The sequence below is a fragment of the Phallusia mammillata genome, chromosome 5 (genome assembly GCF_965637545.1).
Source record: "Phallusia mammillata chromosome 5, kaPhaMamm4.hap1.1, whole genome shotgun sequence".
Classification (NCBI taxonomy): Eukaryota; Metazoa; Chordata; class Ascidiacea; order Phlebobranchia; family Ascidiidae; genus Phallusia; species Phallusia mammillata.
In genome coordinates, this window is record NC_137256.1 from 16,225,584 (window position 1) to 16,295,392 (window position 69,809).

The 69,809-nt window shown below is 37.2% G+C and overlaps 7 protein-coding genes across 10 annotated transcripts; 2 read left to right on the forward strand and 5 right to left on the reverse strand.

Annotated features, from left to right (window-relative positions):
* Positions 1-673: 673 nt before the first annotated feature.
* On the reverse strand, positions 674-3,308 carry LOC145230419 (protein yippee-like 5). The gene is made up of 3 exons (XM_080095845.1): positions 3,139-3,308; positions 2,064-2,258; positions 674-1,953 (listed from the first exon to the last, which is right to left on the reverse strand). Exons 2-3 carry the CDS (start codon positions 2,202-2,204, stop codon positions 1,693-1,695), a joined length of 402 nt encoding a protein of 133 aa, XP_079951971.1. The 5' UTR covers positions 2,205-2,258; positions 3,139-3,308; the 3' UTR covers positions 674-1,692.
* Positions 3,309-12,629: 9,321 nt separating this feature from the next.
* Positions 12,630-23,947, forward strand: LOC145230094 (uncharacterized). Of its 2 annotated transcripts, none has more exons than XM_080095470.1 (11): positions 12,630-13,074; positions 13,485-13,613; positions 13,922-14,011; positions 15,160-15,290; positions 15,988-16,163; positions 17,309-17,382; positions 17,646-17,780; positions 18,937-19,070; positions 20,275-20,433; positions 20,781-20,860; positions 21,912-23,947. In XM_080095470.1, the coding sequence occupies exons 1-11, from the start codon at positions 12,895-12,897 to the stop codon at positions 22,250-22,252; spliced, it is 1,629 nt and encodes a 542-aa protein (XP_079951596.1). In that variant the 5' UTR covers positions 12,630-12,894; the 3' UTR covers positions 22,253-23,947. The 2 variants fall into 2 exon arrangements, with proteins under 2 accessions (XP_079951596.1, XP_079951595.1); XM_080095469.1 differs by having other exon boundaries at positions 12,659-13,074; positions 20,712-20,860.
* Positions 23,948-24,724: 777 nt separating this feature from the next.
* On the reverse strand, positions 24,725-29,335 carry LOC145227898 (tRNA selenocysteine 1-associated protein 1-like). 2 transcript variants are annotated; one of them, XM_080092829.1, is made up of 9 exons: positions 29,161-29,335; positions 28,952-29,034; positions 28,582-28,693; positions 28,128-28,180; positions 27,843-27,974; positions 27,573-27,692; positions 27,032-27,167; positions 26,451-26,589; positions 24,725-25,163 (listed from the first exon to the last, which is right to left on the reverse strand). In XM_080092829.1, the coding sequence occupies exons 1-9, from the start codon at positions 29,185-29,187 to the stop codon at positions 25,024-25,026; spliced, it is 942 nt and encodes a 313-aa protein (XP_079948955.1). In that variant the 5' UTR covers positions 29,188-29,335; the 3' UTR covers positions 24,725-25,023. The 2 variants fall into 2 exon arrangements, with proteins under 2 accessions (XP_079948955.1, XP_079948956.1); XM_080092830.1 differs by lacking the exon at positions 29,161-29,335 and adding an exon at positions 28,772-28,875 and having other exon boundaries at positions 28,952-29,015.
* A 1,127-nt stretch (positions 29,336-30,462) lies between these two features.
* On the reverse strand, positions 30,463-44,330 carry LOC145227896 (uncharacterized). The gene is made up of 16 exons (XM_080092827.1): positions 44,249-44,330; positions 43,730-43,861; positions 43,090-43,154; positions 42,125-42,193; positions 40,484-40,517; positions 37,112-37,207; positions 36,862-36,992; positions 36,345-36,494; positions 35,337-35,404; positions 34,812-35,119; positions 34,602-34,653; positions 34,260-34,421; positions 33,670-33,751; positions 33,429-33,499; positions 32,338-32,381; positions 30,463-32,174 (listed from the first exon to the last, which is right to left on the reverse strand). The coding sequence occupies exons 1-16, from the start codon at positions 44,259-44,261 to the stop codon at positions 30,574-30,576; spliced, it is 3,078 nt and encodes a 1,025-aa protein (XP_079948953.1). The 5' UTR covers positions 44,262-44,330; the 3' UTR covers positions 30,463-30,573.
* Positions 44,331-44,404: 74 nt separating this feature from the next.
* On the reverse strand, positions 44,405-45,740 carry LOC145227897 (serine/threonine-protein phosphatase 2A catalytic subunit beta isoform). Its single transcript, XM_080092828.1, has one exon. It carries the CDS (start codon positions 45,595-45,597, stop codon positions 44,638-44,640), a length of 960 nt encoding a protein of 319 aa, XP_079948954.1. The 5' UTR covers positions 45,598-45,740; the 3' UTR covers positions 44,405-44,637.
* A 2,006-nt stretch (positions 45,741-47,746) lies between these two features.
* Positions 47,747-60,133, reverse strand: LOC145229855 (solute carrier family 22 member 16-like). 2 transcript variants are annotated; one of them, XM_080095185.1, is made up of 11 exons: positions 53,455-53,512; positions 52,857-52,936; positions 52,639-52,738; positions 52,329-52,402; positions 51,859-51,962; positions 51,549-51,703; positions 51,179-51,347; positions 50,059-50,283; positions 49,691-49,905; positions 49,282-49,464; positions 47,747-49,012 (listed from the first exon to the last, which is right to left on the reverse strand). In XM_080095185.1, the coding sequence occupies exons 2-11, from the start codon at positions 52,887-52,889 to the stop codon at positions 48,870-48,872; spliced, it is 1,401 nt and encodes a 466-aa protein (XP_079951311.1). In that variant the 5' UTR covers positions 52,890-52,936; positions 53,455-53,512; the 3' UTR covers positions 47,747-48,869. The 2 variants fall into 2 exon arrangements, with proteins under 2 accessions (XP_079951311.1, XP_079951310.1); XM_080095184.1 differs by lacking the exon at positions 52,857-52,936 and having other exon boundaries at positions 53,455-60,133.
* Positions 60,134-64,137: 4,004 nt separating this feature from the next.
* LOC145229479 (contactin-associated protein-like 2) lies at positions 64,138-68,438 on the forward strand. The gene is made up of 9 exons (XM_080094820.1): positions 64,138-64,646; positions 64,902-65,057; positions 65,646-65,765; positions 65,834-65,899; positions 66,204-66,317; positions 66,490-66,618; positions 66,848-66,996; positions 67,239-67,368; positions 67,787-68,438. The coding sequence occupies exons 1-9, from the start codon at positions 64,568-64,570 to the stop codon at positions 67,966-67,968; spliced, it is 1,125 nt and encodes a 374-aa protein (XP_079950946.1). The 5' UTR covers positions 64,138-64,567; the 3' UTR covers positions 67,969-68,438.
* The last annotated feature ends 1,371 nt before the right edge of the window (positions 68,439-69,809 follow it).

The following is a 69,809-nucleotide window of genomic DNA, read 5'->3' on the forward strand; positions in this document are numbered from 1 at the left end:
GTGGTACGCCCATTATGAATCTTTTAATAGATATGATTTAGTCGCTTTTTTAAAAACATGAACCAACAAGTGGTAATATAAACATAGTTTCCCAACGAAACATCTACATTGCGAATCAGCCTAAATAACGTCACTCTTGCCGAAGAAAAACTATTCCTCTAATCTAGCTTTCGCTTAGTGTAGGCCTAGTGAGGTTTCGATTTTCGTCGCAGAAAAATCGTTTTGATAAAAAACCGACAGTTTCTGATTTTCCAGTCACAAAAGCTTAACCTTGCACCATTGTTCATTCTACTGCAAAGCAATGGTAAAAAGGCTTCCCCAAATAAAAACATCACCCACGAAGCAAAAAACATGGTGCAACAAACCTGTTAAAGGCTTAATATCGAATCGAGCCGTTTCCCAAGCATTGTAATATTACAGGACATTGGCTACTAACCTGTGGTTGGATTCGAACCCACCAGTAGAGCCTTTAGAGCCCCTGGTTTGCCAATTGAGCTACACAGGCTCAGTGAAAAGCTTGGCAGGCCGGCTTGATTGGGCATGATGCCTTCAATAGGTCTGGCGTACTGTAATCACTGTTGTACATGCAGGTTTATCCCAGTTATGCCTTATGTTCATGTTTACTTATACTTACAGTAAACTAGTGGTCAACAACATCGCCATGAAGCAGTGATTACTTTGACATTCCATGAATTTATTTTCAATCGCAAAACATACAAAACACGGATGTTTAAATCATCAGAAGTTTGTGTTTTGCTCAATACAAGCAAGGAGTTTTTTACATAAACAAAGTAAAAAATAATCTAAAAAAGTGCCTTAGTGCACTGAAAATTCCTAAGAATAAAATAAATGGAAACAGAAAAAAGAATAAAAATAGCCTCAAAGTAATCTGCTGCACATCACAGTAGTGTTTGTGTGTCAACAGCAAAAAGTGTTTCCATATTTCACCATCAAGCACATGTAGTTTTAAGGTTAAACTTACTACAATTGGTAAGAATCGGAGAATGCATATTGCAGTGTACAACTAATCTTCACAAAACTGATTAGAACATCACCAAAAAGTTAAACTATGAAACAGCAACACAAAAGGTTTTAATCAATTGGTTTTGCATGAACAATACAAACAGTAGAGATCTTTAATTGCTAAATCTACAATACTACAAAATAGTTTTAATAAATATTCAACCTACTTAATTAGTTGAGCGACAACGAGCTGTGAAACACTTTTCATGCATATAACAAGGATAACATGTATTGATTTTTGTTTTGCACATAGGCTTTCTTGAAATACACAGGTGGAAAATCGCTTTAAAAATCCCAGCAAACACACCCAAACGACATCATGTTTTGTAAGCAACATTTAACCTTTTTTTTCCTGGGACAACTTTAGGTTTGGCATAAATTAACCACAAAGCCGCTTCAATAAAAAGCCAGATATTTTTTGCCCCAATTTCCTGTAATGCATGTCACAGTCAGTCATAACTTAGCAGCATAATCTTAATAAATATAACAAAATGCAAAAGATGACTATTTGAGATACAACACAATCCTTCACTTTGGCAATACTATACCAAAATGACCTTCTATCACACCAATAACAAATCAAAAAAGTTAAGGAAAGCATTGACACAATGCACGACATTTTGCAGTGTGTGGCAAGGGTGGGCAAAACAAGTTTATACACTCTAAAATTTAATCAGCTGGAGAAGACTCCCTTGTCCGACGCTGACTGGCAGTAACAGGGGTAATGGTTTCATCTAATCCATCACTTTCTATGACTAGAGCCCTTTCCAAGATCACCCTGCCCTCTTTATACCTCTGGGTTTCTTCTGTTGCATACTCATACATCCAGCCAAGTTTGGTGTTACAGTTTTTGCAGGCAACATCTCGAACCATGTGCCTTCCTGTCAACATAACTCGATCTTGAACATCACTGTACACAAGGTTGACAACCTGTTCATAAAACAAATATTTGAAAACAACAATAAGATGTGCTCCATTCCTGGTCTAATAAAACATGCGCACAACCAAATGCAACTAATTTACAAATTTTCGTTTCATACCTTGTTAAACAAAAATGCTCGCCCAGTGGCACCAGTAAATCTTGTAGATATCAGTTCAGTTCGATTAGTAAGAGATGTGTCACAAGTTGCACAGGAAAATAGACGGGCACCACCAACATGTTCCAAGAAAATTCTACCCATTGCAACCAAAACTAAGATGGATTTAGACTGGTACTTGGCACCAACTGCCTAAACCTGTAATGCAGTACTGTACGATTTTAAAATCAAAACCAACGGTACATCGCAGACAATGTAGATTGTAGACATAATGAAGAAATGTAGGGTGACACTAAAACGCTGAATGGGCGGGACGGGCGGGACGTCGCAGGAGATGGCGGGACGTTGTGAGAACCGCTAAATATCGGGTTAAATTGCTGACGGTTGGAGCTATTAAGGTTGGGATAAGGTTTTATAATAGAAAATCATTAAAAAAAATCCGCCGGACACTACATTCCGCGCCCGAAACGTCCCGCCATCTCCCGCGACGTCCCGCCATAGCATTTTTGCCTAATGTCATGAAAAAGTTTAATAAGTTTTAGGCAGGGACATTTTTTGATTTATATACTATTATAAAACCTCAACCCAACCCTAATAGCACTAACCGTCAGCATTTTACCCGATATTTAGCGGTTTCCGCGACGTCCCGCCCATTCAGCGTTTTAGTGTCACCCGAAATGTATATTATGCACTGTTCCTAAAAAATAAACTTACAAACTGTACAGCTAAATGTCAGCCAGTCATTTTACAAGTAGTGTGGTTATATATCATAAAACTTTGGACTGGAAACATATGCACAATTACATATTTTTTCATGCCTGAACTGAAGCAAATGTTTAACGCATAGCCGCATAGATAAATATGTAAATTATGTATATTTTGTATTTACACAATTCCACTTTTGCAATTTCTTTAAGGTTTGTCTGAAATTCGTGAATATAGGCTACTACCTAATTTCCAGGCTGGAAGTTTCAGCTAGCACAGCGTTACGTTTGTTGCAATAAAACGAAACAAAATCCAAGTGCTTGATGAACTTACCAGCAAAAAGGTAAACATAACAATCTAAATTCACACTTACTCGTGTTTTAGGCCTTTTGATTGTTTTGAAACAGGGGTGGGCACAAAACCTGTAGCCGGAGGAAAACTTATGCTGCCGTGCACATGTAGATTAAATTAAATGCGCTACTGGCAACACAACACACCTCAAAGTGTGCGGAAAAGTGTCACTTTTGTGAAAAAATACAATAAACCTGGAGTTCGGTACATACAGATAAGTTGAGTTGTGTTGGTTTATTTAACTTTTTGAAAAGAGCATGTTACAGACGAAATATCGGATGTTACGGTTTGTAGAGCAAACACTTTAACTACAGTTAAGTTATCTCAACACAACTTGTTTCCATAACTGTTTTTCAAAAACTTGTGTTTTTTGTGTTTGAACGCAATGGTTTGATTTCAAGTAAAACATTATGTAACAATAAAATAGTAAAACAAGCTGCCAGTAAAGCATTCAACTAGTAAAAAAACTTTCCAGAGTGAACGCAGAACTGTTTACCAAGAGAGTGCCTGCAGGTGTGTTTCGAAACAGAAAGACGTGAAAAAGATAAGAAAGTTATTTAGGAAAGGGGTGTGAAAGATTTATCGAACACGCAAAATCATGTGGAGAATCTTTATTTTGGCGTTGGTCAACGTCAACCACTATGCTTCGGCCATGTCTAAAGTTTGGAGCAAATGTGGTTCCGTAAAAATGACCAAAAAACATCGTGTGATGTTTATCAAATGTTTCTGTTCGTAATGGCGAAAAAGCGCGACTTTGTCATCTTTATACATAAGATATTGTTGCCAGACATAATATCAATTTTATAGAGCTCTTCTGGCAAATGTATTTTTATTCCGACGTTTCGACGTCCTATACAGGTCATTTATGTTGGTGATGTGTGATGAAACATCTTTTCCATGCTGCGTAATGACTACGCCACCTTGTGGCAAAAAAAAATTGTTTATTTGGCCAACATATTTGTCGCCAAATAACTTGCATTATGCAATTTATATCCCGTGGCTATTGCAAACATTGCCTTAATGCAGGGGTTCCCAACTGGGGGTACTGGTACCCCTTGGGGGTACGAGATTGAACATCAAGGGGTACGAAGATCCTTGGGACACAGAGCAGCTTTTCAAACATTTCATACCACAGTTTTATTTTGGAATTGTAAATGATATTATGCCATTGTGGTCCATGCTTTTCTTAAAAAAACAATTATCTACGAATAATTGTTGTTATTTACTGAGAAGCCTCATTGCCTCATAACAATTCTTTTTTTTACTTGCTGCCAGCAATAAACAACAACGCATAAAAATCAATGAAGCAGCAACAAATATCTCACTGAGACAAAATAACTGACATTTAATTTCTTTTTGTGTAAAATACCGGTTTAACGTTTAATTGAGCTATAAAAGCAATTTATTTTAGCAATATATATCTGAAAAATTCCATCAGAATTATTTGGGGGTACGAAGAATGCTTTGACCTGACAAAGGGGTACGAGCAGGAAAAAAGGTTGAGAACCCCTGCCTTAATGCATGATTTTTTGTTTCCGTCTTCACCTCCTTCACAACGCTGATCATGGGCGTGCTCTTTTTGTAGTGGCCGCAAAGACCACAGTGTCCGCAGGGCTTTGAAATACCTGACTGTCCTGATGTGGGGTTGGATGCCAGTTGCCGGTAATGGAATGGTCACCTACAAGCGACCCTTAACGTTAGACAGCTAGATTACCAACGAATTGCCGGCAACTGGCATCTAACCCTACTACAAGAGAGTCAGGCATTTCAAAGCCTTGCGGACATAGTGCTCTTTGTGGCAACTGGAAAAATATCACTTTTTAAGCAGTTGTTTGATGACGAACAATCAAGTCCAACTGCAAGTAACAGAGTACACTTTTAAACCCAGAATTGTCACCAAAAAACGAACAAAACAAACTACCAACGTTTTCAGCAAACTTGTCGAAGAAGGTAAATGTACTCACACAAGCACTCACAGCAGACAAGTTTGGAAAACACCGTTAGGTGGTGCAAAGAGCATTTGCGAATATTTTAAATGCAATTAGTGTTAAATGCTGTAAGTTTAGAGCTGTTAGGGCGTTGGTGATGTTTCATAATAATAATAACAATAAAATCCAAATCTAACTAAAAACTTAGTCCCTAACGTAAAATTTAGTTCCTAACCCCACCCCAGTGTCATTTTAATTTGAAAAGCTGCGCTCTTTACGCCATCAATCGGTATTTAGCGAACGTTTCTGTTGTGAGTTGCTCTACCGCGCGAAATTACCATGTAAAGGGGCTTTTTATGCTGTATTATATTTACAGTTTGAGGAACGGGTGACCAAACAGTGGTTTGCAATGTAAGAGAAATATGACGTTTTTATTTCAGCGTTTTACATGGAGTGTGGTAGTTACCTATCCTACCTTATACAAAAGGAAATCGATGTTTTTTTGTTTAATCGGGGAAAACAGAAATTGGATCTGAACATAAATAGATAATAAAGGGATAAAGAATAAGATCCACTTTTTAGGCCTATGTCGTAATTTGTTCTATTAAGCCACAGGAGCATCAATTGGAAGATTTGTTCTGTTAAATTTAAGACAGGATTTGCTTTCTTGAATACACATACAATTGGATATAATTTGCAATACATTTGTTTAAAATAACAAACCCACTGTTAACGTAAAGTTAAATACTAATTTTACTATAGGTGTTCAATAGAAACTGATATACACGTTTTATGACCATAATTGGGCTTAAAGATATGTTAAAACCAACCTTCGTCAAAATTATAAACCTGGAATGCGTTACTTTATTTATAACTGAAAGCTGGGAAGCTACCAAATGCTTTTACATTTTTTTCTCGTACCGGTAATTTAACCCAGTGGTCGGCAACCGCCGGTCCTCGGCCCGGTACCGGTCCGCGAGGAGTTCGTTACCGGGTCGCATAATTTTCCAGGATAAATGCTATGAAGCATTTTGCCCATGTATCCCGGGGATGATAAATTAATTTAGGCGTTTTCATTGCTAAATATTTGTAATTTTTTGAAGACTGGTCCGCGATAAAATTTTACTTTCAAACCGGTCCGCAGTTTAAAAAAGGCTGCCGACCCCTGATTTAACCGGTATATAGCAACCAGAAAAAACAGAACGTTTAATTGTGCTGTTACTGTTTTGCCAATTGATTAAATTTTTATGGTGTTGGGTAGTGTTTCTTTTTCCGTGGTCTTTGTTTACTATACCTCCATTATTTAACCGGCTGGAATCACCCATATTGCCAAACCCAGTCGGGTTGCCTTTAGCGCCAGTCGTTTCTCCAGCGAGATTTTTACCTCTCAGACCCCTTTCTCTCTACCAGGTACAGCTGCTTTATTACCATTGCTCTCCCTCCCCTAGAAATATTGTGTCGTGTTTTCAACCGCTAGGTTTTCGCATCTGTAACCTTGTTCTTGCCACATTACCATAATGTGTTGCTATGTTTGTTGATTTGAGGTGGACGTGAACAAAATACAAAAATACGATACAATTATATCGTTTTCGACTTGACAAGAATGCCTTCCAGCGGCGATTCGACCCCCACACCAAATATAAACCGGAAAATCATGTTTTGCAAGAAGAATCTGTTCGTCATTCTGATTTATGCGTTTATGTACAAAGTCTTTTTTTCGAACCCTAGCGCTCGCAAGTATAAAAATACCTCCAGCCCAACCCATTTTATGTAATAATGAAGCACAGGTATCTGTCTTAAAGGAAATACTTTTTACACCTAATCGTGCAGGTTCAGTTCCTTGTCCACTGTCTTAGTTGTAGTTGTCATACTTGTAATTGTACCATGAAAAACACACACAATAGTCGATTCTCTTGTGTCTGTTGGGGGCCAAACGTTGCTCATTATAAACACTCTTGGTTGGGCTTAGGGACATTTGAATCGATTCAACCTAGGTTTTTCGTATGTCAAAATATTTCAAAAGATTCTGCCACATTTCACAGGGAAGAATAGAATAGCAGGTGGCGTATGCCTATAAAAAAAAAATCGTTTTTGTCGTAAAACAGATTGCGTCGCAACCAGTATATTACACAGACCCTGTCATCATCACGCAGACGATTAGAAAAAGGCATGTATTGACATAAAAAATCGTTCAATTTAACGAATTTGAAAACAAAATTTGTTACCAATAGGGAAAATGCATAGGGCACCGTTTCCTCGTTTGTGATGTTGACAATGCTAAGACGAATATAGGATAAAGGCGACAAGTAGGAATGTGTCTCGCAATGAACTTTACTTCTAGCTGAAAATGTTTTGTACTGAAAAGAACATTTATAAGCAAAACCTTATTTTATTATTTTTTCTTATTCGCCTTATTTTATTAGGTATTCGTACACAGATGTTTATTTCAAAGAAAATGTTTGTTTTGTGTGGTAAAAAAAAGTATAAAATATACACGTAATCAATATTTTTCGTCATGTTTCTGGTTTAAATAGTACATAAAACTTAGAACACATCAATATGGTCTGTTATTTTAACCGATCATTGCCTACATTACGTTGTTTTGTTATCACACAAGGTTTTTGACATTGTTCGTTTCTCAATTACGTCACAGTAAGGCACTCTGTGCAGACTTTCGAGTTTGCAGCAAAGACAGTAAAAGCTAATGTGTCGTGAAGTGTACGAGATAGTCGGTTAACGTTCTACTTTAATACCACAGAAGTGCATTTCGATAAATATATTTCACACTGCAAGTCTGTCTGATGGGCTACTGGTTTGCTGAGCTTAGACCATAAAGGGTACAGCGTAGCGTTATAGACTTAAGGTTAGTTTCTTAAGTTACAGAGAGTGTGAATATATGATCAGAGAATGTAATTGTTAACGCATGTGAATATATAGTAAACAATAAATATGTGGTGAGTATGTAGATGGGTGTAAGGCAGGGGTTCCCAACCTTTTAACGATCTCGTACCACTTGGGTGCTCCGTACTGCCAAGCGTACCAACAAAAGTAAATACAAAATAGACAAACCTACAAATGTGATAGTCTAAAGTTGGTAACAAAATGGTAGTTACAAATTTTTTAAAATTTTTTTCTTGCATTTCCGATCTATTTTTAGCTTACAACTAGTGATGCACCGAAGTTTCGGTTGGCCGAAACATTTCGGCCGCATACGCTGTTTTTCGATGTTTCCATGCAATCAAGAAAAGTTCGGTTTCGGCCGAATTTTCAAAAAAGTTCGGGCCGAAACCGAACTTTTTGATTGCATGGAATTAATACCCAAATTTTCATTTTCGCCAATACGAAACATCATAAATACTTGCCACATTGTCTGCGAAATGTTACAAGTTTAGTGAAGCTTTCGCATTGTGAAAGTGATTTTGGTTGTCATAACTGAGTTCACTTGCATCAACAACACAAGGTTCAGTTAAAAACACCCATAAGATATGCGGTTTTAGGTTCGGCCTGATTCGGCCGAAATTATTCGGCCTCGTGGCCGAATATTCGGTTTCGGCCCGAACCTTTTTAGGCGGGTTCGGTGCATCACTACTTACAACTAACATAATATATTGCTATTTGTAACTTAAGTTATAAAACAGTAGATGATATCTATCAAGAGCCATCATTTGACATAATAACGCCCAGTGTCCTACAGCGTTGTACGCATAGGCGCCGAGTTTTACAAAAATGCAAGGTGGCGGATATGAAGTATGACGTCACTGATGCGTGCAACCACAAGAGCTCAAAATTCGAAGCCCAACAAGTTTCCTATAGAATACAACGTTTGTCACAATTGGAAAAAAATACGTGTTGAAACAATATTATAACTTAGTAATATTTATATATATTTTGAAATAATTGTTTGAAATAATATTTATTGTGGGAACATGATGCTGTAACGTTTATTAGAATTTTAACGGCGTTTAAAAAAAGTTTCGTCAAGTAATTGCTGCTTAGCATCACCTGACGTAACCATTTATCACAACACATTCGCATTGTACACAATAATGGCCAAACATACACTGGCAAACAAATGTGTGTTTGGCGTCATAAACAATACACTAACCCAAACAGGTGGTAGTTTTCAGGAACGTTTTGATGCTATTTCGTTAGCACGCTAGTTTAAAAGCATTTTTTTCTTAATTTTCTTTAGATTTTACGATACCGCTATAAACAAACCAAAATTTCCACAGTGGCCGCCACCGTGCTTTACAAGCCCAAGGTGGCGGCGCCACCCCGCCACCGCCTACTCGGCGCCTATGGTTGTACGGCTTTTCAAAGCAACTGTGCTTCTTGTTGACAATTTACATGACCTGTATTTTGAAGATCGTAATGATACGAAACAACAGGAATAGTTACGTAACAACAAGAACAGGTTTCGGGGAATTTTTTTATAAACAAACCAAGATAAAAGATAAATAAAATATCAAGTTGTGAATCCAGGTTTTTGTGAACAAAACGGAAGCTACTCGCGTACTACCTGAAAAACCACTAGTGGTACGCGTACCACAGGTTGGGAACCCCTGGTGTAAGGTGTTACACAGCGACAAATGACGTGAGGTCGAATACAGATCGTGTGACGATGACGAAATAAAATGGTCATGTACTCGTATGTTAGTTGCGCTAACATTAATACACAATACTCCACAAAAGATTTCCTAGTGTGTAGCATTTTTGTTTAAAACGGTTGTTTCGTGCTTTCAGGCCTACTATACAAGTGTACATAAGCTTAAACACTATTTCGTTCGTATTTATCATTAAAAGTATCATTCAGTATGGTGGATCTCTTTGAACGTTTTTTGTTCAGCGTGCAAAGTGTGCCACAACAAAACTGCACTAAAGAGGTTTGAAAAACCAAACAAGCAACGCCAGAAGCATGCTCGGTCGCAGATAGGTGGCAATAATGAGTATTTTATAAACTGCAAACTGCCAAACTTGTAAAAAACATTTTTTTTCTACGCTTTCAGTATAACGAAAGAATATATACATATATATATATTTTACAACGCCGCTATGAGTACAACACAACCCAAATATTTAAGTTATTTAAAATTACTTTTTGAAGCATTGCAGTGAAATCGATTTATCGCTGGCATCATTTTTTATTAAATTCATTTCAGGAACCTTTCATTACGTGGTATTTAGCTAATATTTTGCGCTTGTAGCAATTACGTACCTAGTTTTTTAATCAAACTGTGGTAACGTGTCTAATTCAGTTAGAATCTTCAGACAAATGCGTCGGCTGGGTGTCGGGGTGACGCAATGATCGAATTAAATCGCTACGGTCTAAACCAGGGCTACTCAAACTTTCTTGCTCTGCGACCCCATTTTAAAACAGAAATTTCTACGCGACCCCTTGATGGGTATAGCCCAGTGGTGCACAACCTTTTCGCTATGACGGCCGTATCGCAGATATTTATTTTACCAACGGCCGCCAATTGCCTGCTTGCTTGTGTTTTAAAATTATTGGTGTAAAGAAATACTTATATTATATATATACGATCTAATGGCGCCTAAAAAGCCTAAATTAGTTTCTAACTTGTTACACAGATTGTCAGTCGTAGCTTTTATGACGTCATAATCTATATTGTGACGCTTGTGGTATCTGCTTTTTCGCATTGTTTGCACCCAATAGGCATAATGAGCGCATATGGCTATTAGGCTGATAATACTTTTTTAAGTTCCACAAAATGTGTTCAGAGCAGTTTGAAAATCAAACTATTTGGTAAAAGAGTTTTTACTTGTGTCACGGTCGCCAGTACATACATTTTAATAAACATGTTCACAGCCGAACAAACTCGTCTCTGTCGCCGCACTTGTGCACCCCTGGCATAGCCTATACAGCACGGAAATGACGTTTAAACAATAAATTTACGCACGTATACCATTTATTGTGACAATGCCTGAATGACATAATAATGCACGATGGTTCGCGACCCCAAAATTATACTCCGCGACCCACAGTTTGAGAAGCCCTGGTCTAAACCAGTGATTCTCCCCGTGGCTGCCAACTACTTATTTTCCGGCCTTCAACAGATCTCAAGAAATCACAAAGGATTATATTACTACAGTGAAAAGTTCGATGTTTCGAACGTCATTATTTATAAAAGTTTACAATGCAGCATATACACGATCATTATACAACCCAATCATTCTATTACCGAGAATAATCACGTACAAGGTAATTGTTTATTGTATTGTGTCTCATAAGTTAGAATCATAAAGCTTTCTGCAGAGAAGTGTTATAAAAAAGGCACTTTTCAGATTCCTGTTGTTTGCTGTTCACCTGCAATTTGTTTAAGTCGTTTTTTGCGGCCCTTTACACACTTGAAAAAGTGTCTTTTGGTTTCGACAATAAAAAAGGTTGAGAAATACTGGTCTAAACTCTAAACAGAGCGAGGGGTATATTTCAAACTGTCACGAGTTGTTCCTGCTTTCAGGACCAGAAACATAATTCAATTCCATCCAACAAACGATGCGTGATCGATGAACTTCAGTCTTAGTCGTGCGTAAAGGTGCTGTATTCGGAAAAGACTTTGGGGCTCTTGTATCAGTGCTTTGGTCTGCAGACATGTCAATGGGAAGTTACAATGTATCCAATACGCATCTCAGGCAATTTCATTAATAGGCATTATCTATTTCTTAGTTGTCCGTTTTGCATCACTCAAACTTATAAGCATTTGGCAAAGTGCGACGCCACCGTCTTTTTTTGTTGTTATTTTGCGTCCATGGTGGAAAAAAGGCGTTTGTCCTTCTGTTGTTACCTGTACAGTCGAACGAAATACAGAAACGAGGCCGCATCGGTGCGTGCTAATGAGAATATTGATCACTACCCTTAAATGCTTTTCGCCGCTTGTGACTCTTACAACAGCTGTAATGAAGTCCGTAAAGCGAAGATAAGTCTGACATGGCCCAGGACGCTTGCTGTCGCCGCAATTAAATGAAAATCCCGCGGGAAGATAATTAGTAAAGTGTGCGTCGCATCCGGGAAGCAAGTTTGGATAGTGTTATTCAGTAGAGCGAGATGTACAAATTCAGCAAGACAGCATGCTACGCAGTGGGCCGAATTTGGTTAATAAAATGTAAAGTTCTGTTTCGTTTGATGAAAAAACATAGCGGCAAAACAGCACAATGAGAACAACCGATGCATCGAAAATAGCAGCGCAACGTGGGTAGTCATGGAGAGCAAAAAAATGAGGCACGATAAATCAAGGTTGAACGTTAATCACTTGTTACACACCTTAGTCTTGATAATTTAAAGTGTGTGTCAAATAACTGTCATATATCGTGAATGTATATGATAGATGCTCACAACGTTTTTACTGAAATCAATTCCAAGGGCAAACTTACGAGCAGTTTCTTAGAATTGTTTTTTATTATTCTGCCGTATTTGTGTTTCAGAAAAGCGTACTATATTTTAAAAAAAGTGTGGAAATAACGTATCTTTGAAGCAAGAGTTACTTGCGCGGTGGACCGCAGGTCGTCAGTGCGGTAGCATAGTGCAAGTTTAATATTAATGAGTTTGCTGCATAATTTATTTCCGCAAGTCAACACTTTACACAATCAGCGCGTGTTTTAGGCATCGTTGAAGAAATAAGCCGTTTAGAAGCAATATGTACTGTCTGTTTATATAGCCACGTTAAATTTATCCAAAACCGAAATCCCGGTGGTATAGTGACCTTTTCAATAAACCAATATTTGGATTTTGGAAAATTTCATGCAGATTTTGATCATACAAAAACGGATTAAAAACTTGTTTATTAGGTCACAAAATATTGCTTTTCCCCACAGGAAGTTTAGCTGCTTTCATTATGACTGAAGCTACGCTGCTAGATTATGACAACAGAGTGAACAATATCACCGAAAACAAGAATGTTGTTCCAGTTAACATACTGATGCAGATAATTGTCCCAACACTTTACTGCGTCATAGCGGTCGTGGGGCTGTTCGGCAATGGAGTCGTATTGACCATTATGTGGGTGCTGGTAAAAGTAAGTGATTGTCCAACGCGCATTTAAACGCACACGTCAAATGTAGAAATAAATCACTGTACTGTCAAGTGGAAGTTGGTTACCTCATGAAGTAATGTAATTTTGATCGCCTTTGTCAGGACCAGTTTAGGACTAAACGACTTTGGATTTCTTCATTTTACAATTAACCTGATTAACCTATTATTTATTTATTTCACCACTTTATCGTGTGTTTTTCCTGACAACAATAAAAGAATGTTTCAAAACAATTTAAAAAAACACGTTTTTTGAACAAAAACAATCACACATATACATCCTAAAACAAGGCATAATCTAACTGAAAACCGTTTGTTCTCATTGTTGACGCAAATTCTATGATTACTGTGTGCAAACCGTTTTTTTTTTATTTAACCACATTTTTTTTCTTTTAGTCGAAATCTGTAACCGATGTTTATGTCACAAATCTGGCCATTGCGGACATGTTATTGCTCACTACGTTGCCCTTTTGGGCTGCAGATCTTATCATGGGGAGCTGGATCTTCGGCGAATACATGTGCAAGGTATTTACACCGATCCAAAGGGGTCATTTTCATCGTGAACCGAAACCGATTTAGCAAGGGCATATCAAAATCGATCCATTGGTTATTGCATCAAACGAAATTTACGTACGGTGGTGGTCGATTTAGCGATTAGCCCTTTATCGCAGTTGGGGCACGTTTTACGCGATGTCCAGATTAAACAATGCAATTATCTTATCTGTTTATTTTATTGATTGCACGGTACACAAGTTGCAGCATCCACCGCAATACCCATGGAAACGTTTTCAGGTATTATCTTTTAGCTGAAATCTAACATTCCTATTGCACAGATCATCAGCTGCATGACTTATCTCAATATGTACGCCTCCATCTACTTTCTTACTGCTATGAGCCTCGACCGATGGCTTGCGATAGTCAAGGTAAGATTTAGCAATTACCATACGTGCGCAAAACTTAAAATTACATCCTATTTCCAAAACGCTTTAACTTTAAGAGATGTAACCTGTTCTTTTTAGCTCATTAGCCTTAAACTATATGTCATGATTTTCTATGCAGTTAAGCTCCTCTTAAATACCTACGCTAGAGGTCGGCAATCTTTGAAACAATGTGTGTCAGTTATGTCAAATTGATAATAATGGCATCGCGTGCCAATTGTTGTGTAATTGTGGTTTGCCCCAGCTAATGTCAATAGTAGTTGGAAAGCAGACATATTTGTATTTATGAAAACTAAATTACTTGGCGTGCAAACTAACCTAGCGTGTCAAGCTTGGTGCCCGTGCCAGGGGTTGTCGAACCTATGCCCTGTGCCATGATTGATGTGGGAAACACTGCAATATACCACAAGGCTTTATGATTGTGCATAGAAGTTTAATACATTTTTTTAATACAATAAAGCAGAACAAAAATAGGTCAGTTTTTAAACATTTTTCCACATTACACGTGGCGGCGATTTCCAAGTGTGATAGTCGATACCACATGACTTAGCTTTTCAAAACATGGAACATTTTGCCATGACGAAATTGAACCTAAAAGATACACGGGCAAATACAGCGGCTGTATACTCATTAAAACATATATAAACGCAAACATCGAATAATATTTGTCACTGGTGTTTTTTACTCAAGTTATATTGTTTACATTTTAGCATGAGGTCGGCCATAAAATGTTGTAGTGCCATAGTTAAGTTTTCAACAGGCAATTAACAAGATCGCTGTAAAAATGCTGTTTATGTCCAGAAAAATGACACCAGATGGTTGGCAATGTTTAACAATTAAACTGGTGTGCGCATTTAGATCGTTACAACTAACTTAAACATAGGGCAACAAAAACGGTTGTTTCGCAAATCGAAGGTAAAAGATGATCGCGCTTACGCCGCAACATAGGCACGTATAGTTAAAAAGGTAATCTTTCCAAATACTTTATCGATCTCATAGTCTTTCCAAATGATAACCAGACAGTTAATACCTCTTAAATTGTGTTTACAGTAAGTTGCTTGAAACCAAACACTTAAATCCTAAAACGAACAAAAGCCCGTTTTATTAGTCGCAATTGATATGATGTTTTATAGGCTATAAAGTGTCGCTCATTGCGAACAGTGCGCAATGCTTGGATCACAAGTCTGTTCATTTGGGGAATGGGATTACTTTTCATTATTTTGCCAGCGCTCTACCGAACGTCCACACAACGGGGATTGGGAAAGTAAGTATGTTTGTTCTTTTGGGGTAGTGCAAATAAATTTAGTATAAGCTGCTGTAATCCCAATAAACAACGGTCGAATTGGGCAAATTGGAACAAAAGATTTGACATTCTGCCAATAAACGGGTTTCTTGTACGTCAAGTTTTGATGTGCACAAGTCGTTTACTGCACAACGATTAGAATTTAATTTCAGTCCACAGTACAGGTCCCTTGCGACCCATAAAGAATGGAATTAAAATCGCGTGTTTTAGTTTGGGTTAACTACCGTGCCTGGTCAGCTAATCAACATTATACGTTGATTCTATGTAAAGATGACCAGAAATGGATTCATAATTTAACGCAGAAAACTATCATTTTTGGCAACAAACAACTACTGCGATTTCTGCATCATCAATTATGACGCCGTCATTGTGGTTTTTGCAGCGGTGATAGCACAACTGGATCTTTCAATTTATTGCACATCATTTTGCTTATATTTTTCATCACAAATTTAAAGTACTAAATGGCGTGAATACAACTCTTCTTATCGATGTTTTCACGTTACAAAGTTTCTATTGTGCGACCCTCGAGTTGCTTTAAAGCTTCTATGTTGCCCTTAATGATTTAAATTTAGGTCTGGTAATTGGGACTGTTTTGTGCGCAATGAAGGCTTTCGAATTTTAGATCAAACAAATTTATACCGGTATTTTGTTGTTGCAGAGAGAAATGTATTTGGGCTTTTCCACGAGCCTCCACATACACCCTTAACGTTCTTTACAACGTTATGCGCACCTTTCTTGGCTTCCTGGTCCCTTTGGTGATTATTGTGTTTTGTTACTTGGATCTAATTCGATTTCTCCAGAAACGTAGCAAGACAAGAAAAGTTTCCTCCAGCAGTAAGTCTGTTGCAAATATTTACAAATTAAATCAAACTTTTATAAATCTCACACAGCTTAAATCAGTACATCAGCCAGTGCTTTACTTTGAGTGCGAAAGGGTTTGTGACTCCTTTAAATTTGGCGGCGCCCCTCGCATAAAAATCAATATTTCCTAATAACACTGCGTCCATCACACCTCACATGCGATGCAAAATCATTTAGCAAAATCTTTTTAACCAACAAACAGCAAAGAACTTAAGATACAGTAAATGATTGTTTGAGAATTTAATCGTCAACATAATATTATTTGAGTTTCCAAGTCAGATTTTTTAACAAAAAAAGGTGATTTGTTTATTGATAAACGATGAAACGATGCTACGAATGACGAAAATGGAATTTGATAAAGACATTGCCGTTGGATAGCAGCTGCCCATAGATCGCCAAACACTCAGGAGTCTTACTCGCAGACGCTAAGAACTGAATTATGAAATATTAAAATAGCGTCTGTGTCTATATGGCATAACAACGTTTTCTCATTTCAAAAAAATACATTACGACTGCGTTTCAAACCAATTTATCACAGTTATCTGTATCACATTGATTTCTATCATGAGGGTTAATGGATGATAATGCAGTTGAAGATCTATGTAATCCAAACCTGAGTATGGCACATTTTGCAGGATTATTTGGGTCCATTAATAGAATGCAACGACCATAAGCAGTCCGTTAATACATTACGATACGGGGCCACAGTACAATTACGTGTTTTACTTCACCAAAGTTCCTTGTTCCGCATCAGTCCAGCGCACAAGACGGTCGCATTGGACAAAAGACTGGTTTTTGAGTTCTGTTTTTAAGATTGACAATTTAAAATCACAACACTTCTGCGTATAATGACACTTAGTGCCTTTGGCTAGTACACTTATGGTTAATAGTTTTGCAACGAACTGTAAATATGCTTAAAATTACAAAGTCGACACATTTGCAAACCGCAAAAAATATGCTCGAACGCCTTTGGTAAAATATTGATTGCGTTAAATCTGGCAGTGATCTGTCGCTACAAGCTATCGTGTGCAAAAGACATGTGTGCGTCATCACTTTTGATAAATTATATTTGGCACGAAGAATGGATTAAGATTTAAGACATTCTTTTTACACTGCAGACAGAAAAGACAAAGTGACAAAGATGGTTCTGGTTGTCATATCTTGCTTTGTGGTTTCCTGGCTTCCAAATCAGGTCAGAACGTTTTTGTTTTAATCACGAGACAGTATACATCTATTGGTGACGAGTAACCTAAGAAAAAAACCAATCTCTTTCTGCATAATTTGACATGTTAATTAATTAATTTGTCACCTAGATGCTATAATGGAACCCTAATTAACAGGGTTGGCTTATACCACAAACCAACCAGTAAGGTCGAATTAGCAATAGTCAATGAGTTTAATCCGATTGATCGTATACTCGTCCCCTAATGTGAATGTATTGTCTTCCTATTTTAGATCACCAACTTTGTTCACTTGCTTAAGTTAACTGGCTTTATCAACTACGGATGTGGTAAACCGGTCCGCCCTCCTACACCAACTGGTTCGTCACCTTATTTTTTTAACTTCACGCAACAGACAGGTGCCATGGAGGTAATGTACTTGGGAACGTGGTTTTTAGGACGCAGATGTTTGCCATAGCGATACTGATAAGTAAATTAATTTTGTTTATTGATTTTTTATGTTTTTACGTGATAAACAAGGAAATGAGCGTATATTGAGCACAAGGTTAGGGTTCATGCATTTTTCCAAAAACATAAATGAAACGATTGTTTGATATAACCAATACTACATTTCCAGTCGTAGTACGCCAGGCCTATTCCCAGTCCGTTTGCAAATTCCGGCTACATAATGTGGCCAATGACCTTTAGTCGGTATTACAGTTTACGTTTACGCCTTGTTGCTCCACTATTTAGTGACATGACTGCACAATGCCACAAAGCTCAGGTTTACTGGTTGACCGGTTTTTATTTTTATTGTTAAATGAACCATGTAGTTCGGCAAACTATGACTCTGTCAAAATGCCGCTAGACCGGTAAAATGCGAATCCATAAACACGCATGCTAAATAATAGGCAAGATCATGTACCTTACGAAGAAATACATGTAGCATATGAGGATTATTTTATGTTCTTTTACTTAGATTAAAAAACATTTGTAAACAAAAAAGGCTACATATAATTAGACAATTCCCAAATCAGCAAAAGCTGTGGGCATGAAAGTAGCAGTATGTGGGCATGTTTACTGGGCGTTAAAGTTGCTGACCTTCCCAAACCGCACATCCTTTATTGATTATCGATTATTGGCCAGTTGTTAAACACAAACCTAAGTTGATTAACTTTGTTGCTACATTACGTGTACCATATAAGCCAGGGATTTTGTACATCTTGTCGTGTTGTTTCAGTTGTAGTTGTAAGTCGGCTTGGGTTGTTTCTAAAAACGGGCTTGATTCGGGCCTGACTTTACACTTTGTGTTAGTATTTTTTTGAAAAAAAATTAACTAGTTGCTGGGACTGACCTAATGTTAAACAGCCCTAAAACGCCTTGTTCGAGACCAATCGTCTATTGTGTTTGTTGTCTTGGTCTTTTCTAAAAGTTTCAATTATAGGCCTGCCAATCAAACTTTCGGGCCTAAACGGGCTCCTGAAAAACGATTCGGGTTCGGGCTGGCTTGTACTATCGGGTTCGGGCTCCAATTTTGGGCCGTTTACAACTCTGTGTTGTTTTATAAGCACTTTTTTAACTTCTAGGTGTCAAATAACATCAGCATATACACGACAGCGGCATGGAAAGCAGTTGAAACTCCATTTATAAATTCTTCGTTGACCCAATTTGCACAAAATGTTTCAAATAGTGCTGGCAACTCATGTGCGAGTAATTCCTGGTAAATATACTAGGCTATTAACTTTTATATTTAGATTTTTTTCGGAAACAAACTTTTCAGTTTTACTAAAGATACAAACAAATCAAAACCTTGATTTTTTAACAAATCAAACTTTGATTTTAAAGCAAACCTTAGTAGTTACGATTGATTATTATCTCCAATAATAGTTTCCAATAATTAACATATTTATTTGCGGTAAAAACCTCGAAATAGTGTCTGAATACAAAATTGAGGAATCGGATTAAATAAACTGAAAACCACATCTTTCAATACCACATGGTTTAAAGTGATAGCTTAAGAATATAGTTACATCCAGGGGATTACAATTTGACATAGAACAGGAAATACGGATGGCGAACACAATAAATAACGTACTCTTTGCACTTCTTGTATCTCTTCGGTTTCAACCATAAGACGGATGCGATCCGATACCGTGTCGCTAACGTCACTGCATTAAAGCACTACTTCATTTGGTCCAATGGTTGCCAGCCTAGATTTCGCTGACTTTCAAGCATCCGCCGGGTTTTTTCAGGACTTCCTTATAAATGCAGAACAATTTCAAGTTTATAATTAGTCCACTAAATGCAAACTCGAGTTGGCAAACACAAAATCTTTTTTTACATTTTTTTTCAAGAGTTTATTTAATGAAATCTACAAATTAATTTGTTAAAAGAGCTTTCAGTGAGCTTTGGGGCAGCAACTTTGATAGATTTTTGTGGTCTGATATTGCTGTAAAAAGGTTGAGAACCAATAACTAAGTTCAATTTGACGAGGCAAATTTGATTATTTACTTTACAAAACTTCAAGGTTGGTATTTCAATCGCATTGTGTGTAATTGCATTTTGAGAAAGGATACTTAACTGCGAGTTTTTTATGTTGTAAGTTCGGAATCAATGACAAGCATGATTGTTTGATCAGTCGCCGCATATGACTTGAAACAGAGAATTTTGACTGTCGCTAAAACATTGCGTTGATTTTAAGTCGGTCTGCCAACGATGTTCCAAATCAGTCCAAAGTAACAGAGGAAAGAAAACCTGCGGCTTAAACTAAAATCTGATAAACAAGCAACTCAAGGGAAGCGAAAAGACTAAAATAAAGACAATTGATATGGATTTTCTGTCGTGTGAGCACTTTATGACAGACCACCGTGCACAATTAAAGTCCCACGAGAAAGAGTAACTCAATAAAAAGAACGTTTTTTCAGGACAGTTTTCTATGCCCACCTCATTACTGCATGCCTCGGGTTTTCTAATTCCATGATGAATCCCATTGTATATTCCTTCATGGGCGCAGTTTTTCGAAAGAAGATTTGCCAGCTGTTCACCTGTTCGCCGACAGGTTCATTTAACATGAGGCAGAGACGGTAAGATTTTGTGCTTCGCGACATTTGCATGATTTTAGCCTCATTACGGAGGAACATGTTCCCATTGCAGTATACATACAAGTAGCAAAAACAGCTTTACCGTTGTCATTGCTTTATCGGTCCATGTTATAGCATCACCACGTGCGTTAATTTGCCATTATATCACACTCATTCAATTTTTCACACTCATCACCCCACCTGCACAAAAAAATCATTTGTCATTGCTCATACAAACACTACACGCCACAACTACAAAACCGAAAAAGGTTTCACTTTAGGACAAGCTTTTGGACATCAACACGTCTTGCCACAACTCGGACACGATTCAGCACTGTTGTCTTCAACAGAAAATCGACACGCTTCAATAATCAACAACCAGGCGAACCAGCGGTCAAACTGTCTATTGCTGGAGGGGCGAATGACCAAGGTATCAAATCTATTTTAGTTTAAATCAAATTACATGTCGTTTTCGGTTTGTTTCTCTTTTGTTTGGGCGCAGTTATTTGCTGTTGTGTCATCATTATTTCCTTTATTTTACATTTCATGTGTATGCTTTTACACCACGCTTTGTGACATCATAGTAAATTGTTAATCGATCTGTATAACAGGGTAAGATATTGCTGTGCACTATTGCAGTGGTCGGTAAACACCGGGCCGCAACCCGGTGCCGGTTCGTGAGGGGTTTTGTTACCGGGCCGCATAAAACTTGCTCAAGGTTCACATTCAATCAAAGTTGTAACAACTACAATTAGTTTTCAGCGCTAAAAATTTGTGGTTTTTGTAGGCCGATCCCTGATAAAAATGTTAGATTCAAACCGGTCCGCAGTGTAAAAAAGGTTGACCATCCCTGCCTGCACCATTGTATGGTTAGGTTCGTTAATGTATTTTACGGCGCAAAATCTTTTTAAAACGGGGGGTAAATCGTAATCTCATCATTTTAGCGCCAGACCCATATTGGCCTTGTTTAATGTTTTCTTCTGACCAGCATTTTCCAACACATTCGAGTGTAAACACCACATGGTATAAAAATATCCAAATTCAATGTTTTATTCCAGAGATGTGGCGTGCAAAGTTATAAAAACATATACTGCATTTTATTGAAATATGCATGGTTTTCCGGCTTTCAGACAACAAATACGTCGTAAGAGAAACCGTGATCTGCTATCAAATGTAAATCTACAGAAAGTGCTAAATAATTTATTCGAAACAACCGCAACAAATGGGCTTATCTACATAAACACGTTTGCCCTGTGGCATGGACATCTGTGGTATAATCTTCTTCCATCTTTTAGACTAGATAAAACACCATTAAAATTCTCTGTTCTGTGTTTTTTACTGAATTCCCACATCACAATTGCTATAATTATGTGAAAAATGCTTTCCACAACTGGTTTGTCGGTAAAACTGTGATTTTCCCATCACGGTGTAATTTTGTTGTTTTTAATGACATCTCAAACTTAATTGTTTTTCGATCTCAGCGGGACCGCATGACCAGGAGTGTTTGTTTCCCGATCACATCGAAGAGCGCCTCGTCCAATTGAAGACGACTCGTAATACTGGAGCACCAGTTACCAAACGCATGCTTCGAAAGAACGCCACGAACCAGCAAAATTATAAAAACCGAAAGAAAGACCAGACACAAGCCATAACAGGTGTTGTAGAGGGCGATGAGTATGACAAAGAAGATTTCAGCTTAATTCAAAACCAGAACCTCAACACTGTAGAAGTTGTTGCTAAAATTGAGACAATGGCGTCCAAAGTCAATTCGCAAGTGATGGAAAACAATGCCTTCGAAAACACTAATGGTGATAGCGTGTAATACTGTCACCATGCGGATAACCAACACAGGTAGAAACACTTATTCACTGGAGCTGTTTATTAGCTTGTTTGGTGTGAAAAAATTTACAACATGACTTAGATATTTATGAACGAAAAGCAACACACATTTATTAGACTGCATATTCAGTTGTAGCATTTCGCATGACTTTTACATTAACGTTCAACTCAGTAGCCTATTAAGTGTTTATGTTGAAAGTTCCACTAGAGCAGTGGTTCCCAACCTTTTTGACCTTGCGACACCCTATCAAAGAGATAAATAGTTTGCGGCACCCTGGCAAAACTGGATCAATTTTATGAGGTTTCTGTATTTCAAATAACTGTATGAAACAACACAGAATGAGGTGTACAGTATAGCGCGCGTAAATAAATGTATTTATTTAAAAGTCAGTGTGAAATTTGGGCTTGGCTTCTTGCACAAAGTCCATTAATATGTGAAGGCATATTCGATAAAGCCACCCGCATTTCTTCCTCGACTATAAGTAGTGGGTTCTCGTTTTTTAGTTTTTATGTTCGTTGATACGGAAAATCCACTCCCACATAGGTATGACGAGGAAAACTGCAACAAAAGCACAGTAGCTTTCTTTCCAACGCAAGGATATTCAGTTTAATTTTTTATCAAGAACGCGTCGAGGGGCATCTGCTTGTGCATAAGCTTAAAATTTCCATCGTTATGCTATTCAAACTTTTTTATGGAAACAAACGCAACGAGTCGAAATCTCTTTCCCTCTTTTTTTTCCTGGGCGAGAATCCAAAGGCTTACCGCGGAGTATCTACTTACCACCATCGACTTCCCCTCGAAGTGACTCTCCAGAATGGAGCTGGGAATAACTGCGAGACGCGAAATTTAATTCACACTGAAACTCGGTTGGAAATAAATAAATTCCGCACTTATGGGGTTAAAGTTAAAATAAAGAATGGGTCGCAATATTGCAATATCTCGCGGCACCCCTGAGCATTGCAATTGGCGCCCCAGGGTGCCGCGGCACCCCGGTCGGGAACCACTGCACTAGAGCTATCGTAAAAAACAAGGTGCAATTCATTATTGGTAACTTTTGTATGTAAGACTGTTTAGGCCGGTAGTAGCCTACCCACATTACCGGGAATGATAATATAATGTAAATGAAACAAGGGAAGGCAACTTTTTATTAAAAGAAAAAAATATTTATAAGTTTCTGTTTTTTTTTAAGATTTTGAATATTGTAATACAAATCGAAACTTTTGGTGAGTTTATGTAAAACTAACGTAGATGCCCCAGGAATGTAATTAACAACATAAGTCTGGTAACCGCACAAAGTTTGAAAACTATAGATTTTTTAAGATCTCCGCGATCGAGCAAATTAACGAGAACTAAAGATTTTTACCAGCCCTTTTGTATAACACAAAAGACGGTTAGGTTTTAAAGGGCCCTGTGTCATATAATCTAGGTCATGGTGATTACTTTTCTGGTTTCTTCTTGCACATAAGCTTTAAAAAATCCGCTCTTCCATTTTTCTGTTCAACGTGCTAATTTATTCGACTAGCAGTAGGCTACCACCAGTATAACTGCAGATTTGTTAGTTTCAAACTACAGTTTAATACGCTGCTGTCGGCTTTTTTGATCATTTAAGAAAAGAATCACTTTTGGTGTGTTGTTACTGGACATTTTATTTGAAATAAATTTGCGTGTGTAAACATACATGAAGCGTTTATTTATTTGGGCTCAGCGGTGATCATTTTTTAACACAAATTTGGTTATGTTGCTACTATTACCCGGGCCTACGGTATTTTTATTCTTAAAAATTAAGACGCATTTCTGACAAAGAATATCAACCGGTACTTTTGTGACAAAAGAAATTCGGATAAAGTTTAACTAGCTGTAAATTGTTAATTTCAATCCGCAATGACCACAGCTCATATTACACGTCTGTTGGCGGTTAAGCTGAGGGTTTGGCTTTAGCTGTTTTTGAAAGCATTTCTTCACATATTTAGTAAATACAAAAAAAATAAAATAGGAAGACACTTGGGCAGTTTATATTGTCCTCGGAAAACGACTTGTTTTTCGTTAAAAGGAGGAAACGTCCTTCCAAAAAGAGAACGTATGCTTGGGCTACTATTATCCATGACGGAGCCCCATTAAGGCAAAGCGTTTAAATCGGGTTTTGAAATGTCGGCCAAATGCTAACACTAAATCATTGCAGTTTCGATTCATTCACAAGTTAGTTGATCAGTCGAGCATTGGGCCTTCGATGCAGCAGTCCAGCATCCAGCAAGATTTTCCGATTTGAAATGATTGAAATTGTGTACTAATTTTCAAATTAGTCTAAAATTACGTTGAATGATGGTAATTGCTGCTTTTTTGCCAAAGTACTCATATTATTGAAAGGAATCATTTTAGCGTCGACTAACTTCGACCTAACTACACAACAAAGTCCGAAACAGCATGTATGAGCAAACTTTACTATTAAACTAAAACTTTTTTGATTTTCATTTGTTTATTTGAGCGCGAACTGAAAAACAAACCATCATACACAAGTTATTGCAAGGCTACGACAGGAGTGGGAAGGGCAGCACATAGATCCAAAGCTTCGAGGTCCACGTCCCAATAGCTCATTAAGGCATGCAACGTAAGATCCGCTAAGTAGTGTAAAAAAAGAATCGTTAATGTCAACATCTACTGTCACATGTGTACAGTTTTTCGCAAGTTGGAGACTGAAAGGCAATCTACAAAGTGATGCCTTTGAAACTTCAGTTCAATTTCATTACAAATTCAATTCACGTGACAAGATCGGCTATTTTGGAGGTAAGGGAATCCAGTGGCTGCCAGTGGTTTCCTAGGACTTCATCTAAAATCGACGAATGCCAGGCAAAGTAAGATTCATTTTCAGCGTCAATGTCGATAACAGGGTTTGGATCTGAAAATTATGAAATAGGTAAGAAACAGCAAAAAAACAAGAAATTTCATTTTGCTACCAAAAATATAAATCCAACCACTTGTGGTATTTTTGAAATCAGACAATATTATTTGCTGAACCTGGGTGTTTTTTGCTAAACCCTGATATTATTTTCTGAATCTGGATGTATGTGTTTTACAAAATAAAGTTCAATGACACACTGGGGAAATACATGTTTCACTTCAATGGCCAGTGGATTCACCTCACAGAGTCTAGGTCAGGGGTCACCAAACTACAGCCCCCAAGATCATTTTATCCGGCCCCCGACCATACATTTTTGGTTTGTTAAATAGTAACATTTAAAACAAAAGTTTTCGCCACAATTCAAGTAAGTTTGTAGAAAGACCATGTATTGCTAGTCGCAATAATAACAACTGCTGGTCCAAGTTTAGAACTGGCGGCATCAGGGCTTGTAAGCTGTGGCCCTGGCATGCCAATATTTAAACATATCCAGCCTGCGGTGAAAAAAGTTTGGTTACCCGTGGTCTAGATCAGGGCTACTTAAACTTTCTTGCTCTGCGACCCCATTTTAAAACATAATTTTCTACGCGACCCCACAACCTTTTCGCTTTGACGGCCGCATCACAGATCTTTATTTCACCAACGGCCGCCTGCTTGCTTGTGTTTTAAAATTGCTGATGTAAAGAAATAGTTATATTATATATATATATATCTAATGGCGCCTAAAAAGCCCAAATTAATTTCTAACTTGATACACATTGACAGTATTAGCTTTTATGACGTCATAATCTATATTGTGACGCCATTGTTTGCACATAATAGGCATAACAAAGTCTGACGCATATGGCTACTGGCTTGTATATTCTTTGAATATAGAATATATTCTTTCTAGTTCCACAAAAAGTGTTTAGAGCAGTTTAAAAATCAAAATATTTGGCAAAAGAGTTTTTATTTACGTCACGGGCGCCAGTACGTACATATATTCTAATAAACATGTTCACACAGGTTGTGTATCCCTGGTATAGCCTATACACGGGAATGATGTTTAAACAATAAATGTACGCACGTATGCCATTTATTGTGACAATGACATAATAACGCACAATGTTTCGCGACCCCAAAATTATACTTTGGGACCCCAATTGGGGTCGCGACCCACACACAGAAATCTTTCCGTTTGAGAAGCCCTGGTCTAGATTATAAAAATGCATAGAAACTGAAAGTGATAGGTAAATAAAAGGAGCAGAGTAATCATGGCCATGAATTACAAACCAATAAAAGACATACCTTCCAGCTTATCTTGTTGTCGACTGGCTTGGTACTGTTCTGTGGAGCTGTAGTGTTCAACTGGTTGTGCTGTTGCCTGCTGTTGGTAACCCTGAGCCTGTGATGTTTGTGCTTGCTGTGCCTGATAGTAGTTGTATTGCTGCATACACATTGTTGAATAAAGATATGTTTATATGAGTGGTTGTGGGATTGTCAGATGTCTTTGCAAGTAAAACATTCATTTAAAACCAATAGACCATAAAAACCAATAAAATCTAAAACTGAACTATCATTTTGCAAGCATATAAAAGTTACTTTGTAGAAAAAAGAAGTAAAAATGCGCCATTTATTGAAATTTATTTTCTTTGCAAAAAAACTTCATAAAGTTTGGTTAAGCCACAGTATAAGATAACAAACTGAAACAAGCCTTCTGATATATTAAACATTTTTTGCAGCATACCGGTAGGTGGTAATAGTGGGGTATTTTCGACTAAAATGTGTCTCATTGGTACATCGTGATTTACAAATAAATGTGGACATAAATGACACCTTTCTGTGCACAAATATCAATACAGTGCAAAAGTTTCATTCATTTTTCTCACCGGATAGTTGTAATAGTTATAGTATTGCTGATAATACTGGTATTGCTCAGTGTACTGTTGCATCATCTGCTGGCTGTACTGGAGTGCTTCAAGTTGCTCTGTGGCAGTTGGAACAGTAGGTGTTGTAGCTAGCTTCCTGTCACGATCACAAATAATATTGTTAATACATATGTACATTTTAACATGTGTGGTTAACTAGTTGTAATGTAAACTGCTTAACTATGTCAAAGACCACAATCAAGAGTACTCACAATAAAAACTAGAAGGGTGGCTTAGCACATTTTGTTGTTGCATTTACACTATAACCTATTTTAAAACATTAATATATTTCCTATGCATATTTGTATTGGGTCCCATACTAGCCATCGTCTTTTATAACCTTAGTCGTTTCTGCAGGCAGAAACTCATGGGTCCCCACACATGCAAAGTTGAAAATAATGCATTTCAAGAGATAACCACGAGAAAGTCAGGTGTTGTAAGGTAAAACACAGTGATCAGCACTGGGCCAATAAGAGACATGCATGCAATATTTTGCACATACCCTTTCGGTGTTGCAACGCTCACTCGGATTTGTTTCCCTCCAAGTCCTTTTGCTCCTTGCATTTCAATTAGAGCTCTTTTTTGTTCTTTTTCATCACTGAATCTAACAAACCCATAGCCCCTACAAACACATATTACTAGAAGGTTTTTTACATTTATTAAATAGTCACCACAGACCAACTGCTGGGTTATTGTATATTTCAAACATTGCCTGTAGTCTATCACCATTATTTATTTAATAAGCACAAAAAAGACAATGTTGAATACAAACCTTGAAACACCACCTTCTTCATACATGATTTTTGCCCCTTTCACAGAGTGATATCTTTTGAGAAAATAGTCTTCTAATTTATCATCAGTTACGGATGCATCCAGATCACCAACAAATATGGAAAACGATGGCCTGAAAAGCAATTAACTGTTTTTCAATCTAGTTAATGCCAGAATTAATACAAAAGTATTAAACAATAGTTGCACATAGACATGACAACAAAAGGCTTAAGTCACTTATATAACATTATTTTTTCCAAATGAAACATTTGAGATTATATCTTACCCAATGTCCCAGTTTTTTCCTGCTTGTGATCGGTTTAGTCTGAAACGTTTGGTCTGCAACAATATTATAAAGTAGTAAGAGACGATGAATTAAGCACTCACAAACATTGCAGTGTCTCAGTATTGCATTGGAAATACTCACATAATATCACTGCTTGGCCTCAGCCCATACAGTTGTAGTTTTGCAATTATACCCAACATATTGCACAATGCATATACAATCACAAAAATATTTTAAATGATTCAAATAAAACAGTGGGTTGGAGTTTTAAACTAGTACAAAATGAACATTGATAAAATAGGTAATCATATGACAACAACAGAGCAAAAATTCTTCAGTCTTCCTGCGTTCTCATCAGAACTAAATGTTGTCCACTCCTCAATCATAAACTATAGGTGCTGCGTAAAAACGTAAAGAAATATTTCAGAAACAAATTGAAGCTTGCAATACTAACAGGAGTAGAATTCGGAATATTAGTTCCGTTGACCAACTTCAGTACTCGTTCGGCTTCTGAATCTGTTGCAAACTCAACAAAACAATATCCCGCTGGCATTCCAGTGTCCTTTCTGCAAATCACAATAAAAATCCATCAGAAACAGGTCAACATGAGACAACAAGACCACATTAGGCATACAACAGAAAACCTGTTTGATATTTAACGCCCCTCTTTTGGTGCTGACAGTTGCTGATGTTGTGTTTACTTTAAAGTTTAAACTGCTTCCCCGGATCAGGTTTAAAACAAAAAGACCTGATTGGGTAAGATTAGTGAATTACATATCACACTTTAACACTAAGTTAAGGCTTTAAAGCAATTGATCATTCACCTTCTTATAATTTTCACACCAGCAGGTTGACTTATGTGAAGAAATGCTTGAGTCACAAATGTTTCATCCATGTATGGTTCCAACTGCCATCATAAAACATTTAACAAAAACATGCTCATACAAATCAAAAACTATTTAAAAAACAAGTAACTTCTAAACTAAGTATAATTGCTTCACAATTAAATAAATGCTGTAAAAAAATCACTTACGTCTCCCATCCATAACGATCGAGACATAATGAACTATTGGACTTCAGGACAACTTCAAAACTATGTATAATGAATCGATGGCGCTTCAACCAAGAGCCTTAACTAATACTTTGCAGAAAGGTGCCGATTAAACCAGACAAAAAAGTTGACAAATGCAAACACTTTTACACGTTTGGAAAGAAGCGAATAATGGCGGAAATAAACCCCAAACCCGACACAAGGTGTCCCAGTTGCGCTGTTTTTTTAATTTTGTTAAGGTAAACACGTTTTTATCGGTATTGGCCATGAAGCATAAAATTGTGGTGTAATATGATATTTTTTAATGGTAAAGAAGGTATCCAAACCTGTAAATGTAAAAAAACTTTAAACACTAAACCTTTTCAGTGCTGTAGCCGACTAGGCTTTTCTTCACAAAACAAAAACATGGCGATTGCGTTGTTCTTGTACGAAAACGCTTGAGAATATTCAGGTTTTCTTGTTAACATGAATTTCGCAGCAGTTTTTACTTGCGTGATGTGACTGTAGGCCAGGGGTGTCCAACTCAAACGCACCGCCGTGCCAATTTTAGTTTTAAAATATACTCTCGTGCCAACGTTTGGTACTTTTTCCAAACCATGTCTTCACGGTCCGGACTTATCCGAATACTTGGCCAATCTAACAATTTAATCAGTGGTTTGTGTAACTTCACTGCTGATAATCTTTACTAAAGATAGAATAAAAGCCAATAAGAATCAATAGAAACAAATTTTGTTTCGTGATAAATCCTAATATTTACCATTTGAATATTTGTGCCATTTTCAAATGCCCTGCGTGCAACGTGTTGAACACCCCTGCTGTAGGCCAATGGTAATAGGTAAGAATATCTGCGTAAGCGAAATTCCTTACAGCTTCAATAAATATCTTTGGCGACTTGCATGTTCCTACCCAAAGCAATACTATTTTGGTTAAATAGCATTACTCAGAGATAAGAAGCAAAGTTTTGTTTCTTCGTAACTTAAAAAAACTAAAAGTTTTACAAGTTCCGGTACTTTTGACAGGGAGTTGTTTCGCGCGTAGGCTATACGAAGGCTGGATCGTTAAAACGTAAACCTTTTGAGTCCCCCGAGAAAAAGAATTGTAAGAACTACTGTAAGTTAGAACTAGGCGCTTAAATTCCAGACTTTAAGAGTGTCTTTAAAAATTATTTCCGGACACAGATTTTACGCCTAAATTGCGGACATCGTCTGGTAATCCTAACCAAAGCTACCATTTCAGTGCTTTGCTATGAGTAATTTCGGAACGAAATTGACAATTATCAAATCATTACGGGAAGGAAATTATTTTCTTTATCATTGTGTAAAACTAACCACAATAAACGTAACGAAACACCGAAAAATGGCGACCAAACGAATGACAAGAAATTTCACCAAAAAATCATTCGGGATCTTGTAGTAAAGGCGGTGGTCGTGACAAGAGTGGCTTTTTCACTGGAATTTTACCCGTAACCGGACTTTGCAAGAGGGGGACTCTGCGTTTGACACCTGTACGGACGACATGAAGAGGCGGGGCAGAAATTGATCGTATTCCGGGTAGACCGACAGTAGGACGACGTAACAGCGCTTGCTTCGGACGAACAGATGGGTGCGCAAGTAATGGAACTTTCAGCACCGGTCGTTGGGACACCTTTACCATTGGATGCTGTACAATTAGTGGTGCTGAATATTGGTCGGGAAGAAGCGGGGGTTTTAGCTGTAAATGAGGATGATGTGTCACTGGGTGTTGTAGCAACGTCCTTCGAGGCCCCAATTCTGGCGTTTCAAGCAACGGTTTCTTGCTGGGTAACTGCTTAGTTAGATGTGGTTGGGCATATTTCACAGGTTTTCTTTTCAATAACTGTTGTGGTGGATGCCGATCCAACAATAAAACGTCCTCTTTCGTATCATTATCGTAATCATATTCTAACATCGGTATTTCGCGGTAATTAGCTATTGGAGCAGACAGAAGTGGCTTTCTACCAGGCACACTTTTTGCTTGTGCGCTCCTTAGCTGTTGTTCCTCTGGGTAAATGTGGAAATGTTGATTTTGATCCAATTCGTCATACAAACCAATTCCATAAAGATTGTTTGAACATTCGCCCTGATCATAGTATTCTTCAGTTTCGGCAGGCTCATTCCGCTCATCATATGCATGCTGTTCGTGATGCGATTCTGTGAAGGATTCAACAGTGTGTTCATCATGCAGTGATTGATCACCAACTCGTGATTTTTCCATTGCATGATTTTGTATAGCGTATTTACTTTGAGGTAAAACTCGAAAATCATATTTATCACGCCGCAACTCATGAGCCTCATGTGGATCATATGAACTGTGTGCTACATGTGTACGATCCATTTGCCGTTCATAATTTTCTTCAACATTTTTCCCACTGACATTCTCATAATCAGAACGCCGTTGACGGTAGCGGAAGTTAAACGACACTTCGGAGTCAAAACTTTCGTGATTACGAACTTTCACGTTCTCATCTTTATCACACAATGTTTCTCTTCTCGCATCCCTTTGCTTTCCTTCCCATGTCTTTAATGCAGCCTGTAACGTTGGATTGTCGGAAAATGCTTTAGCGATTGGTGCAAGCGAACCACTGCAGAGCGACTCGAAGATGCGATCCTCCATCATTTTTCTTTTCTCACGATCGATGTTGCTCGGCCCAGCATCATCCGGACTTTTTACTAAGATTTTTTCATTGCTAGAGCTAAACTCTTGGTGTGACCTCATATGTTTGTCTCTCGATTGACCGTTATTATACTCAACAGAATCAGATTGTTTAGGGAAAGAAAAGTCGCGTGAAGAACTAGGATATTCATCTGTGCTGCGTATTTTTTCACTGGTTGTGTATTTGTCATGATGTCTCCCACTTTCATGTGACAGGGGAAGATCATATGTGTGGACTCGTGAGTGTGATGATACAGCCGACTGTGAAACTTGAAAACGGCGAGCGGTCGATGTTGTGTAGGGAAACGCTTCTTTTGCAGATGAACCTATAAACATATTGAATTTTACTCACTTGATTAACGTTACTGTATAGAGTTGATCAACAAACGAGACGGTTTAAATTTGTGCTTAAAAAAGCAACACATTTTTACCAAAACTAAACAAATATTTTTTCAGGCAGTACAGTTGCGTTTAAGTAAACAGACTCACCAGACTTTGAAACAGGTGAATGAACGAACTCCTTTGATTGGTTTCTGCATCAAAACGAATTAAAAATTAAATTTGAGATGTCACTTGACTTCATTTGCATTATTATATCGGGCTCGTTAACATGATATGAAATCAGTTCGCGTGGTATGTCAACGGAAACAGTTATTCTGGTCATGGATGAGTATGGAAAATGTTGGGTTCAATTGTCAGTCATGCTGAACAGATAAAATTAAATTACTGTGAATTTTATCAAAACGAAAGTAATTGTCAGCATTTCAAATTAATAAACACATTAAAGAATACAAATTGCACATATCTAACTTTGTATTAAATTAATCGATGGATAAATTTAAGTAAAAAGAGGCGTTTCTTGTGGACCTCTCCATCGCCGGTCTTTTCAACAGGGCTACATACATGTTGTGTGTACGTTTATGTGTTGTGTACTTGATAAAAGATAACTGCTCTGTTGCAGGAGTTTTAAAATTGGGGCCTGCAAACCAATTCTCAGGGGACTGCGAGGCTTTCTAAGTTCTTAGGTCAGGTCAGACTTTAATCTTGTCTGTGATATAATAAACTGTGTTTGAATTGTTAATATGAATGTTGCAAAACTGGATGAAATGTATTCTGCATGTTGTTGTGGAGTAAATTAGCGATTAGTGCCTAATCCAAGCTCTTGTTTTGCTAAAATAAACATGTAGCTTTAACACTGTCTATACCAGTGGTTCTCAAACTTTTTTATTGTCGGGGCAAAATGGTATTTTTTAAGTGTGTAGGGAGCCGCAAAAAAACGAAACCTTGAGAAAATCACTAAAGATTATGACTTTAAAAGCTAGAATAGCAATCTTTGGTGGTTTTCTGAGGTCTGGTGCGAGCCGCAAATTAAGCAGTTGGGAGCCGCATGCGGCCCCGAAAACCGAGTTTGAGAACCACTGGTCTATACCTTGGACGCAATGCATTAACATTACTTACAGAAGTGTTTGAACATGACAATTTTTAACTTTTCGACCTTGGAAAAACTATTTGAGTAACCATGAATGGAAAAGTAAATGCCATACTCATATAAGTTACTTTTAAACCCAGTTAATTCTTACCCATTAGTAGTATCATCATCATTCTCCATCCACAAAGCAGTGGACAGTATCTGCCTTGCATCAGACTTCATCTAAAAAAAGTGATACATGTACACTAAGTTTAGAAAGCACATTCACATACAAATCATTTGTTAATTTGTATTGCTTGTATATGAGATGTATGGTTTAAGTCAAAGATTAGCCAATTCCCTTATTGATGCTTGGCTAAGGAATTTGCAAGCCTGGGACCAAACATTCTTACCTTTTCTAAAGCTGTCTCAAGTCGTGTTTTTATGATTCTTTCATTTTCCAAAATGGGTTTGTCACCAATAATTTCCTCTAATCTGAAAAAAATTTATTTGATTTTATATCCAGGATTATTCTAATCAGCAGTTCCTAAATCTGGGGTTCATGAAGCAATTTCAAAGGGACCACCAAGAGTTTGAAGTCATTTTAAAAAAGTGTAATCAGATGTTTGTTTCTATTGCATAGTAATAATCCTCAATCCCAGAAAAAGCAACAAAAGTGATTTAATTTAATGCAACCTATTCGTATGTTAATGTTGTTTGTGATCTCACAAACCAACTCATCCACATATTTGAACTTGCTAAACTAGCTGCAGTTATTGCCAAATCCTATGTGGGAAATAGTAAAATCAATACCCTATTTTAAGACAAGCTTGCATAAGATAGACACAGGTAGATAGATAGGCACAGCTTAGATCACATGAACATGAAAAAATTGTGAAAGACTGTCATAAAAATAACAAACTGCTTTAGAATTCAAAGGTTTTAAATAGTCAAATGCATTTCAAAATTACAAGTTTATGTCCATTTATTGACGAAGACATACTTTTTGAGACTTGTTTTGAATCGTTTTCTCTGTAGCATCAACAAGTACAAAATTTTCCTGTCTGATGTTGAAAGGTTGAGAATTAGTTCCACTTCTCGTTGAGCTTTCCTGCTATTGGCATCTTCTACCAAAGCATCAGTGATCATTGACTCATTCACAGATCTGTAACACATTAAATAATTTTAACAAAAAGAAAGAAGAAAAATTAAACTGAATTGATATTTGGCTTACAACAACATAAAAATCTATAAAAATGTCAGCATAACCTAGCAGTAAAACCACCACCAACATCCTGATTCCCTCAACAACCCACCTGGGAGCTATGATTCTCAGGCAACTTACCCAGAAGTTTCTTCCTTTTCCTGCAGCTTTAGAAGCATCTTGGACTTTTCACCTGCAAAAAAACAACATTTAGTGTTTACATTAACAGTTTTTAAAGTTGTGTTATTATAAAAACAAAACGGACACAGCCAAGAGGTTAACAATGTGTTTTTTTTTCGAGGGTATAAATCTGATATGACAAAGGAGAGAAAGCTATATTACAGAACTCACTTTCACAAATCATGTCCAGAAGATTTTCACGACTTTTCTTTTTCTCCTCGGCCAATTGTTTCTCTTCTTCTTCCTTGGCCAATTGCTTCTTCACCTGTTCATCAGCCAATTGTTTCTCCTGTTTTTCTCTTTCTTCTTTCTCCCACAACAATCTCTTTCGCTCCCGAAGCTTTGCCTCAACTGCTCTCTGTGCCTGTTGCTCTTTGTCCTCGAGAAGTCTTTCCTTTCCATACATCGCCTGTTCACGCCTTTTTATTTCTTGCTGCATTCGCATTGTCTTGTTGGAAATGTTTGTTTCCATTCTTTGTCTTAAAAAGTATAAATTAGGAAGCAATAATACAGTTACATCATTCATATAGCATGCAAAGGCAGTTTGTGGTTTGGCAATTATATTTAATATGTAACCTTATGTGAGAACCTTAAACAAATTTGCAAAGAATTGAAATGCACAATAGCTACTTTTTTCATTTTTTATTACAATTTTCAGCAACAATAAGTAAATTAAACAAAAATCTGGTCACTTACATGTCACCATCAGCAGATTTCGTTTCATCTATTTTGAACTTAAACGAGTTGCTGTCATTGTTAGCCATCTGCATGTATATTAACAGAAGGTCAGCACATTATTAAGCAATTTTAGGCAAAACTGAAAGAATTTCTTTTACAACACATGTACACTGAGTCATATTTTTAAGACAGTTGTATGGTTATGGGTCAGACTATTAATTGGAATAGTCCATTGTGTCCTAAAGCATGGGTTGCAAAGTCAGTGACTTGTGAAGCCACATAGTTTTGTAAATAAACATGACGTTATTTTCATTTTTAAGGCTTTAAATGGTAGTACTGTATAACAATAAAGAACAATCCATAGTGCTGCTTTAGTATGTGCCATAATAAACTAATAGCTCACTGCAAAATGTTGTCAATATTAACTGAAAGTGCATCACCAGTTCATTTTAAATGGCAGTGTAGCTGAAGTGTGTTAACATATATCAGAGGCCAAATTCAGACAGTGCTTTAAAATGTAACCTAATTTACATAACTGCTTGGGTATGGAGATCTTTATGCAAAAAAACAACCAATGCCACAACTACATCCAATAAAATTGTGTTTAACTTGATAGTTGCATAACAGTTGGACAATCAGACATACTTATAACAGTAACCTAAATGATGTCATAACTCATAAAACCTTGACACACACTCCACCTACAAAATCACCCCATCAAAAACCTCATTCATTTCGTCATTTGTAACTTTATGCTTGCTAATGCACAGAAGCCTTTCTGTTGTACTGGGTGGCAGAGTGAAAGCATATGGAAACCATTTTAATCTTGGGGAGCGAACAGTATACCCACAGAGGCTATTGAACAGATGATGTATCTACATGACTTAACTTTATCATCTGTAAAAGTTTTTTTTTTCTATATCTATCACATATTTATTTTAAAAGTGTATGGATGAGCAGCAGAAGTTGAAAGAAGTAAAATCTAAATCTGACCCACAAACATAACATTTCTGATGGTTAACTTACCACTACTTTGATTTTGCCCAATGTGTAAGATCCATTCAAAAATGGTGTAATTTCTTTTGCATACTCTCGCATGGCTGAGGACATGGTCTTCCCTCTGCGATCTTTGACAAGCCATGGTGTTTGTTCACACCTTCCAGGGTAAAATTTTTCCTTCAACAAAAGCGAGACAGTGACAGCAGTGTAAACTATCCTGACCAATGTATAGACAACAAGTTGCGACATGTATTTGTTTAATTGTCATCATTAATTCCTGCATGCTTAAAATCAAATCCAACTATTAGTGTCAAATCCAACATTAGGATAAGACATTTGAACAAATGTTGCTAAAAACATTATGTGCAAAATTATATACGACAACATTAGAAAATCTCTTAATGCCAAAATTCCATTGTAAATTTTGTCAGGCAAAATGACAATTGACTAAGGTTCACCTTTTCAGTGTGGATTGTCAAGATAAAGCTTAACCTCAATGCGTATCAGCTTTTTTGCAGTGTGGATAGTTATAAATAAGTTTTACCATATGTTTTTTTCTATGCCTTGATCCAATCAGATGGGATTCCATGAAAACGCTTGGTACATTGATGCGACACAGACCACAATTATAAATCTCTTGTTTGTCATACACAACCTCCGTTATAAATTCAAGACCTGTGATAACAAAATTGTTGCTTCAGTATACACACAGTTTTACTAAACAAGGAGTAATTTTCCATGTTAGGTTGAAATTTGTATTCTGTTAATTGCTGATATAATTGCTCATCATTTACCTAGTATTGGTTCACAACGAGAAAGATTCTTCAAGGAACTTTGGATTTTTGCAACTGGCTGTGGTGGTGTTTGTTTCTCTGAGTTAAAGTTTTCTTCTGCAAACCATAGATAACAAGTAAAATACCAAACAAACAAACAAGCATATGCAGGCCTGTTAAATATAGATTTTTTGACTACTAAAGCTTACTAAAGAAGTAGTTTGGTGTACATACAACTAAAATCTTGTTTGTAAGACAAATATTCATACATTGCCTGTTGTTTTCACTAATCTATTACCAGCAGTGTAAGTTTTAAATGCTTTTGTTTGAACTGTCCTTTTGCATGTGCAGAGACTGTATTCATAAAGAAGATTTTAAAACAGAAGTTCTGTTTTCATCCCATAAAGGTTTTTGCAGTCAAGTAAGATTCATAATGGTACTTTTTTATTGTCTTTTAAATAGTTGTACTGTGTGTGTGTATGAAATGGTACAATCTTAAATCAACTTTTTTTTTAACTTTTTTCCCAGCATCCTTATGTTTGTAAAACTGCCAAGCACAAAAAATATGGTCTGTAATTTTTTTTAAATGACTAGAAGTTAAACAATGCATTTTGAGTGTGCTACAGATTAAACCAGGGGTGTCCAACACATGTCATGTGAGCCAAAAGTGGCACGTGGAGCATTTAAAAATGGCACACAAGCTTTTGCAAATTCAGATGGTAAACATCAGGATTTGTCACGCAATTAAATTTGTTTCTATTGATTCTTCTTGGCCTTGATTGTAACTTTAGTAAAGATTATCAGTAGTAAAGTTACACAACCCACCAATTAAATTGTTTGTTTTTTGACAAAAGTTAAGCCCCATTGCAAACTATTTGTATCTTGTCTCGCATAAACATAATAAAAGGTTTTTGGAGTATCAAAAATTGAGCCCGTACCGTTAATACGTATCAGACACGGTTTGGAAAAAGTACCAAATGTGGCACGCGGGTATATTTTAAAACCAAAATTGACATGGTGGTGTGTTCGAGTTGGACACCCCTGGATTAAACCAGTGTTGAAATCAAACCTCATCAGTGCGAGTGGGGCGCTTTATGCACACTAAGCACAAAATCATATTGTATGCTACTTAAACACAGTATACAGAGAAACCCCCCCTGGAATTTGAATGTAATACAAATTTAATATATTTTGTCAAACTATCTGATGAATGAAAAAGTATCTATTATGTTTAAAGAAGTAAAGGAGAGAAAATCAGTGAATGTTAAAACAAATGAGTTTAGCGATGTCCGCCTTATTAACACATCTGTTGTTGTTTCCATAATCTCCGCCATTTTACTGTTTTCAAAAGTGTTTTCAACAAACAAAATCGTACTAAAACGTGTTTTTTACGTCGCAGAGTGATTAGGTTTTAGGCAGCGCAATTGTAATGTATAAAATTACAGCATATATATATATATATAAGTACATTATTACATGATATCATAATCCATACATGTAAGTATGTATGTGTCAAAACAAGCAAAATCTTCTGTCAGCATCCATGTCCTGGTACATTCAAATTGGACAACAGCCAAAAATGTAAAATTTTCAAAATTGTTCATAATTTTTTGTTGTGATGTAAAAGGTCAAATGTTGGCCACTTGATATGATTCTGAATTTTATTAATTAACAAGATTGAATATCACTGAGTATATGTAGCACCTGGTGCAGCCTATTTCACTGTTTCTTTGGTGCAACCAAGAACTAAGCCAGGACTACGTGGGATCAATCAGCGGCCAGCTGTAAATTGTTTGGGTGTTTGTGCTATGGTCACACAGATTATATTTTTTGAAAGGCATCTCAAAAAATGTGAATAAATGAGGTCAAAATGTTTAAAACCTAACTAAAAAATAGCTTGACAGAGTTTGAAATGATAAAAAGACCATTGTGGTTGTAGAAAGGAAAAACTTTTTACCCATACAGTAAACAAATCAATCAATGGCTGAACAAATTTACTGTATATGTTACTAATTATAGTTTTGTGTGTTTCCAATGCTACTCATTGTGTGTGTTTTTGTAATGTGTTTTTTTCCTGTTTTGGTGCATTTATCAAGTCACAGTTTTGCAAAATATTTTAATCATTTGTTTTCTGTGTCGATCAACAAAAGTAATGAAATAAACACTTTGACAATATTTTCTCCCATGTTTCTATTAAAAGGGACTAATTTGAGTTTTTATGATTAGCCATGAGTGTGTATTTATTAATTGGGTCCCTCAAAAATCGGGAGCACTCTATCAATAGCACAATGTTCCCAACAATAAAATTCAATCGATAAAGTTTTTTTTGACAACACTTTACAAAGTGATTTTAAATATTTTATGAAGCACTCAACAAACTATGGAACTTTTAAGCTAATTTCTTAAACATTACCAAAAATGCACATTCTAGAGACCTGTTGGTAAAACACGAGTCAAGCACTGCAGTGTCCACGTACAACCCATACCTTTCAATCATGTTACAAATTACAAACAAATTAAAATCTCTCTATGGTAACCAACCTGCTTTTGATGGTATAAACAGAACAGTCAAGTATCTGTTAGATAGTCCTTGCTGAAGCCAGATACATGAATGCTCTAGTGCAGTGGTTCTCAACCGCCGGTCCGCGTCAATGTTCCGGCCGGTCCGCCAATTATATTACAATTTTATATCTCAATTGCAAAATGCAACGCTCTACTTCGCCTTGCAAAAAACTTCATTAGAAACGCGTTTAACACGTATGATATCAAACAGACAGCAGCAAACTTCTCATTAAACTGAATTTTTCGTACTGTTTTGATCTGCATATTTTTGTCGTGATTACATTTTTGGTTGATTTTGAAAGTTCATCGGTCCGCAAAATTATTTTTGAAAGTTTACCGGTCCGCAAACTTAAAAGGTTGAGAACCACTGCTCTAGTGGCAATTTTGACATTTTTTGAAAGCTATTGCAGTTATGTGTTGTTGTACATAAATTCTAATCAGTTTTATTAATGTTGCTTGTTTTGTTTTTTCTCTGTGGGTTTCAAATGCCCAAATCGATATTCCCGTCAAGCTGCCCGGTGTCATTAAAATTCCTTCCTCATTTTGTTTGATTTTTAAGTTTTAATTCAGGGCTTGGTGATTTCAATTTAAGGTTCAATTTAAAGCAATGTTGATTAAGATTTTTTCTTGTAGAAACACTAGTGGTTAAGTCAAGGCTATAACCTACAAACCAAACCCACTATATGTACAAGGGGTTGTTTTTGTAACCGTTGTGCATATAGACACAATATGCACAGAAATATTCCACTAAAACATGTACAAGTTTGGTAATCTTAAAATATGGACCATGTTTGTGGTAATACAGAAGTTGACAGAAGTATATGTTTTTACCTGCCAAATTTCCAGAACTTTGCTTCATAACATTCTGTTGAAAAATACATCACATTTAAAAGCGAAACATAAATTGTGGCTGTGGTTTGTGAATGCCAGATAAATTAGGTTCTACATTGTTGTATTTGATTACTATAAAACATATTTGCGAGTTAAATCCAAACAAAGAACTAGAAGGGTGGCTTAGCACATTTTGTCATTGCCTATACACTATAACCTATTTTAAAACATTCATATATTTCCTCTGCTTATTTTATATTGGGTCCCACATTATCCAGCGTCTTTTATAACCTTAGTTGTTTCTGCAGGCAGAAACTCATGGGTCCCCACACATGCAAAGTTAAAAATAATGCATTTCAAGAGATAACCATGAGAAAGTCGGGTGTTGTAAGGTAAAACACAGTGATCAGCACTGGGCTTAAATAATAATACTATGAAACCACAATAATTCAATCAATAGTACTACAAAATTTGAGCCCAATCCGCCAATGTTTAAAGGTTTGACCACTAGAGGTGTTTTGAGCAACAACCATTAATGCTTCTGACTACATAGGGCTGTTAACAACCCCCTAACTGCCATGCCACAAAAACGTCCAACAAGCAACCCACAAACACAAGTAACACACAACTGGTTGCCCTTGTAACACTATTGGGCCACAGAAATCTTTCGTTTATGGTGCCCAATAACATACAAATACGTTTTACACTTTGGGGGCTAGTGGGGTGAATGTTGGGGCTACAGGGTTGAACACAACAATCAACACCTATAAATGGCCTCTTCTTCAAGCTATCCAAATTTCAGCCCATTCCGACACTGTTTAAAACCTCACCCATTTTAAGGGGTTAACAGGGTAAATACTGGGGTTATCAATACAAACAAAGTGGGAAGCACATCTACATAACTATCTTTACCATATGTGTAAGTTTCATCCGAATCCATTAAACATTTGATGGCAAAACGAGTCGGACAAACTTTGCGGGGTAAAAAAACATTTTAGGGGGCTAGCGGGGTAAGTACTGGGGTTATCAACACAAACAAAGTGGGATGCACATCTACATAACTATATCTACCATCTGTGCAAATTTCACCCAAATTCATTAAACATTTGATGGAAAAACGAGTCGGACAAACTTTGGGTGAAAAAAACCATTTTAGGGGGCTAGCGGGGTAAATAGTGGGGTTATCAACACAAACAAAGTGGGATGCACATCTACATAACTATACCTACCATCTGTGTAAGTTTCATCTAAATTCATTAAAAATTTGATGGCAAAACGAGTCGGACAAACTTTGGGGTAAAAGGGGGCTAGCGGGGTAAATACTGGGGTTATCAACAAAAACAAAGTGGGATGCACATCTACATAACTATATCTACCATCTGTGTAAATTTCATCGAAATCCATCAAACATTTCATGGAAAAACGAGTCGGACAAACTTTGGGGAGAAAAAAAAAGAAGAAAAAAAACAAAAACAATTTGAGTAAAATCAATATGTGTCCCCTTCAGGGAAGGGGACCCATAAATATACTTAATGTAAAGGAACTGCATTCAACTATTGTAAAATTTGAACCAGATTGTATTGTGCTTTACTTTAAGCTTTAGCATGATTTGTTATTAAACATGTACACATATATCATCACCTTTTTGTGCTTTTTTCCAATCAAGTGATGTTGAAGATGGTCTGGTCCATTGCAACTTACATCACAGAGCTTCCAAAGCATGGAAAAAGATTTACCAACAATACATGCATATGCAATTAAACATATGCACACCAGTTTTGAAAACAGTAATCATTACATTCATACTGAATGTGGTATTGTTTTCAAATTTCACTTAAACCTTTATCATTACTAAAGGTTAAGTTTGCATTGATGTGAATTTCAGTGTGAATAGGACGTCATTTTTGTCAATGTGTTTGATGCACAAGTACACTTATACATTTTTTTCCTTGGCATTGTATCCTTTTTTACATTTTAATTTAAAAATTCATCTCAAACCAGGTTACACAACTATCATATTAATGATGTTGTGTACACAATTATAATGTGAATTTTATGTTATCTCTTGAAGAAAAGCCCTTCTCATCAACGCAACATTTAAACTGATGTGACATTTAACAAATGTAGTGTAACCAAGGTACATATTATGAACCAGGGTTTAGAATCTGGTTAAAATCCAGGGCACTTTTTTGTTTTAGACTTTTTTATTCTTTGGATCCTGCATGTTCATGATACTGGAATGTGTTTCTTTATGATTTAAAAGACACATGCTTGCTTCATTGTATTGTTTACTGTGTTTGTAAATTTGATTTGTATAGACATGTAGCTAGCTCAGGGTGGCTGTTAATTTCTTATGCAGCCCTTTTACAATGGGTAAAAAGACATTCCAAATACGCAATATATTTGATATGAATACTTTTTGGTCCCTTTACATGTGTTTGCATTATTTTCAGTGAGGTTGCACATGTTTTAACTTGCCCGATTTGGGCCTTTAATATTAAAAGATTTTGTTGATTTTAGTGTGATTAAACTGCACATATCCAATAGTTTTAGGTGGTATAATTACTCCAAAAAAGTACACAAAAATAAAACAGATATGCATTTACCTCACAGAAAAAAGCATTCTTAGCATGATGTGATGGCTGCCATTTGAACCTCTTTCCTTGTGCACCTAAAACAAAGCAGTTGTATTTGCACTGCTACATTTGGTCAATAGTGCTGGTTACAAAATAAACAATCATGTCGCAATGCGCGAAGATGAGTTAATCATTAATTAGCAAATTCATGTCGTTATCCAACAACAAAACTAGTTTGATCTGCATAGAACACTAATACAATGCGAATAAAATCTTTTAAACAGATGAGTTTTGATTCAAAAATGTCTGAACCAGCGGCCAGCAAACCTAGCCAATAAGGGGGTTGATACTGGGACACATAATATTGATACATTTTGTACACTGGACATATAAACGTGGTTTAAATTGACTAGTATCACCCAACCTAACTGTGGCAAGTACAGCCCTAGTCTCTGAATGGATAAGCACAATGATGGTTGATGGGTTACAACACCCATAGTCTATTGATAATGAAAACCCTAAAACAGTTCATAGCATGAAAAGGTTTCCAGACTTTTTATGTGGATTAAAATCCTTTCTTTATTAGATATATTTCATGAAAACATAGACAAATTCCTGTTTTTGTGCACATATCAAAGCATGCCACTTAGGAACCAAATGCTTTATTTACCTTTAGTAAATGTTGTAACTTTGGAAGGCGTAGGGCTTGGCTGAACATGATATTTTTCAGGCTTTTGGGTTATATGCTTTAATACATCACCCACAGCTTTTGGATGTGTTGGTTTTGTCACTTCACTCTTACCTTAAAAATTAATTATTAAAAACTTTATTATAAACCAATCAACCAATTTTACCAAATTTGGGCAACTTTGAAAAGTGCTGAACAGGGTACTCTGTTATGCCAATACAGATTTTTCAGTAACTTTGTAGACAAAAAATAAACATTTACTGAAAAGTGCAAAAAATTCTGAACAAAAACTTTAAAGCCAGTTATGTGCAGGTAAAACAGGACAATCTATCGACAGTTTTGTTTGTTATCGTTAGGTGAAATGAAAACTGTCAAAATTTTGTGATGTTTACACACACATATTGGCTTTGATCTTTTTGCTCAGAATATTTAAAACCGAGCATTGTGTGCCTAAGTATAATATATTTTTGAAGGACAAACATTTTAAAATTGTCCACCTACCTATTGGCTCCATTTTAAACGTTGAAGGCTGGCTTGTTTCATGAACTTACTAACAGTAACAGTCTGCCTAGTCAGTACATAATTAAAAAAACTATCATTTTCCTTAACAGACAAACATCATTTGACTAGTTGATATGTACAAGCAAAACAACCATGTAAATTTACACGTCTATTTGTTGGTGACATTACATACAGTATCATATAGAATTGCTAAACATACAAAAGCATTACAACACTCAAACATGTTGATGACAAAACACAACACTATTTTGAACTGGTAAAATTTGTTGAACTGCACAAGTTGCATGAAAACATACACCTGATACAAAACAAGGCAATTTTCATGACAAAGTATGGAATTACTAAAGCAAATGCCAACTTTTTGTTTCTCATAGAAAATAATCTGGAGTACGTCTTGTAACATGGGGCTCTCCACGGCGAGGTGCAGGGTCAAACTGAAGAAATGAATACCGCAGGGTGTCATCTAATTCCATCAATGCTGCCTGGTTTCCACATCTGTAACAGTAGTTGGGGGCACTGAAAATAGTAACAACATTTCGTTCATGGCACCAATTGTAACCCTCCATAACAAGTTGATGAGCTCGCGAAATCAATGTAAGGCTGTTATGATGGTTAAATGTTTCCGAAATGTCCTGTCCAAATGTGTAGCCTGCTCCACGTGGTGAAATGCCCCAACCACCTCTGTCATCTGGGTCAGACCACAGAAGGTCACACATTGGTCCTTCATGGGGCACTTCCTGAAGGCGATCCAAAGCTCTGATATGATCCAGGGTATCAATTGAGGGGGATAATCCACCATGCAAACAGAATATCTGACTGTCAACCAAAGCAGTCAGTGGCAAGTAATCAAACAAGTCTGTAAAATACTTCCAAACATTGGCATTGCCATATTTTCTAAGACACTCGTCATAAAATCCATAAACTTGTGTAATTTGTCGAGACTCATGGTTTCCCCGGAGTATTGTAATTCTATGTTGGTATCGCACCTTAAGTGCCACAAGAAGTGAGACAGTTTCAACAGAGTAATATCCACGATCGACATAATCTCCCATAAAGAGGTAGTTGGTGTCAGGAGACTTTCCACCGATTCTAAACAGCTCCATAAGATCATGAAACTGACCATGAACATCTCCGCATACAGTAACTGGGCATTTCACTTCTTGAACGTTTGATTCCCGTTGAAGAATTTCCCGTGCTTTGTCACATACAGTCTTCACTTGGCTTTCTGACAGTTGGCGACATTCAAATAGCTGCTCAATCCATTCGTCCAAATCTTTGTTAGTTGGTTGAGGCACCGACGGACTTTCATCCATAGCAGTTACAGACATAATGCTATTTTTAAAATAGAAGATCGCAAAAACAAAGTGCCTATTTTATAAAATTAAATAGACTCTTATCATATGCCTACGTTACTTCCAGTTCTACAAAATCGTACAGAATAAAGTCAGAGCACCAATTGCGGCTGCTTATATACAATGCAGCGACAACCTTTCGCCAAGATTTCATCATCTCGGTATAGTTTGTGGGCAAACAACGGCACAAATACGTTTTAACTACTACGGATTCTGACACTGACACAACTTTCAGGCACCACCTAACGTTGAACAATCGATTAATTTCCGGTCCAAACCGTATTGCCACAACGTTTCATGCTACGCTGTTTTATAAATTCACGGCATAATAAATATGATTTCACTAAATTCTTTCAATTTTTTTGAATGCCAGATTTTTTGTACGGGAAATTTTCTGCATACACTTTTTCAGTTTTTGACAAATAAAGAATCTAACTCAGGGGCGGGCAACTTCTCCAGTCGGCGGGCCTGATATGGGAAAATGAAGTACTTGGCGGGCCGGATTCCTGAATCGATATATTAATCGCGTATTTATCCAGTGATTTAAACGGATTTTTGACCACCTAAACCAAATACATTCAAGAACATCACAAATACAATACAGTCCAAACAATCTAACTGATATAACATAAAATTATTCACCACGGCGAATTTAATGCATACACCACAGTCTTAGATAGGCTACTGCTGAAACACTAACTAGGCTACACGTGTGAAAACAAAGGAAACCACGAAAGCAGGCCACATACATGGTTGGCAGTTATGTCGTAACAATGGACGTATGGTGCAATGGTAACAACGGAGGGAATTTTATTTGCTACTGGGGAGCGTTACTGTCCGTTACAACTATAATTTGACGCAGTAAGCATATAGGGGGAATTGCGACAGACTGTGGCCGCGGGCCCCATGATCATGTAAGACCTGAAACTGTCTGCGGGCCGCTCAAAATCCCGTCGCGGGCCGGATCCGGCCAGCGGGACGTATGTTGCCCGCCCCTGATCTAGCTCCTGCGCCAATTAAGCTTCTGCGCCACCTATCGAAAATTAGCGAAATGTGCGGTCTACTACGATAGCCTACATTTGAGAGGTTCAAACTTCAAATCATTAAAACCGAGCTAACCCGACCTGTAAATTAACATTTACCTAAAAATCCGAACCGGAGTTTTGTTGAACCCTATGTTTGGTTTGGCGTTGAACCCGAACCAGTAAAAAAGCGAGTCTGTATTATTTTTTAGTTTTTTTTTTTCAAAGCAGAGTAGGCTACAGAACACGCGATACAATAGCTATAGCGCGTGTTAAATATAACGAAATTTATAGTGTCGCGCATGAAACAGTCAACCTTTATTTGGAGTTTTATGAGCCTGCGTAGGCTATATATGATGGTAAGAAATAAAATAAACCGAAAGAGTTATAGGCTAAGCCGTTCAAAAAATAAACACCGTTTCGGACCGGGAGATTTACCCAAACAGGAACAAAACCAGAACCCGAAATTTACATTTTTGAAAACCTGAACCGAGCCCAAACCCCCAACAATAATAACAGTAAACCCGAACACTGAACCAAAACCCATTGACAGACAAAGCGGTTTGACTCCGTGGTCAGTATTGTCAACTACATCGTAATTTTTATTAGCAATCAAGTAAACAATAATAGTCACATTGGGCTCTTCTGAAAGTACCGTAAGTCCATCGCTACAATAACATCCTTTGACTTATGCTCGTCTGAGTAACTATTATAACTTAGGTTATAAATTAAAGATATTAGTCTGCTGATGGTTTGTTAACATATTTAATTTGTTGAAATTAATTTTGTATTGGTGGTCTCGCCTCTCGACACATCGCTGGCATAGTTGTGATGTTGTTAATCTAGCAACGATTTGCAGTTGAAGCTTTTTTTAAAACAACTAAATTTTTTTACGAGGCTCCTTTCAAGGATCTCGTTCCTGTTGTTGACAACCGCTTTTCATTACACTTTGAGAACAAAACCTCTTCGTTACACTTTGAGTAAGTTAAATCAGGCCAATCCTATGTGTGTTAAAGAAAGTTAATACAATTACCTTCTAAGCAATAAACCCTCAACCATTCAATCGACACAAGATCCAATTTGTAATTTATTATGTGCTATAAAGTTATAAAGTTGTAACTATTTAAGATGAACAAAATTCGTAACTGGGATCAGCCCTGAAGCGTCTATTTTATACAGACCATCAGGAATCACGGCACACTCATATATAAATCCCCTACTGCGAAGCAGACATGTACTGTGCAGCATACGAGGCAAGCAACGGTGCTTGTGATTCGACTTTCGGTGGATTCTCCACTGAGTCTGCGTAAAAAAAATGGACCTGACGTGCTGTGATTTAAGTAGTAACTAAGTATCCTAAACTTTGTAACTATAAGTATCCTAAACTCGGTCGTTTAAGGTGCTTTTTTTCCTTTAAATGATTCAGTGCAGTGTTGGAGGATTTTTACGTAGGCCACCTGCACCTGTTCTGCTGCTTTGGCAGGAATACCACAAAAAGTGCAATCGTGCAGCTTGAAAACTTTTACACTAAAATTCTACAAAAACAATCACAGCAACGCAAAAACGTGGGCTAATATCAAACTGTTAAAATAAACATAAATTCATAACTGGGATCAGCGCTGAAGCGTTCATGCAGACCAGCGTTCACGGAATCATGCCACGCTAATATATATATATCATGATACGCCAAACCTATTGGTATGTTCAGCAAAATATAAACGATTTTTTTGGCTTTAACGAGTTCTTTCCTCCTTCAGATTCGTTTCATTCGGGTTCGTCTGTCTTTATCGTGCAACAAAATCAAATAACTTGGAATGTTTTGTTTGTATTTAGGCAATCTTGCATTCGTTGAAAACAACACTACCAAAAAGCTTCTATATAGTGAAGCATATTACTTTTGACCAGGGGTGGGCAACCTGAGGCCCTTCATTAAAGGTTGTGCGGCACCGCAGAGACGCTTGGATTTCAAAAGTACCGGCAAACGAGTCCAATTATTACATATTTTTGAGCTGATTAATGCGCCTGGTGCTAGTTTTCTGCGATCTGGCAAAATGTGGCTAGAATCAAATACGAATTATACTTTTAGTAGAGCATATTTGGTAAGAAACAAAGCAAAATCACTTTATGCACAGGTGCGGCCCGCGATCCAATTTTGCATTTATAATTGGCTCTACCGTAACAAATGTCTGCTTTAGACCTTCTGAACCACTGTTCGAATGTCCCTTTCTAGCTTTTTAAGTTCTTAGCTTCCTGGACAGTCTGTGGCAGCTTTGTGTTGTTGGTTTCGGGAACAAGTAGATAAGAAAGCGAGGAGAGAAACAGCACAACTGCCATGCCGATAGAAGGTGCAAGACTGTTACCGGATTCTCCTATACACAAAAATACCGTGAAAAAACAATGAAATATTATGTTGACGAACACGCATGACTTTATGCCTGTGGGTACCGCCGCAATTCAAAGAGTGTGAAAATTTAAAATCATTTAAAGCAAGATATGAAAGTCCAATATTCAACAAAAGAACTATGGAAATATTTTAGCGGCTGTGAAACTTTCAAATAGATTTTGTGCATTTACAAGCAGCGATGTGACTTAAATCCAACATAGCAGTTTATACAGACTTAAATTAACAGCTACAAACCAACGTATATGATGAATGGTGCAATCATGCTGCCAATACGGGCTGAGGCGTTACACAGTCCAAGAACCGAAGATCTGACGGTTGTAGGAAAAAGTTCCCCGTTGTATGGATATAAAACATTAAAAGCGACGCCCACCGTGAACTTAGCAAACATGTTTGCAATCATCGACCCTGTCCCACTCCCTGCGGAAAACAAAATTTAAACTAACGTTTAACTTTAAAATGTAGAACAACAATTAACATAGATGAACGTTATTCATAAATATTTTTTGGGATTGTAGGCTAAACACTGGCAAACGAAATCTTTTCGGGGCAGATAATTTTTAAAATATGGCCAATATTGGACACATTTGGTTTTTTTTACAAATGGCATGGCTATTAGTGGCTATAGCCTATTACTATTACCCACATTTTGTTAAAAATGGTGCTGCGCACAGTGCTGCACTAGTTATGAACATAAAACCCATGTAGCTCTTTCGCCTTCCAAGGTGAGTGATTCCAAAGTAATAAACTAACGACGATAAAATCTCCGCGATTGCAGCAAATAAAATGTTCAGATGACGGTTTCCGCTCAATGAATTATTGTTAAGCGTTGTGACGTAATATGTCAGTGACACAATAAACCTAAAAAACAAATTTTAAAATCGCATGATTACTTCATCCAAAAATTCAGTTAAACAGGCTATAGTCTATGTAGAAACCTTTATTGTAATTACTTAATTTCTGTTTTCACCCCTTATTTATTTTGTTATTGTTTGTTTGTAAATAAAAAGTTACCAAGACAACAGCATGATTGCGAATCTTCCTGCCAAACGCTTTTCTTTGAGTATTTGACCAAATGTCAAACAAGTCGATTGAGAGATGGTTCTGGTGTCACTTGGTTTAACAAGGCGATGACTGGTTTCGGTGAAGCCGTTGTACTTTGCATTTTTTCTTAAAATCTGTTCTGCTTTTTCCGTTTGACCTTTGGCCAAAAGCCACGTTGGCGTTTCGTCTATAAGCCTATATACGAAACAATACGTTGGTTGAAAAAAGTAAAATCTACTGACGTAAGACCTCAAATCGCACAAATTAAAGTTTGCTAGATACCAATAGGTGACGCAAAGAGCATATTTGGTAAATATTTCAAAGCAAAATGCTGACTGGTGTTTGAATATATTGGGGTTGAATTGAGGTTCAATTATTAAATTTTCTTAAAACTAACTTTTACTAACTTGGTTCCTAACCTTAACTTTTGTTCATAATCGTATCCCCGTGTAACTGCCAATTTAAATAACTGTGCTCTTTGTTAGGCCCCACCTCGACTGGTTCCACCAACGTTTCCTCTCCATTCGAGTTGACTCACTGTGCGCCACACTTACTCTTTTTGTAAGCTCCGGTCAGAATACTGTGTAGCTTTCAACCGTTATAAACTAATTGTGCCCACCACTTCGTGGCGCTCAATAACATTTAAACGTTGCGCAGCTATTTCCGGCTTGAGATTGTGTTAGTGCAATTGTGTTGCTGTGAGTTCATTCACCAAGCGAAATAAACTCAACTGAACTCTCTACGCACCTATCGGTACGAAGCAAAATATGTTTGATGTTTTCACGTTGATAGTCAATACCAAAATTAAATAAAAATGACACAAGACTTAAATCATAGTCCTTAAATCGCACAAATCATGCTATTCTTTATATATTAAGAGTAAAAAGTGTAACCGAAATTGCTAATGCAAAACATATAAAAACAAACTTTGCCTAAATGTAAAAACTTGAAAATTGGGACGTGAAGACACATTCTTGCATGATTTGCATTGTTAAAACCATTCACGGGGGTAAAAAAGGTTAAACTTATATAGTATGCTTTGTCTATGCCTGTCTTGAAAAATGTCTTTAGAAAAAATAATTGGGCTTACCAATAATATGGGATAAAAGGAAGACCTAAAAGCCCTCCGAAAACTAGAAACCACCGCCAGCTCGTGAACAAAAATGAACACAAAGCAAACAGCACATAACCCATTCCGTATCCCAGCACTGTGCAAAGATAGGCTAGACTGCGCTTTTCGATGGTAACATACTCCGACCCTGAAACGACATCGTATTGTTGTTGTGCGTTGATTTTTTTGTGGAGATGGGACCTTTCTTTACAACATTCTGTGGTTCAACAGACACAGGATGCTTTTGCGCAGTAAGTAAAACAGTTTAAGGAATTTTAATTATGATTAGATCACTTTGAGTTTATTCTAAGCTTTTGCCGCTTAAGTTGGCCAGCACGTTACTGCTCACCTATCACAGTGGCAACTTCGAAGTTTGCACTTGCAAATCCTCCGGCGGCACCCACAAATATCCCATATGTAATTAAACCGGTTGAAAAACTAGTAATGATTGAACACACGAATTGCCCCGCAGTGAACAGCAAAAACGCCAAGCGTCGACCAAATCTGAAATGTAATTGAAACAGGCACAAAAACTGATGATAAACTTACGAAAGTGAAGCCCAACTTTTTTTTGCAGAGAAAATCGATTTTGAACAGACGGAACGCAAGAGAAATGTACAACGTGAATTATACCTCTGACAATGTTTAAAATGCCATACCTGTCTGAAATGACGCCAGCAACCAAGCACCCAGCCATCTTTCCGATCATGTACAATGACACGAACGTCGGCTTCCACCAAGCTTTTTCGCAAACCATTGTAAACTGTTTAATGTATTAAGAACAAATGGAAAATACGCTCACGTGTATAAAACGGGCAAAGAGTTGGGAGTATATTTTTTTTAAATGATAACAAACACTTTTGTGTAATTTCCATTTTAAAGTAAAAGCAGATATAGCCTACATGAATGGCATAGTTTTCATGGAAACGATAGCAACGTATTCACGCCTATTTGAATTTGCAGTCAGAAAAACACGGACTGTTCCTTATAGTTTATTTTCTCTTATTCAGCTGATTTTTTGTTTCTTAGGCCTTGTTAGTATTTGCAGTTTATGTCTGACACGATTGAATTTACTTCTATATGTTAATACGTCATGTAACGTTAACACAATTTAAGTGCGGGTATATACCTGTGTAGTGACTGTTTCAACATTTTCCGCAAAATAGAATGATCTGCAAGGTTGTATTGAGCTGGATTCATTTGCTGTTAAACAATTATTTTGCATTGATTATTATAACCCAACACAAGATATCATATTGTCGCCGTGTCTTCGTGTAACTAACTTACATTTAAACGTCATTTAACTAACGTAATTTTGAAACACATTAACGTATTTTAGTGCCCTAGAAGGCACTTGTTAAGGAGCTGCTAATCTAACAAATTGAATGTACAACGAGATAACAAATGATGCCATATAATACCATGTTTTCCGTTCCTACCTGATATTGCTGTAACGTTATGCATCCAACAGTGATTGATTTGTTGTGACTGATTCGATGCATTTGAAACATTTTGTTGCAGTTCAACTGCTCTTGTATTCTATAAAATAAAAATGCAAATTTTGGGCACAATACGGTTTTCAAAAAACGTTAAAACAAAAATATAACAAATATCGAGGAAAATGTAAAAAATCTATGAAGATTCGGCATCTTAGAACCTGTTCAAAATTTGTGGTTTTTGTTCGTTTCATCCCTCGAGCATCTAATTTCCTGTTTGAATTGCGACAACTAAAGTGTCCTGTGGAATTTGGTACAGTCATTATGTTTAGTCACTTCGGTATACCAAATCACAAAAGGTTGAGCAAATATCATAGGCAAAAAGGGCAAAAAAGAACTGTTCATTACAAAAACGAAACATCACGACGTTTCGACAAAACTGTCTGTGCCCAACCGTAAATAAAGCATGCTAAGAAAGCGGGTAGAGCTACTAACACTGAGCTTGGGCTTGCGCCAGGCCTGGGAATTTCTGGTAGGTGGCGCAACGGAGCATAGGCGTTTATGGTGTTGACTCAGCAATTTAGGTTTATGGTAAGAATGATTGCTGAGTGAGCACCATAAACGCCTATGCTCCGTTGCGCCACCTACCAAACCGGACACAAGCCAAAGTTCAGTGTTAGTAGTTCTACCAAGAAAGCGTACATGCTAAAAAATAAGTGAAACAAAAACACAAAAAAATAATGCAACCATATTTATTGTAATTGTTTGTACATTGTTTTGTAAAGGTGCGAACAGAAGGAAATATTTTGAGGCACTTACATTTTGATAAGTTGTGGTGGCACAGTAAAATGGCGGGGTGTATTGGGTTACAAGAAACTGAAGGTTACTGAAAGGATTAGGAATAGCAGCAAGAAACATCAGTAAACAAAGCCGCTTCTCGTATCTTCCAAACTGTCTTTTTTCGTCAAGATTTTCCATAATTTTTTTAAGCTGATAATTGCTTAAAAAAGTTAACACGATAAAGAAACATTGGAATAATATAAAATAACGAGATGGCACCAGTGTGGTCTTTGGTGCCCTGTATTTTAAACTCACAAATGTGGGTCACTTTCATATGCTAAACTTACTGCTATATATCAGTGGTTCTCAACCGGGGGTCCGCGGACCCAAAGCGGTTTCAGGGGGTCTGCGACAACTTCCTAATTTTGCAGACAACGATATTGATAAAGCGCTATTTAAAAAATAGGTCTCAGCGTTTTAAAATAGCATGAAACTTGTTTAAAATCGTTCTTCATAGGCGATAAACCAAAATGCATTGTGACATTTTAACCCACTGTGATACAACAGAGGTAAATTTTCAGTGGCAAACAGCGTCACATCACAATGTAATGGCTCTTTATTGTTGAGTTCCGATGTCGCAGCCCAGTCAAAGTGATTGAAATTTTGGTCCTGGACCAAACGTGGTTGGTATATTCTGCACATGTTTTGGGTTGCTTGTTAATAAAAAAGGACAAAAAATACCAAAACCTTCAAAGGGGTCCGTGATAAGCTTGACAGTACCAAAAGGGGCCCGCAGAGGCAAAAAGGTTTTGAACCACTGCTATATATCATAAAGACCTTTTGCAGAACGACTCTACTTTTTCTAAAGCTTCGAATCTTCCGAGATCAACTATAAACCGTTGTTAACATCACAAACGTCAAGCACGCTGCGGACGCTACCAGCGTTGTTTTAGATTTTCGAGGTTTAATTTTGAAACGTTCACTGCTTCACATTTTGTGACGTAATGCACACCAGGGGTAGCCTTAGCAACATGCGAACCAAATACGATTCTTGCGTTTGTAGCGTTTACCTCGACGGCGTCTATATTTACTCCAAACGCCACAAGAAATATTAGTGTTATAAATGCCTATTGATATAAATCAGGGGTGGGCAAACTACGGCCCGGCAGGGGAGTTCATGCGGCCCCAAATGTTGGTAAATTTTAAAGAGAAAGTTACCGAGCAACGCTAGATAGTATTACAAGCACAGGCGTAGAGTTTTTAAAAATAATAAAAAATACCGGGGGTGCAACTTGCCGATACCTATACCATGTATCTGTACCCGTACCATACTTAGGAACTAAACACAGATACTTTTTACGTGCTTTAGCCTGTTGTTTCTGCCACGTTATTATGCAAATCGTCACTTGACATAATTTCTTCGTTCGATAATAGTAAAAGCGATTCACGTTTTTAAATACTGCCCACTTTGCGCTTTGGTCACTTTGGATCAAGTTCAAGTCGTTGCAGTACCTTACAAACGGACAAAAAACGGCTTCAGAATCGTTAACACAGACCCGCACAACACCCAAAGATGCATGGATACTAATAGCGGCTCGCTTTGTTTAATGTGGCGCAAGGAATTTATTAACAAAACAACGTGCTTGTTTGAAACATTTACAATTGTTGCGTTTCAACCAATGTTTGTCCAATCAAGTGACAACAAACGGATTTGCACATAGCTGAAAAGATACTATGTTAATATTTTGGGCTAGATCAGGCGTGCACAACTTTTGTGCGGCCCTGAGCCGTGACCATGTAAATTAAAAAGTTTAATATTTAATTTTAATTTAAAATACATGCACTGGTGGCCGTGACGTATAACTAAAACTATTTTGCCAAATATTTTGATTTTTAATCTTCTAAAAACAGACTTCGTGAGACTGGAAAAAAGATTACCATCCTGTTATCCGCTTATTGTGTGCAAACAGGCACCGCAATCGTCACAATACAGATTATGACGTCATAAACAGTTAACTTCGTTTAGCTAAACTCATGCATCAAGTTAGAAATTATTAATCTGAGCATTTTAGGCGGCTTTAAATGGTAAATATATATGATATAAACCTAATTCTTTACACCAGTTATTTTAAAACAAAAACAAGAAAGCAATTGGCGGTTGTTAAAATACTATGCGGTCCCATAAGATTAAGAATTTTTGAATGCGGCCCTTGCACTGAAAAGTTTGCCCACCCCTGATATAGATCTTCGTCCTGTCTGCTTTTAGCTTGTTGAAAGCTGTCTCAGACATGTAGCCGAACTTTAACTTGCAGTTGTGTTCTTGAATAAGTCCGACAACATATATCGCTTACACATTATCCAGCAGAAACTCTAATCCAGCGAGAACACACTTAAACGCGAAAAAACATCGCCCTTTAGCTAAAAATATTCTCGTAAACATGAGCATTGACGGCGGTGGGAAAACACGTATAACTGCGAAATACAATGCAAAATGTCTAAAAATAGACTCGGACGAGAATATGACACTTCGATATGACCAAAACATGTACTGGAAGACCGTGTGAAATGTTCGGTTTTTCACTGTTTTATATTTATTATTTATATTGGCTGCAAGCGCTGCTCTTAATTTTGGCTGCTCATTTGGAAACAAAGGAAAATAACTTGACAGAGGAGAATCATGCATATAACATTAGTGCTGCCACTCTAGATATTTTAAAGCTAGATTTAGATCAGTGGTCTTCAGCCTTTTTTACAAGCGAACCCAATTTAAAAGAAAATTTTCTTCAGCATTTACATGCGACCCCATTTTTCTCCGATACGAAGAAAAATGTTCTAAGTAATGCCGAAACTGAAACTATTGTCATGTAAAATTATGCCCGCTTAATTTTTAAGTAGGCTTTAGATATCAGCATTCAGCGTTCATCAGTTTCATTCAATTTTGCCAATCTAATTCGTTTCAAAGCTCACTAATTTGCAGAAGTCAGTAAATTTATATATATTTTTCCCTGTACCCGCTGTATTAATTTTAGACACAATTTGTCATTTATGGGGCTCTATCGCGTAACAATGGCTTGGACAACTTATGTTTTATGTGGATTATTACATCACTATGATTAGAATGTGACGCGAGCTACCAAGCCGTACCGTAAAACATGAGCAAAGGTTGCGAACTCCTACAAAAACATTTCATTCTTGGGTACCAAACTTAAACGCCAATAAATAGTGTGGCGAATTTTTAGCACTTTCACCGTTTGTAATAATGAGCTGGTTAACTCCTTTATTTTCACACACCTACGTGCACTTATAATCGTTTTGTTTGAAGCGTTGCCTATTGGGTATCCTGGCGCTTAACTCTGTTATTATTGTTGTGTTTAATTGGTTTGTTTTGCCAATCATATTTTCACCATATCATATTTCCACGGCATATATCTTGTTTTACCACACACTGTATATATCTTGTTTTACTACACACCATTCACCTATTTGTTTTATATTGTAATAGTTGTCTTTTCTCCGTTTGTATGATCGCCCTTTCCCCGCCACTAATTTACGCTTGATTGTTGTATCGTTACCCGGGTGTGCCTTTGGTCGTCACGTGATTGTTTCTTCCACGTACGTGGCCGCGTCGCACGTGCGAGTAAAATAACGAAGGTCAGTCTTCCTCTGGGCGCCGTGCGAGTTACACCTGTTGGTTTCTGTTCTGTGTTGTACTGGCGTTTACTGATTATTGAGCGCAGCGTATTGAAGTTGGAAATACGTGTTGTTTTACGCCAGTGTATTTTATCGCTTTTACTTAAACAAGGCGCCCATTAGTGAAACCAGTTTGTGGTCTTTCTTTGGCTTAGTGGTGAGCCGTTATTGCAGGGTTCGGGCCGTTTCCGAATTAGGGAGGCAGTTTTGGTTTTAAAGGTACAGAATTAGGCTTAAGGGGTTGATTGGAATTTAATATCGCTACTTGAAAGATCTCTTAGCCGAATTCCCAAAGCTGCCGAAATAATTCCGTAACAATAGCGACCCCAGAAAAAGTTTAGGTTGAGGACCACTGATCCAGATAGTTTTGGTTAAGCCTAGATGCAAAATTTAGCATCTAGTCTAGTTGACCAATCCAGCTCTCGATATTACAACTTATTCCAATTCCGGCCTGTTTAAGGTTTCTAGTTAGGCTAAGACTGCGATATCTATCTCAAGTCTAAACTGACGTCACAAATTAAAATACAATTTTATGTCAACAAAGATTAAGATTTTTAATTTATATCTAGTCAAGCGTGATATCACTCTTACGCCTATAGATCTTTGTGTGCTAATTTCGGTTTAAACTAGAGTTAAACTATTTAGCGGGGCAATACCTCTAACAAGCTTAAACCAACGACACAGAACCTAAACCACTACACAGGGAGAAGCGCTGACTGTGCTCGTAAGGGTCTGGCAAGCAACGTTGACAGAAACCCGCACACCAACCGAGTCTTATCAAAAATATGGTTGAAACGTGCCTCGGAAAACGTGCGGGCTCAAAATAAGATACGAGGCGGTGGAAGGAAACACCCTGCAGAAACAATGTCAGAACAAACCAAAAACAAAGAGCAAAAGACGCGACAACTAGGGATGTGCCAAAACTGCAAATGTTCTGTTTGGTCGAGCACCGAGCATCTCACTTTAATGCTCGGTGCTCGGCCGAGCACGCTCGGTGCATTATGACGTCACAAAAAATCCCCTTTCTACGTTTTAGCTCTACAAGGTCTCTTACGTCACCGGCAGTGTTTTATTGAGCTGTACAGTGCACATGCCCGTAAAGAACGCGTTTTTCCACCATCTAATACGTTTGAAAAGTCATTCGTTTTTTTTCTTCTTGGATACCCTTTAGAACACTAGTTACGTATGTTAGCAGGGAATGAATATGCAAATTTAACGCTCGGGTTAGTTTGTGCAACTGCTCGGCCGAGCACCGAGCATCAAAAACAGCGATGCTCGGTACCGAGTACTCGGGTTCTGGCTCGGCTCGGCCCATCCCTAGCGACAACCAGTAAACGGAATTCTAGATTGTACGACGATCCGTCCAACGCGTACTGAATTCATTTTTGGTTTGGCCGACAAATTGGCTATTACAGAGCAGGCAACTTGCGACATTAAATCCATAGTTTCTGCAATTAAGAGATTGCTTCAGCCAAATGGTCACGTTTTAACGGGTTTCTGGCAACCTTGCTTGTCAGACCCTTACGAGCACAGTCAGCGCTTCTCCACCTGTGTAGTGATTTAGGTGTTGTAGGTTTTAGCTTGTTGTTGTTTTAATGCATGGTTTCACAGGAACTGACGATGCCAGTAGGCTAAATATGTATCTTAAAGTATTATCGACTGATTCTGCTTCTTTGGAAACCTGTTTCCATATTTTGAATCCTAAACATTAACAACACATCATAGATTAAATAAACACGGCGCTTTAACATAAGGCTAAACACTAGGTTTCAGTCTCAATACAACCAATCATAACCCTAAACATATAACATCTGCTCCGATGCAGCTACGGCGAGGCGTTAATATGCCTCTCCCCAGTGATGGGGAGACTCGAGTCACCTTTTCAAAAGACTCGACTTGACTCGAGTCTCAGTTGTGAAAAGACTCGACTTGACTTGGACTCGTCTTAGTAGAGACTCGACTCGGACTCGGACTCGTTATTTCATCAAAAAAATTCTTATAATAGATAACCTGTTCAGTTGGCTTCAACCAAACAACAGCAGCAATTTACTGTGCGATGCGAAGTTATTTTTGCTGAATTTTAACGTACGAAGTCGCTGTTACATTTTGCTAAACTTTCTTACGCTGACATTAAGCGTTGTACTAATTGCTTGGGTTTTAAGGTAATCGAATGCAGGACATGGCAAGGCCAAGTATTCGCTTTTAAGCGCTTATATTACTGAACAAACGCTCTAGCGCATGCAGTAAAATATGAATTTTCGGTTTTCAAAACTCCTTTGAACAGGTTAACGTTCTTTTCCACACTGTTTAATAAGTGTCAATTAACAGGTTTTATTAAAGTTCACCCTACTCTATGAAAGGGACGCTAATAGGATTTGTTAATTGTAATGAAGCGGTGTCCGTTTCAAGTTAAAAAGGGCGCGATGAACCATTCAAATGGATTAACTATCTAAACCTTTTTGCAAAAATTTTTGTGACTTGCCTTGACTCGAACTGCTAATGACTTGACTTGACTTGAGACTCGAACCGCTAATGACGCGACTCGACTTGAGACTCGAACCCCTTCTGACTCGACTTGACTTGGGACTCGAACCCCTACTGACTTGACTTGACTTGAGACTCGACTGATGAGACTCGTTACCCAACCCTGCCTCTCCCCAGCTTGCGTCGTAGGTTTTTTTACACTTTAAAACAGCTGTTCCCAAACTGGGGTCCGCGGTCCTTTAGGGGTCCGTGAGGCAATTTTTGGGGTAGAATTGAGAATCGACTGTCTCCATTGCTAAACAATGGCCTTTATTGAATAACAACTATCAAAAATGCAATTGTTCGCGCACAATTGTAATGTTTTTTTCCTGTTTTTGGATCTCACATGCTGTCTTTGGATGATTGTTAAGCGCAATTTGGCATAACTAGCTAAAATCCTGCAATCAACTTTCGTTTTTATGAAATACACATTTAGGCTTAAGGACCGCGAGCCCTCGAAATAATGACAAAGGGACCGTTTTGAAAAAAATATGAAAAAGTTTGGGAACCACTGCTCTAAAAAGAGAATAACTGCGGATAAAAGTTACGAGAAAATATACATCAATCATCCATTTTTGAAATGCATGGTTTCAGTTTGTTTAACAACGGCATGCCTAAACGTTTTTGTCACATTCCTAGAAAACCAAGCTGTGTGTAATATCCAACAGAAAGGCAGGAACAGTACATCCTGCCTTCTGTTGGCAAAACATACAGCGTGTAATTGATCACATTTCAAAGGAAAAGGGAATTAGTCTTTGTCTGTGTTGCCATCACACCATGTTGAATTTTAACTTTCAACCCATAGTATCAGTATTCCCGAAGTCATAATGGGTTTATCGTTTAGAACCCAACTTTTTTAATTTTTTTTCATAACGGTCCCTTCGTAAGTTTTTTGGGCACTCGCGGTCCAAGCTAAAACAAAACTAAAAATACCTTGGCAATATAAAACTGTGGAGTTACCAACTAAAAGTTAATTTAATCTTTTTGAAAGTATTCCCACAACAACATGCAGAATGAATTTAGTTTAGATTCATAAAATCACTTTTCGTAAGATTGCATGGGAATGTTTCGAAGGCAATTTATTAGTCACAAACAAGACTTAAATAATATATATGTATAGTGCGCGGACAATCGCCTCTGTTTGTTACTTGAAAATGAAGCAAAATACCACTTCTTGTCACAGAAAACTTATTTGTCTGACTAATTTTCGCTTGTACACTTGCAAGATCTGATGTTACATAAGACTGTAGAAATACTTTAAGCTCCTAGCGGTCCCTCTGAAATCGCGTGGCGGACCCCAAAATAGCTCCAAGATTAAACTTAATTTGAAAGGAGCGTACTTTTGTTTCCAACGTACAATCCTATAATTTTTTGTAGATTTTTTCCAAATTTTAAGTGGTTAACGGTTCCCATTGTAAAAACTCCTAACCAGTTATTTTCTTGCTTGGTCGGCCGCTGTACGTTTGTTGATGCAAAAAAATGGTATGCATTTTTGCTAATAGATAATTTGTCGTATATACCTCATTATTTTTTTTCAGTCATTATTTTGCCAGTAGAAGTTTTCCTGTCAATTTTACGTGAGGTTTATTTTTCCCATAGGTGAGAATAGCAGCGATAAGACACTGCAGTTACCATGGTAATCTGTATGAATTTTACTAATGTTTGCCAAATCTTAAACAGGTTATTGCAACTTCGATATTTCGATTTATTGTCAATAATTTGGTTATATTTTAAGTATCCAAGCGTTAACAAAATTAGGCGATCGGCTTTCGTTTAAACTTTAAACAGAACACTTTCATTTCACCAAATGCAGTTGTTGTAAACTGTGGACTGCTGCCAAAATTGGGTTAGGCGTTTCTTCCAAAGGTCAACCGATGACCAAAACGTCCTGAGAGGTGTTAGTTTTTTAACTTCCTTTCGAATTTATTCTGGGAATCTTTCCCTATTCTATTGCTATTGTCGCAACGATTTCCACCTTTTATTTTATAAATCACAAGTTCGGGAAATGTTTATATTTTATTTCTATCTAAATAAGACACTGAAGATGCTTTTTAGCGAAATTAATTTGTTTTTACAACACTGTCAACGCTGATTTCAGCCTGGAAATAAACATTTCCCGAACCTGTGATTTAACTTCCTTACGAGTTGGTTTGGGATTGGTGGCTGCGATACATCATGGTATGTAGGAAAGAAATGTTGGTTTCAATGCTTTTCCAAAGCGAGACGTACGTTTTGTCAAACAGTTTTCTTATCCAAGAAAAAAGTTTTGATTTGATATAGGCTTCCACGTCTATCATATCTATCACTCCCTATTTAATTTTACAGCACAGTTTATTCCTTGCTCTCTCCCAGCTTGAGCTTTCTTTCAATTTCTAAAAACGGTGGAAGTATATTTACGGAAAAAAGTCTGTAAAGTATCTTGGGTATCGCCAAGGTTTTGATATTGACCACTCGACCCAATAGGGAAAGTGACCTTGCCAACCAAGGTTTTGTTACAGATTGAATTTCCTTGCTTGCAGATTCAAATGTTAGAGTAAACAGGTTACCACTACATCTGGTAGGAATATTTACTCCAAGGTAATTAACGAATGTTTTAGGCCAGGTTAGACATTTCAACTTTAAGTAGTAATTGGGGTTTGTCTCTATCTTGCCTATGTGCATTGCACTTGATTTCGTGAGACTTAGATTTCAGCAGCCAGTATGTATACCAAATTCGTTTGCCTCCGCACATGGTGCGCAAAAGCTGATTTCCAACCCATCTAGAAAAAGTAAGCAAAAAAGACAAAAGCAAAATTTCGTAAGCAAAAAACACATTTTTTTTCTTGTTTTCCTATTATGATTACTTTTACGCTTTTGTTCCTTTGATTGCCAAGGTTAGAAATTCTATTGCGAGTACGAAAAGCGAAGGGGACAGTGAGTCTTTTAATTCTTTCCAGAACACCTTGTAAAATTCCGACGGTAAACCGTCTCGTCCCGGGGATTTGTTTTTTTCATCGTCCTGATGGCTTCTAAGCATTGCTCGGCGGTCAATTTTCTCTCACACATACGGACTTTTTCCTCGTCGAGTGTTGGACAAGCAAAATTTATTAATGATAGTCGTATATTTTACTGGTATGCACGAATCTTTGTTCGCGCTGTACAGCGTTTTAAAATACTCTTGAAGGATGCGTAAAATTGTCTTTTGGTACGTTTTTATCTTCAAAGTTGAGTTTAGTCGCGTAATTGCTTTCTTTTTCATTCTCCGTTTTTCGATGTTATGAAAGTATGCATTATTTTTCCCTCTATATTCAGCCCACTGCGCCATACTTCGTACTAACAACCTAACAATAATATTTTTCTTGTATAATACTGCGATTTCTCTAGTTGTGCGCTCCACTCTTTTGTTGCGTGACTTGCGCAAAACTTGGACCTTTATCCATTGCTTGATTGCGTCCCCTCGCTACTAGTGCCAACCGTGACTCTCATATTAAATTTTTTTATTATTATTATTTTATTGCGCATAAACTGTAACAAAACCAAAAAGACGATTATAACGAGCAAACACATATAGCCATTAGCGCAGGTGGGCATTCCACTTCATTCTATATTTCCACATATACTATAGTATCATTTTGTCGAGAAACAAATTTTTCATTGCACTTACAACGTTTCATCTCATAAACAAACATTTCCACCTTTGGCCTCAGTTTTTGAATCTTACTTTTGTAAATAACAAATCTGGCAATCAACCATGTTCAATTTCGACACATCACACCATGTTTGATTATGCAACAGCGCCCCTTGTGCTTGGTGTTTGCAAAGTTAGCTAAGTCATAGTCCAGTGGTTCTCAAAGTATGGGTCGCGACCCAAACATGGGTCGCGCACGGTCAAAAAATGGGTCGCGCTATGGTGATTCAATTCTGCCTAAATGAACTTTTTTCATTTCATTTTTCAAGTATTTTCAATTCCTAGTCATGACTGAATTATTGTATCATAGACATTTTATGTGGCTTTATCTTCGTAACCTTGGAGTATTGCATCGTAAGTAAGTGGTTTCTGAGAGTTTAGATGGCACCCAGCTACAGTACTACCATAGCGAAATACAGCCTCATTCGACCACGTTGTTCGGCAAAATGAACCAATCATTACAACATACAGACAATAGGCTTCCAATATTCTGTTACGCACACGGCGATTGTAACGTGTTAGCGCAGGGATTGATAGGAGATTAATCATGCGAAACTAAACTTGGAATGTAACAGTTATCATTCAATGACAAGTTAGTTACAAGTAATAAAAAATACATATTTTGATGTTTGAGGCTTGGGTCGCAACATGTTCATAAAGCTCAGATTTGGGTCGCGCACAAAAAAGTTTGAGAATCACTGTCATAGTCACATGTTGCTTTTATATTTGTACAATTTATGTAGGGAAACGGTTTTAGAATATAGCTGCATGACTTCTTTTGATGATGCCAACAGTACGACAGGAGGTAACTTTGTTTGTCCGAAATATTGTTTTTTTGCGTTATTCCCTTTGTGCGGCAGGAAGTAGGTGCGCTGAGTTCAATGCGAGAAAAGTATGCAAAAGGGCAAAACATGCTGCCGCCAATAGTGGTAAGCGTAAACACTTGGCGGATTTGAAGTAATCGCATCCTCTTTTTTGACGACTTCCCCTGAATAGAGGATGTGGCTTTAAGGGAAGTTTTATGACGGAGGCAACATTTCGTTATCAATTAATTCGCTTATAGAGGTCCATGAGATAAACAAACCTCTTTGCTTGGGAGCTTCTGAGGCGATAGAAAAACTTTTTAGCAATGAAAAGGAGAACACATTATTTTAGGTATCGATTGATTTTTAAACCTTTGGTTTGGAACAGATTGGTTATAGGTGAGCATAAGAAATTCTGATGCAGTATACAGATTATACTGTCGTTGTTTCCCTGTAGACATATTTAGACATGTATGCGTACAAAGTGCTGCTTTCTTTTTTATTCGTATTTGACATTATTGCCTGGTCGGAGTCCAATGTTTTAACAAGTGAGTATCAGATTAAATAAATGTGTGCAAAACATTTCGTAGACTGTACCCCTCGCCATATTTTTATCATAACTTTTACCAGCAGTTCCTTTAACTTTTTAGTTATTTTGTTCCAACATTGAAACACTATAAGTTTTAATGTATAAGTTGACTAATCAAAGTGTGCTTTCCGATTCAATGGTATGTATGAAAAACTGTGATGGCTAGGCGACACAATATATTTTCGTACCCCAATTCGTATGTTTGCATCTTTAGTTACCTGTGACACACAGTTTTCTGAAGTGACAAACTTGATCAGCCTCCTGGTTTGCCCACCAGCGTGTGCAACATCTACTACTACGCTTTGTGGCACAGAAACGTTTTCCAAAGGAAGCATTTGTCTTGCAGCAATTCATAGTGGAATTATTGCAGGTTGGCATGCTTTTAGTGATCAAGCAGGGTTGCCATACCGTCCTTATTTATAAGAATTTTTGACTTGAGTTCTTATTTTGTCTTATTTTCAACATTTAAGTCAAATCCCTAAGTAAAAGTAAACCTAGACCTGAGCTGTCGTGAGAAGCACGAAGTATTTTCTACAAACAAGAAGTTGCTGGAACAGATTGTTTCTGGCAAAAAATATGTCATATGAAACGTCATGTTTTGTATGATGCAAAAAATTGTTTCAAAACGTTTGTTTCATTACATATAAAATTTAAATTTTTTGATCGCCCATATTTTGATGTCTATGTCGATGGCAACCCTGCGTACAAGATTGTTTTTTTTAAAACGTATGTAGGCCTAATGACCTTAAAAAAATCTATGTTATAAATTAATACCATTGCTTCTTCAGAAGGTTCTGTCTTTTTTAGGCACATTTCTGTAAAGATTGAAGACGGTGACGTTTATGATTTGATTGCTTTAAGTTGGGAAAATAGTTGTTACTTTTGTTTCCATCGTGCAAAAATGTTACCGTTTTCAATCTTTACAGGAATGTAGCCTATGTTTTTCTGTTTTTTACAGGTTCGGGAGGTTTGGTAACTGTTCTAAAAACGACTGGACAGATTCTATATCAAGGCTCGTCAAAAAACGGAGTCGTGAGTTCAACTTGCGAAAACTCGAGTGTTTCCTACACCTTTGCTGGTATAAAGTCATTCTGTTAATTTACTCCAAAGAATTGCAATTTGACCACGTTTCGTTTTTTTGCCCAGGAAGTTTCGTCAAGAATACTTACCTTTCGCGTTTGGAGCCGCTTGCGTGTTCGAGCACAACCAACAGTAAGTTTTATTGCTGCAGTCAGAAACATATCTTTTTGATGATCGTATAATAATACCTGTAAATTTTAAAAACTAGTTTCGACAATTTGTTTAAAAATCGTACTGGTGTTTTCACTTTTTGTTTTTTATTGAAAAATTATTGTTATTGTTTGTATTCCGTTTTGGGGCGCGTTTAAGGGTAGAGCTATTTGAAACAGTTACGCCCTAAAAACTAAATTAATCCTAAAAAGGGCAGACAGTATGATCTGTCTTACCGTAAAATAAGTGCTTCCTAACTTTATACTTGCTTTTTTCGTTCTTTTAGCAATAAACGACTGTCTATCGAATCGATGCTTAAACAATGGAACGTGCCATGACACATACAATGGATTTTATTGCACTTGTTTACCTGGTTTCACAGGGTTAACATGTGAAAGTGGTAAGACACGTTTTTTTTTTACTACAAACCGATTTCAGCGTGGAACTACAAAGCTTATATTTTACAACATTGTCTTTTATTTTATTTCGGTAATATTTACAATTCTTGCTAATATGGTCTATGTACAAGCTGAAAAAAACTTTTCACATAATTTATGTGCTTATACCAACAGCTGTTCCAGTGCTACCGACGTCCTGCGCTCAAGTAAAAACCAAAACCAATGGATCCTACTTGATTTCCCCTATGCCTGGCTTAGTTGCTCCATTCAATGTCAGCTGTCAATTTGAAGGCTCAAAGGGAAGTATGTAAACGTTTGACAAATTCGCTTACTTAACATTAAGGCACGCCTGTGTGTAAATTACTAATGCCATATGCTTCGCCTTAAACATAAACATCTTACAGGATGGGATTGTTTATTCGTTGCAATAGATTGATGCCTTTGACACTTAATTTGTAACAACTGCTGTGAAATAACTAAAGTTAACTCAAATCAGATTATCTGTTTAAACAATGTTTGTGGAACGTTACAGAAACGCTTTTCAGCCATGACACGGAGATGGAAACACAGGTGACGTCTGACCTGGCACTCGGCTACAAGCGGAATATCACGTATATGCTTTCCAGCAGGCAGATACAGGCTGTCATTAAAGCATCCAGTCATTGCAGGCAGTACTTAAAGGTAATGGAAAAGCGACTTATCGTTCGATATACAATGGTATAAGGATGCAAACAAACAAGCAATCTATGAGTTACAGTTACAAGCTGTAGCTTTACCGCGACTTTCTTTAAATAAACGTGCTTTTCCTACTAGGCTTATCCTAATCTAAAAAACCTTTAAAATATTTTATCAGTTTGATTTTACAATTTTCTCGGTAAAACAATTTTGACATGTTGTACTAACTTGTCAAAATTGTAACTTAGTATCGATGCAAGGGGTCGGTTCTTCACCAAGGGTTAATTGTATGGGGTTCATACGCTGGACCGGATTTGAAGTTAAAGAATCACTGGGCAGGAACAAACACCAGCTTTTCCTGTGTATGTGGAGATACAGGTAATTATTACTGATAACCTCCAATATAACAGCTTTCAAAATGAATTTTGTTCAATCATGTAAAATCTGTTTTTGGTCTATATTTAAATGCATTGGAATATATATATATATTTAAATGCATCAGCAAATTTAAACCATTAATATCAATTCCCAACATACAGGTACTGGAACATAGTTTATTTCAAGCTAGTTTAAAGTTATAAACATGTTCGTTTTTCTGCTACAATAACAATTATTTAGTAAAATATATTTTTCTACGCATTTTGGAAGCAAGTATTAAATATTCAATGCTTGCCGATTTCATAACTTTAAAAACTTACAAATTATTTTTGTTATTTCACGACTTTTTAAAGCATTAAAATGATTTAAAGTTGTCAGCTTCATTACTTTCGTTTTACCGCTATGCCATATTTCCTAGGTACCTGTATCGACGTAACCTACAAATGCAATTGTGATCAGAACAAAAACGCAGTCAGCACTTATGACGATGGATATGTGACAATGAAATCAGATCTTCCTGTAAGCAGAGTCGAGTTTGGGGATGCAACTGGAGTCGGCGAAAGTGCTTTCTACACTGTTGGCAAACTGGAATGCTGGTGAAGACAAAAACATTAGAAATACTACAAGTGATCTGATTGTGTGGTTGTTAAAGCGTATTTCTGCATGTAATAAACTTGAATTACAAAGGATGCAAATATAAGTAGAAATGTACATATAAATTGCAGAATTGCAAAGGATTTATTTCAACTACTGTGATAAAAGGAACTATACGTTTGCTATGAAAAATAAAATACAAAGACAAGTTGATCAAGTTTGTTGCAGGAAACGCATCGCTAGATGACGCCGCCGAGCTTATGCACAAGAAAATACCTTGATTTGTAAATATTTCCGGTTTATGAAATTCAAATATCTTTTTGGTGTATAAAATTCAAATATCCTGTACGCAATTGTTAATTTCACAAATGTTAAGTTTATAAATCACGAATTGCATTTTTGTTACATTTATTTTAATTTATACATGAACACACGACTTAAAAAAGGCAATGGGTGTTATATGACTAACAAACATTTTGAGAAAACCTTTGTATTTCATTTGTACTTTTTATCTAGTTACATTTTGTTTACTGGGATTCGGCTTGGATAAAAGGTCATTAAAAAAACTCAGCGTTAGAAGGGTACGGTCAATTGTCAAAAAGAAAGGCATTATTTTACAAACTAGCAGTTTTCAAATGACCTAACGCGATGGACCATTGTTATCGAACTTTTTAACTGACTCATTTAACAAAGAGTTCGCGTGATCAAGCCTTAACAATAAACACTCAGTGCACCAACGAGCATACGTTAGGCTGCGTAAGTATTATCCCGATAACAAATGACTACGATTGTACAAGGACTTTGATGGGACTGGGTACACCAACGGGTAACATTAGTCCGTACACCAGTAGTGGTTATATGCGCTTATAGAAGAAAGGCAAAAAATGTCAACAGGACTGTCGTATTGGAGCAGCGAAGTGCGTTGGTTAAAGCTTGCGAAAGTGAGCAAATAAATCGCGCTTCCTTGCATTGACATTTTACAGCTGTGCTATGCCTCCCAGCCATTGCGGACACGCATAGTTGACTCGCGTAGTGGTTCGAATTGAACGTGGTTTCATTGGTGCCATATCGTGACATTTTTGCATTTGTGTCGAGCAGTCAGCAAAGAGGGTTAAAACGCGTGAATGGCGGCTTAGCGAATGCTACAAACAAATTCAAAACAGTTTTAAGCTGGCAACAATGCTGTTTACTAAAGGAAGTCCCTTGTAGGCACAAGTAGCTATCTGCATGCGGAGTGGAAAGTCATACTAAACAATTTCCTGTAGTTTGCCACAGGTTTAATGAGTCTCACTTATGATCGATTGAATCTTAGTTCCAGTGGTAGCAATGTGTAAACGACATCGTGCATGCCAGTCGGGTCAAGCGTTTAATACACAATAAATCGGCCGTTTATAGCTGGAGCTTGTTGATGCTTGTGACGCTATTTAAATGGGTGCGCACACCAGAAGTTGCCGATGGTGAGGAAGTCTGCGCGAACTCTGTTCCGACAGATTTCGACGCGATGAATAAGCAAACGCACCAACGCGAGCTCACTGTGACAGACCAGTGAATACAGAACCAGTTGAAGGCAATTTAGTGACAAGTTGTTGTAAACTGCAGCGTTTATGGCGCCATGAATGCGCTTGGACAAGTAATAAACGCAGTTTTCACTTGCACATGTTCCACCAGAAAGCGAGTTTTGTTTTCGTTATGTCGTTAGTCCATAATAATCGCTTGCCGACAGCGACATAATTGCAGCTACTTAGCTGCATGCACTGTTGTTAGTGTAGAGAGGCAAATCTACATGGTTCGATTTCAATGCAAACGTTGCAAATGTATCGCGCATAATATCGGAAGCGATGGGAGTT

What these genes read in the sequence shown, in the direction of transcription:
- LOC145227896 (XM_080092827.1), bottom strand. An exon ending in GGCATAGAAAAAAACATATG is followed by an intron (nt 36,495 to 36,861) that starts GTAAAACTTATT and finishes CTTTTGTTGAAG; the next exon opens with GAAAAATTTTACCCTGGAAG. An exon ending in TGGGCAAAATCAAAGTAGTG is followed by an intron (nt 35,405 to 36,344) that starts GTAAGTTAACCA and finishes ATATACATGCAG; the next exon opens with ATGGCTAACAATGACAGCAA.
- LOC145230419 (XM_080095845.1), bottom strand. Translation starts at nt 2,204, where the DNA reads ATGGGTAGAATTTTCTTGGAACATGTTGGTGGTGCCCGTCTATTTTCC. An exon ending in GAGCATTTTTGTTTAACAAG is followed by an intron (nt 1,954 to 2,063) that starts GTATGAAACGAA and finishes TTTTATGAACAG; the next exon opens with GTTGTCAACCTTGTGTACAG.
- LOC145227898 (XM_080092829.1), bottom strand. Translation starts at nt 29,187, where the DNA reads ATGTCTCGATCGTTATGGATGGGAGAC. An exon ending in GGTGTGAAAATTATAAGAAG is followed by an intron (nt 28,694 to 28,951) that starts GTGAATGATCAA and finishes TGTGATTTGCAG; the next exon opens with AAAGGACACTGGAATGCCAG. An exon ending in GAAGAAGGTGGTGTTTCAAG is followed by an intron (nt 27,693 to 27,842) that starts GTTTGTATTCAA and finishes ATGTGTTTGTAG; the next exon opens with GGGCTATGGGTTTGTTAGAT.
- LOC145229479 (XM_080094820.1), top strand. Translation starts at nt 64,568, where the DNA reads ATGTATGCGTACAAAGTGCTGCTTTCTTTTTTATTCGTATTTGACATT. An exon ending in GGAGTCCAATGTTTTAACAA is followed by an intron (nt 64,647 to 64,901) that starts GTGAGTATCAGA and finishes TTGCATCTTTAG; the next exon opens with TTACCTGTGACACACAGTTT. An exon ending in TCATAGTGGAATTATTGCAG is followed by an intron (nt 65,058 to 65,645) that starts GTTGGCATGCTT and finishes TGTTTTTTACAG; the next exon opens with GTTCGGGAGGTTTGGTAACT.
- LOC145229855 (XM_080095184.1), bottom strand. Translation starts at nt 53,613, where the DNA reads ATGGAAAATCTTGACGAAAAAAGACAGTTTGGAAGATACGAGAAGCGG. An exon ending in AGCACCATTTTTAACAAAAT is followed by an intron (nt 49,465 to 49,690) that starts GTGGGTAATAGT and finishes TGTTTTCCGCAG; the next exon opens with GGAGTGGGACAGGGTCGATG. An exon ending in ACCATTCATCATATACGTTG is followed by an intron (nt 49,013 to 49,281) that starts GTTTGTAGCTGT and finishes TTTTGTGTATAG; the next exon opens with GAGAATCCGGTAACAGTCTT.
- LOC145227897 (XM_080092828.1), bottom strand. Translation starts at nt 45,597, where the DNA reads ATGTCTGTAACTGCTATGGATGAAAGTCCGTCGGTGCCTCAACCAACT.
- LOC145230094 (XM_080095469.1), top strand. Translation starts at nt 12,895, where the DNA reads ATGACTGAAGCTACGCTGCTAGATTATGACAACAGAGTGAACAATATC. An exon ending in ACACAACGGGGATTGGGAAA is followed by an intron (nt 15,291 to 15,987) that starts GTAAGTATGTTT and finishes TTGTTGTTGCAG; the next exon opens with AGAGAAATGTATTTGGGCTT. An exon ending in TGGAGGGGCGAATGACCAAG is followed by an intron (nt 20,861 to 21,911) that starts GTATCAAATCTA and finishes TTTCGATCTCAG; the next exon opens with CGGGACCGCATGACCAGGAG.